The 72,089-nt window shown below is 46.3% G+C and overlaps 1 protein-coding gene and 1 pseudogene across 1 annotated transcript; one reads left to right on the top strand and one right to left on the bottom strand.

Moving 5' to 3' along the window:
• Positions 1 to 18,591: 18,591 nt before the first annotated feature.
• LOC137381555 (histone chaperone ASF1A-like) lies at positions 18,592 to 35,873 on the bottom strand (annotated as a pseudogene).
• On the top strand, positions 30,253 to 62,485 carry tmem45b (transmembrane protein 45B). Its single transcript, XM_068054317.1, has 6 exons — positions 30,253 to 30,404; positions 37,675 to 37,869; positions 49,572 to 49,784; positions 58,869 to 59,053; positions 59,875 to 60,020; positions 60,542 to 62,485. The coding sequence occupies exons 2-6, from the start codon at positions 37,695 to 37,697 to the stop codon at positions 60,636 to 60,638; spliced, it is 816 nt and encodes a 271-aa protein (XP_067910418.1). The 5' UTR covers positions 30,253 to 30,404; positions 37,675 to 37,694; the 3' UTR covers positions 60,639 to 62,485.
• Positions 62,486 to 72,089: the final 9,604 nt, after the last annotated feature.

Genomic DNA, 72,089 nt, shown 5'->3' with positions numbered 1-72,089 from the left:
CAGGCCATTCAGCCCTCCAAGCCTGCACCGATCTTGATGCCTGTCTAAACTAAAACCTTCTGCACTTCCGGGGACCGTATCCCTCTATTCCCATCCTATTTATCTATTTGTCAAGATGCCTGATAATGTCGCTATCGTACCTGCTTCCACCACCTCCCCCGGCAGCAAGTTCCAGGCACTCACCACCCTCTGTGTAAAGAACTTGCCTCACACATCCCCTCTAAACTTTGCCCCTTGCACCTTAAACCTATGTCCCCTAGTAACTGACTCTTCCACCCTGGGAAAAAGCTTCTGACTATCCACTCTGTCCATGCCACTCATAACTTTGTAAACCTCTATCATGTCGCCCCTCCACCTCCGTCGTTCCAGTGAAAACAATCCGAGTTTATCCAACCTCTCCTCATAGCTAATGCCCTCCAGACCAGGCAACATCCTGGTAAACCTCTTCTGTACCCTCCCCAAAGCCTCCACGTCCTTCTGGTAGTGTGGCTCCCAGAATTGCACGCAAAGTTCTAAGTGTGGCCTAACTAAGGTTCTATACAGCTGCAGCATGACTTGCCTATTTTTATACTCTATGCCCCGACCAATGAAGACAAGCATGCCGTATGCCTTCTTGACTACCTTATCCACCTGCGTTGCCACTTTCAGTGACCTGTGGACCTGCACGCCCAGATCTCTCTGCCTGTCAATACTCCTAAGGGTTCTGCCATTTACTGTATACTTCCCACCTGTATTAGACCTTCCAAAATGCCTTACCTCACATTTGTCCGGAGTAAACTCCATCTGCCATTTCTCCGCCCAAGTCTCCAACCGATCTATATCCTGCTGTATCCTCTGACAATCCTCATCACTATCCACAACTCCACCAACCTTTGTGTCGTCCGCAAACTTACTAATCAGACCAACTACATTTTCCTCCAAATCATTTATATATAATACAAACAGCAAAGGTCCTGGCACTGAGCCCTGCGGAACACCACTAGTCACATCCCTCCATTCAGAAAAGCACCCTTCCACTGCTACCCTCTGTCTTCTATGACCGAGCCAGTTCTGTATCCATCTTGCCAGCTCACCTCTGAGCCCGTGTGACTTCACCTTTTGTACCAGTCTGCCATGAGGGACCTTGTCAAAGGCTTTACTGAAGCCCAAATAGACAACATCCACTGCCCTTCCTTCATCAATCATCTTCATCACTTCCTCAAAAAACTCAATCAAGTTAGTGAGACACGACCTCCCCTTCACAAAACCATGCTGCCTCTCGCTAATAAGTTTCCAAATGGGAGTAAGTCCTGTCTCAAAGAATCCTCTTTAATAATTTCCCTACCACTGCGTAAGGCTCACCGGCCTATAATTTCCTGGATTATCCCTGCTACCCTTCTTAAACAAAGGAACAACATTGGCTATTCTCCAGTCCTCTGTGACCTCACCTGTAGCCAATGAGGATACAAAGATTTCTGTCATGGCCCCAGTAATTTCTTCCCTTGCCTCCCTCAGTATTCTGGGGTAGAAGCCATCAGGCCCTGGGGACTTATCTACCTTAATGCTTTGCAAGACACCCAGCACCTCGTCCTTTTTGATAACGACATGACCCAGACTATCTACACTCCCTTCCCTAGACTCATCATCCACCAAGTCCTTCTCCTTGGTGAATACTGATGCAAAGTACTCATTTAGTACCTCACCCATTTCCTCTGGCTCCATACATAGATTCCCTCCTCTGTCCTTGAGTGGACCAACCCTTTCCCTGGTTACCCTCTTGCTCTTTATATACGTATAAAAAGCCTTGGGATTCTCCTTAATCCTGTTTGCCAATGACTTTTCATGACCCCTTTTAACCCTCCTGACTCCTTGCTTAAGTTCCTTCCTACTTTCTTTATATTCCTCAAGGGCTTCGTCTGTTCCCAGCCTTCTAGCCCATACAAATGCTTCCTTTTTCTTTTTGACTAGGCTCACAATATCCCGCGTTATCCAAGGTTCCCGAAACTTGCCAAACTTATCCTTCTTCCTCACAGGAACATGCTGGTCCTGGATTCTAATCAACTGACGTTTGAAAGACTCCCACATGTCAGATGTTGATTTACCCTCAAACAGCCGCCCCCAATCTAAATTCTTCAGCTCGTGCCTAATATTGTTATAATTAGCCTTCCCTCAATTTAGCACCTTCACCCGAGGACTACTCTTATCCTTATCCACAAGTACCTTAAAACATATGGAATTATGGTCACTGTTCCCGAAATGCTCCGCTACTGAGACTTCGACCACTTGGCTGGGCTCATTCCCCAACACAAGGTCCACTACGGCCCCATCCCTAGTTGGACTATCTGCATATTGTTTCAAGAAGCTCTCCTGGATGCTCCTTACAAATTCTGCCCCATCCAAGCCCCTAGCACTAAGTGAGTCCCAGTCAATATAGGGAAAGTTAAAATCACCCACTACTACAACCCTGTTACCTTTACATCTTTCCAAAATCTGTCTAAATATCTGCTCCTCTACCTCCCGCTGGCTGTTGTGAGGCCTGTAGTAAACCTCCAACATCGTGACTGCACCCTTCCTATTCCTGAGCTCCACCCATATTGCCTCGCTGCATGACCCCTCCAAGGTGTCCTCCCTCAGTGCAGCTGTGATATTCTCCTTAACCAGTAATGCAACTCCCACACCCCTTTTACATTCCCCTCTATCCCGCCTGAAGCTTCTAAATCCTGGAACATTTAGCTGCCAATCCTGTCCTTCCCTCAACCAAGTCTTTGTCATAGCAACAACATCATAGTTCCAAGTACTAATCCAAGCTCTAAGTTCATCTGGAAAGGCAAGGTCTGATTAGGGATAGTCAGCATGGCTTTGTGCATGGGAAATCATGTCTCACGAATTTGATTGAGTTTTTTGAGGAGATGACCAAGAGGATTAACGAGGGCAAGGCAATGGACATTGTCTACATGGACTTTAGCAAGACCTTTAACAAGGTCCCGCATAGTGGGTTGGTCAGGAAGGTTCGAACATATGGGATCCAGGGTGAGCTAGCCAATTGGATACAAAATTGGCTTGGTGATAGGAAGCAGAGGGTGGTAGTGGAGGGTTGTTTTTCAGATTAGAGGCCGGTGACCAGTGGTGTGCCACAGGGATCTGTGCTGGGCCCTCTGTTGTTTGTCATAGATATTAATGACTTGGATGTGAATGTAGGGGGCATGATTAGTAAGTGTGCAGATGACACCAAAATTTGTGGTATAGTGGACAGAGAAGAAGGTTGTCTAAGGTTACAACAGGATATAGGTCAACTGGGAAAGTGGGCAAGGGATTGGCAAATGGAATTTAATGCAGACAAGTGCAAGTGATGCATTTTGGGAAGTTAAACCAGGGCAGGACATATACAGTGAATGACAGGGCTCAGGGGCGTGTTGTTGAGCAGAGAGACCTTGGGGTGCAAATACATAGTTCCCTGAAAGTGGCAACACAGGTAGACAGGGTGGTGAAGAAGGCATATGGCATGCTTGGCTTCATCGGCTGAGGCACTGAGTACGAGAGTTGGGATGTCATGTTACAGTTGTACATAACGTTGGTTAGGCCACACTTGGAGTACTGTGTGCAGTTCTGGTCGCCGCAATACAGGAAAGATGTGATTAAGCTAGAGAGGGTGCAGAAAAGATTCACAAGGATGTTGCCTGCTTTGGAGAGCTGGATTCTATGTTAAGACTCTATCTTAACTGCCCATATCCACCGGTCAAAATCAAGTTGCTTAACCCTTTCAAACTCGATATAAGTTTGTTCTGGCTGCTTTCGAAGAATTCAGAATTTTTGGTGGTACACCTCCAGTACCAGTTCATATGCACTCAGAACAACATTTTTGGACATCACATAGTCTGATGAACACTCATCAGACAACAGGGAATAAACCTCATGGGCTTTTCCCATTAATTTGCTTTGCAGTAGCAGGGTCCAGCACTCCGCTGGCCACTTCAATTGTTTTGCAAGCTTTTCAAATGAGATGCAAAATGCTTCCACATCCCCCTCATTGAACTATGGTATCAATTTGGAGAACTGTATGAGCTCAGCACTCTGTTCTGAGCTAGGGGTAGTTCCCTCACTAACGGTGCCTTCACTGGATATATTGGGTTTTCATTTCAAGTTGGCTTAACTTGAACTCCCTCTCTTCCTTTTGTTCTAGGAATTGTCTTTCTTTCTCCATTTCCTGGAATTCTCGCTCCTATTTCTCTCTCTGGAAAGCTTTTTCTTTTTCTTGGAATTCTAATTCTAGTCTCCTCTGTTCTAGCTGTATCTTAGCGAATGTTAATTTGTCTGTTTCAGATTCTATGCCTGTCTCCGGTTCTTCAGTGTCAATTTTAAAATGGTTGGCCACAACTTTTAGTATTTTGGGTTTCCCAGCTTTTGGACTGATATTTATCTCTATGTTCCTATCTATACTCCTTAACTCTTCAACAGATAGGGTTTTTAAAGTGTCCCAAGTTACTTCATTCTGTTCTAGGAAGGCACTGGCCTCGAATGTGGCCATTTTGGTACTCTGGCACTGAAAACCACAAGAAAACCTGTATTGAGGTTTTTAAATTATTGCTCGGGATCAATTTGGTTTCCCACTTCCAATTTCCTGTTTGTCTTTAGGTTTGAACCCAGACGTGAGCCCCCAAATTTCTGTTATGGGCAGGTGAGGAGGGGTTGAAGGGCTTCCCTCTTTTCCCTCTTCTTGTTTGATCACAACTGGTTTAATTCTTTTTTAAAGTGGATGTACTGATCAATTCAGTAGGTGTTTGATTACTTACTTGCGAATGATCACAACAATAGCCAATCGGACAGGTTTTCTTGAGTTCAACAAAGAAAGAGATTAACTTTATTGTACAGGGAGGCAGTGGCGTAGTGGTATTGTTACTGAACTAGTCATCCACGGTATTGCTCTGAAGACATGGGTTTGAATCCCACCAAGGCAGAATGTGGTATTTAAATTCAATTCATAAAAAATCTGGAATGATGGCCATGAAACCATTGTCAATTGTTGTAAAAATCCATCTGGTTCACTAATGCCCTTCGGGAAAGAAATCTGTTGTCCTTACCTTGTCTGGCCTACATGTGACTCCAGACCCATAGCAATGTGGGTTGCATCTTAAATGCCCTCTGAAATAGCCAAGCAAGCCACTCAGTTGTATCTAACCGCTATAAAGTCAATAATGAAAGAAATGAAACCGGACGGACCACCCAGCATCAACCTAGGCACTGGAAACAACAATGGCAAACCTAGCCCTGTTGACCCTGCAAAGTCCTCCTTACAAACATCTGGGGGCTTGTCCCAAAATTGGGAGAGCTGTCCCACAGACTAGACAAGCAATAGCCTGACATAGTCATACTCACTGAATCATACCTTACAGACAATATCCCAGACACCACCATCACCATCCCTGGGTATATCTTGACAGACCCAGCAGAGGTGGCAGCACAGTGGTATATGGTCGGGAGGGAGTTGTCCTGGGAGTCCTGAACATCGACTCCAGACCCCATGAAGTTTCATGGTATCAGGTCAAACATGGGCAAGGAAACGTCCTGCTGATTACCACCTACCACCCTCCCTCAGCTGATGAGTCAGTACTCCTCCATGTTGAACACCACTTGGACGAAGCACTGAGGGTAGCAAGGGCACAAAATGTACTCTGACTGGGGGACTTCAGTGTCCATCACAAAGAATGGCTCGGTAGCACCATTACTGACCGAGATGGCCAAATCCTCAAAGACTTAGCTGCTAGACTGGATCTGCGGCAGGTGGTGCGGAAACCAACAAGAGGGAAAAAGATACCTGACTTTGTCCTCACCAATCTGCCTGCCGCAGGTGCATTTGCCCATGACAGTATTGGTAGGAGTGACCACCGCACAGTCCTTGCGGAGATAAAGTCCTGTCTTCAAAGGTGGTGGAGTTGCGGATAATGATGAGGATTGTCAGAGGATACAGCAGGATATAGATTGGTTGGAGACTTGGGCGGAGAAATGGCAGATGGAGTTTAATCCAGACAAATGTGAGGTAATGCATTTTGGAAGGTCTAATGCAGGTGGGAGGTATACAGTATATGGCAGAACCCTTAGGAGTATTGACAGGCAGAGAGATCTGGGTGTACAGGTCCACAGGTCACTGAAAGTGGCAACGCAGGTGGATAAGGTAGTCAAGAAGGCATACGGCGTGCTTGCCTTCATCAGTCGGGGCATAGAGTATAAAAATTGGCAAGTCATGTTGCAGCTGTACAGAACCTTAGTTAGGCCACACTTAAAATATTGCGTGCAATTCTGGTCGCCACACTACCAGAAGGACGTGGAGGCTTTGGAGAGGGTACAGAGGAGGTTTACCAGGATGTTGCCTGGTCTGGAGGGCATTAGCTATGAGGAGAGGTTGGATAAACTCGGATTGTTTTCACTGGAACGACGGAGGTGGAGGGGCGACATGATAAAGGTTTACAAAGTTATGAGCGGCATGGACAGAGTGGATAGTCAGAAGCTTTTTCCCAGGGTGGAAGAGTCAGTTACTAGGGGACATAGGTTTAAGGTGCGAGGGGCAAAGTTTAGAGGGGATGTGCGAGGCACGTTTTTTACACAGAGGGTGGTGAGTGCCTGGAACTTGCTGCCAGCGGAGGTGGTGGAAGCAGATACGATAGCGACGCTTAAGAGACATCTTGACAAATACATGAATAGGAAGGGAATAGAGGGATATGGGCCCCGGAAGTGCAGAAGTGTTAGTTTAGGCAGGCATCAAGATCGGCGCAGGCTTGGAGGGCCGAATGGCCTGTTCCTGTGCTGTACTGTTCTTTGTTCTTTGTTCTTTGTTCTTTGTTCACAGTGAGGAAACCCTCCATTGTGTTGTGTGGCACTATCACTGGGATAGATTTTGAACAGATCTAGCAATGAAAAACTGGGCATCCATGAGGTGCTGTAGGCCATCAGCAGCAGGAGAATTATACTCAACCACAATCTGTAACCTCATGACCCAGCATATCCCCCACTTTACCATTACCATCAAGCCAGGGCACCAACCCTGGTTCAATGAAGAGTGTAGGAGGGCATGCCAGGAGCAGCACCAGGCATACCTCAAAATGAGGTGTCAACCTGTTGAAGCTACAGCCCAGGACTACTTGCATGCCAAAAGACAGAGCTAAGTGATCCCACAACCAAATGATCAGATCTAAGCTCTGCAGTCCTGCCACATCCAGTCATGAATGGTGGTGGACAATTAATGTTCAGCACCATTTGCAACTCCTCAGACACTGAAGCAGTCTGTTTAGAAATGCAGCAAGAACTGGACAATATCTAGATTTAGGCTGGTGGCAAGTAACATTTGCACCACACAAGTGCCAAGCAATGACCATCTCCCCTTAACATTCAATGGCATTATGATTGCTGAATCCACCACTATCAATTTCCTGTGTTTACTTTCACTGTCACTGGGTCAAATTCCTGGAACTCGCTTCGTAACAGTACTGTGGGTGTACCTACCCCACATGGACTGCAGCAGTTCAAGAAGGCAGCTCACCACCACCTTCTCAAGGGCAATTGGGGATGGTCAATAAATGCTGGCAATGCCCACGTCCCATGAACGAATTATAAAAAACTAATTAAAATAATAAACAATTCTCCAACTTTCACACACATACATGAGAGGTTTGCACACACACACAAATAGGTTACAAATTGGTTGAGTTAGAGTCCATAGAAAAAATGGGTTTACAATCTGTGGAGTTTGGTGATTTGGCTGGCTTCTAGTTGAATTCGGTGGTCCTGAGGCTTTTAGTTTGAAGAGATAGACGACTGATTCAGTGGGTCTCTTGGAGACAGCGATGCAGATGATTTCCTCCAAAGGGGTTTCTGATTGTAGCCAGAGTGTGCAGAGGTGGTCAGTCAGCAGGCAGGGTTCGAAGCTTGCAAGCTGAAATGGAGCGAGAGAGGGACCCCCCACGTGGGTCTACACATGTCAGTCCATATGCTTCACGACGTTCAGCAGAGAAATACCAGCTTAAAACCACAGATGGAGGATGGCGGGTGGGGGGGGGGGGGGGTTGTCACATGACAGTCACCCAATGATTCAAGCATGGTAGTTAGCAGTGCATTAAGAAGAACAGGCAGTTCCCTTAAGCTTCCTGGGTCTTGGTTCTTGCTGGGATGAGCAGACATTTCATCTCCACCTCACAGGCCTTGCAACGTAGGATACAGTGTTGCAAATTAGGTGGCCATCTTAAGCTGCCAGAAAAGTCATTTTTTATCTGTTCCTTTTAATATTTCTTTGAAAAAAAATTCAGGTCTCCAGTCAGTGGATTAAAGAAAATTATCATTCAACAAAGCATGCTGGCTTGACAATATGTTCTTGTGAGGTAGCTATGCGTCGAAGTATTGACATCAGACTGAGAGATAGGGGGAATCGGGTGGACCATGGACTTCAGAGCTCCCTCCTGAAGTGTCAGCTCCAACTGTATTTATGTAACTGCTGGTAATAACAATTTACCTACAACTTTGACTGGTTCAACTGGCTGTAACACAGCCTTTCATGGTTTGTCTGATTGCTTCAATCCAGGGGTCTTGGCTCTCCACTTCCACCAATGTCAGACTATTCTGATGGGGAGACTGCACTGGAGCCGCGGTTGGGGCTGTCCATTCCTCACCACTCTTCCTGGAAGCCTCTGGCCAATTCACCAGCCTTTCAGTTCTCACCTGCTAGGTGGGCGACTTTTAGAATGTGCTGTAACCTCACTAAGGCCTTGGATGTTGCAATTCCCTCGCTTGGCTAAGGATATATTGCAGAAATCAATAAATCCAGCTGCAGGGATTTGCCATCCTCAGAGGCAAAGCCTCTCTTTCCCATATGGGTAGATACTCGGTCAGGAATAGGCAGGTAAAGTGACTATCAAAGACAATAGTTAAAGGTTTTTCCCCCATCAGCATTTAGAGAACTGAGACTATCTAGTTGAACCATCAGGTTTAGGCACTAACACCACTGGGGAATTCCAGCTGCTTTGACTGGTTTCAATTAGGTGGTTTTCCAACATGATTTCTGCTTTCACCTGGGCCTGTTTCTCTGGACTTAAGTGATAAGGATGTTGTTTTATCGGGAAGGATTCTCCTGAATCCACATCACGTATGGCTAAGGTTGTACATCCTGGTTTGTCCCTACAGACTCCTTTAAATGCTGTGAGAAGCCTTGTTAGGTCTTCACGTTGTTCTGCATCTAAATATGAAAGCATATTGTCTAATCTCCCTAACAATTCAGTGTTAGTTAACCGGATAGGAGGAGATTAAATTTGAGAAATGTCGAGGCCTCCTTCTTCCTCATCCTCACATCTCTTTCCTCCTTCACTGTCCCTACGACCTGACATACCTGTGCTTGCTGTGTCAATCAAATAATTTACTTCACCAATTCTTTTGACCACTTTATATGGTCCACTGAACTGTGCTTTCAGCGGTTCACCCTGTAAAGGCAGAAACTTTAACACCTCATTGCCTGGTTGAAATGTTCGGATCTTGGCATGCTTATCTGCCCATTTCTTCATGGTTTTTTGGGAAGCTTTCAGGTGTTCCTAAGCCACTTTGCAGACTCTTGTGAGCTGCTCCCGGAACATGGATACATAATCTAACACAGAAGATTCGTCCCTCTGTTCCAAAAACTTTTCTTTGATTTGTTTCAGACGACCTCTTACCTAACGTCCATAAACTAATTCAAAAGGATTAAAACTGGTAAACTCATTAGGTGAATCTCTAGTGGCAAACAAAAGAAATTCTAGCCCTTTATCCCAAACATGCAGATATTCATGACAGTATACCCTGATCGCCAAATTCATTGCAGGCAGCCGCAAACCTGTCGATGAGACTCTGCAGGCACTCTTCAGTGTGAGATGTTAAAGCAGCATCGTCAGCAAAGAGGAGTTCCCTGATGAGGACTTTCCGTACTTTGGACTTCGCTCTTAGACGGGCAAGGTTGAACAACCTGCCCCCTGATCTTGTGTGAAGGAAAATTCCTTCTTCAGAGGACTTGAACGCATGTGAAAGCAGCAGGGAGAAGAAAATCCCAAAAAGTGTGGGTGCGAGAACACAGCCCTGTTTCACGCCACTCAGGATAGGAAAGGGCTCTGATGAGGAGCCACCATGTTGAATTGTGCCTCTCATATTGTCATGGAATGAGGTGATGATACTTAGTAGCTTTCGTGGGCATCCAATCATTTCTAGTAGTCTGAAGAGACCACGTCTGCTGACGAGGTCAAAGGCTTTGGTGAGATCAATGAAAGCAATGTAAAGGGGCATCTGTTGTTCACGGCATTTCTCCTGTATCTGACGAAGGGAGAACAGCATGTCAACGATCGATCTCTCTGCACGAAAGCCACACTGTGCCTCAGGGTAGACGCGCTCGGCCAGCTTCTGGAGCCTGTTTAAAGTGACTCGAGCAAAGACTTTCCCCACTATGCTGAGCAGGGAGATTCCATGGTAGTTGTTGCAGTCACCGCAGTCACCTTTGTTTTTATAGAGGGTGATGATATTGGCATTGCGCATGTCCTGGGGTACTGCTCCCTCGTCCCAGCACAGGCAAAGCAGTTCATGTAGTGCTGAGAGTACAGCAGGCTTGGCATTCTTGATTATTTCATGGGTAATGCTGTCCTTCCCAGGGGCTTTTCCGCTGGCTAGAGAATCAATGGCATCACTGAGTTCCGATTTTGTTGGTTGTATGTCCAGCTCATCCATGACTAGTAGAGGCTGGGCTGCATTGAGGGCAGTCTCAGTGACAACATTCTCCCTGGAGTACAGTTCTAGGTAGTGCTCAACCCAGCGGTCCATTTGTTTGTGTTGGTCAGTGATTATGTCCCCTGATTTAGATTTGATGGGGGGCGATCTTCTTGATGGTTGGCCCAAGAGCTCTCTTCATGCCATCATACATTCCTCTGATGTTTCCGGTGTCTGAGGCCAGCTGAATATGACTGCATAGGTGTTGCCAGTAGTCGTTTGCGCAGCGCCTGGCTGTTCCTTGTGCAGTGCTTCTGGCTGCTTTAAGTGCTGCGGATGTTAAATCGCTGGGGGCTTTCTTGTAGTTCAACAGTGCAATGCGCTTAGCGGCTATGACAGGTTCCAGCTCTTCACTACGAGATTGAAACCAGTCTGCATTTCTCATCGCACTTTTGCCGTAGGTGGTCAAAGCTGACTCATAGATGACGTCTCTGATGTGGGCCCACTTGGTCTCAGCATCCCCTGTGGGAGTGTTTTGAAGGGCTGTTACAAGTGAATTTAGAAATTTTTGTAACAGCTGTGTGAAATTCTGCTTGCGGCTGCCTGCAATGAATTTGGCCTAACCATCAGCCTCAAGAAAATGAACATCATGGGGCAGGATGTCAGAAATGCTCCATCCATCAATATTGGCAACCACGCTCTGGAAGTGGTTCAAGAGGTCACCTACCTAGGCTCAACTATCACCAGTAACCTGTCTCTAGATGCAGAAATCAACAAGCACATGGGAAAGGCTTCCACTGCTATGTCCAGACTGGCCAAGAGAGTGTGGGAAAATGGCGCACTGACACGGAACACAAAAGTCCGAGTGTATCAGGCCTGTGTCCTCAGTACCTTGCTCTATGGCAGCGAGGCCTGGACAACGTATGTCAGCCAAGAGCGACGTCTCAATTCATTCCATCTTTGCTGCCTCCGGAGAATACTTGGCATCAGGTGGCAGGACCGTATCTCCAACACAGAAGTCCTCGAGGCGGCCAACATCCCCAGCTTGTACACACTACTGAGTCAGCGGCGCTTGAGATGGCTTGGCCATGTGAGCCGCATGGAAGATGGCAGGATCCCCAAAGACACATTGTACAGCGAGCTCGCCACTGGTATCAGACCCATCGGCCGTCCATGTCTCCGCTTTAAAGACGTCTGCAAACGCCACATGAAATCCTGTGACATTGATCACAAGTCGTGGGAGTCGGTTGCCAGCATTCGCCAGAGCTGGCGGGCAGCCATAAAGACAGGGCTAAAATGTGGCGAGTCGAAGAGACTTAATAGTTGGCAGGAAAAAAGACAGAGGCGCAAGGGGAGAGCCAACCGTGCAACAGCCCCGACAAACAAATTTCTCTGCAGCACCTGTGGAAGAGCCTGTCACTCTAGAATTGGCCTTTATAGCCACTCCAGGCGCTGCTTCACAAACCACTGACCACCTCCAGGCGTGTATCCATTGTCTCTCGAGATAAGGAGGCCCAAAAGAAAAGAAAGAAAGAAAGAATACCCTGATCATCGTTTGAGGGTCTGATGGTACCGTTCTAAAGCCCCTTGTGTCTGTGGGTGATATGCTGAAGACTTTAACTGTTATACCCAGATTATTCATAACTTCCTGGAAATTTTTAGACATAAAATTGGAACCTTGATCCGACTGAATCTCAATCGGTAATCCATATCTAGTGAAGAATTGGGTTAACTTCTCTACCACTACCTTAGCAGAAATTGTTCTCAAGGGAATGGCCTCTGGGAACCAAGTAGCCATATCAATGATAGTCAGTATATATTGATGTCCCGCTTTTGTTGTTGTTGGTCTACCAATACCCTACTAAATGGTTCACCAGAAACGGGTATGAAAATTAGAGGCGTCGGTTTTATGGCAGGTTGCGGTTTTCCCACAATCTGGCATGTTTTACAGAACTGCACCATGTCCTTGAAAAGACCCGGCTTGTAAAAACATCCACTTATACGTGATTGGGTGGTCTGGATCCCCATATGTCCTGCTATGGGAATTTCATGGGCGATTCTTAATATTTCCTGACAATACTTGGGCAGTACCAGTATCTGGTGAACAACCGTCCATTCTTTGTCCGCAGGTCTGCGAGGAGGTCTCCATTTCCTCATCAGAATCCCAATTTAATATAGTAGCCTTCCAGAACTCCCTTTGTCTCAGCTTCAGTTAAAGACGATTGTGTCACTTTACTTAACTCTGGATCGGCTTGCTGAACCTTGATCAGAGAAGAATTATTGAACATGTCCTTCAGATTAACCAAATCCCCAAAGAAAGTTTCAGATATTCGGCTATCTGTCTCTGGTGCCAATTTGACCTCCAACAATGGAACTTGTTTAGCCATTGCTCGGACACTGCACATGAAGGAAACATTCCTGGAACCTTTTCCTACAGCTGTTCTATCTGTTTAACTTCACTTGGTTTTTTTCGAGACTACTGGAGCAGCTACTACCTTCATTCCGGCCAAATCATTCCCCAGGAGTAGGTCAACTCCATCCACTGGCAAACTATGGATGACTCCTACAGTTACCATTCCAGACATTAGGTCACACTCCAGGTGCACCCAATACAAAGGTAGGGGTATATACTCCCCACCGATACCATTCACTAAAACTTTGGCATTCAATGTGCTCTCTGGTGGAAAAGTTATGCCTTTCCCCAGCAAAAGAGTTTGGGTTGCTCCTGTATCCTGAAGTGTAAAATATAGGTTTACCTGCCTCACTTGAGGGATAAGGAGTTATTTTTCCTTTTGACAAGAATTCCCTATATCTCTCAGATATCTTGTTCACAACCCCACACTCACAGCGGGTTTTGTACTTGACCTTACAGCTGCAGTCCGAGCTACAGCCTGATCTGTTGTACTCTCAGTCAGGGCCCCTTCCTCTGCATTGGCCTTGTGTATCCCAATAAGTCCCATGGGTTTACCCTGCAACTTCCAGTATTCTGCACGAAGGTGTCCCACCTTGTGGCAATGGAAAGACTTAGGCTTTCGGACCTCGCTTTCACCTGAAGCATCTTCCTTTCTGGCCTGAGGAGGAGATCCCAGGGTGTTCCCAACTATTGCTTCTTGGCCCCAGATAGTTTCCTTCCTTTCACCCTCCCACTTCTATCCTTCTTGAGTTTGTGGGGGTGACCAACAAAAGGTTGGTTCTTGTAAACAAACTCATAATCATCAGTGATCTCAGCTGCCTGTTGAAGACACCTGTTGAAACCTTCTGGTTCTCTACATGGGTTCTTACTAACGGAGGGAGTGAATTTTTCAATTCTTCCAGAAGAATTATTTCCCTAAGTGTCTCATACGTGGTGTCTACCTTTAGTGCCCGCATCCAACAATCAAAGTTAATTTGCTTTACCATCTCAAATTCTATATATTAGTCAAAGGTTCCAAAATTTGTGTCTGTAAGCTTCAGGGACTAACTCATAAGCAGCAAGAATCACCTTTTTTGCCATCTCATAATCTGCAGAAGCCTCCTCAGAAAGCATGGCATAAAATTCATGAGCTCTGCCCATCAACCTGCTTTGCATAAGCAGTTTCCAGCTTTCCTTCGGCCACTTCATCTGTCTAGCTATCTTTTCAAAAGAAATGAAAAATGCCTCTACGTCCCTTTCCTCAAACTTCGAGAGAGCTTGCACAAATTTAAACAGCTCTCCACTGGGTCCTGGGCTGGAGTCAGATCTTTCCTCACCAGAATTTTCACTGGAGTCAAGGCCACTCTTTTGTCTCAGTTCCAGCTTTCTTTTAAATTGAATTCCTCTTTCTTCTCTTTTTCTTTCTCTCTTTTTCCCTTTCCTCTCTTTCAAATTCAAGTTTCTTCATTGTCAATTCTCTTTCCTGTTCAAGCTCATGTTTTCCATTTCTTTTTCAAGTTCAAGCTGCTTCATCTGCAACTGGATCCTAGTTAATTCCACTGAACTACCATCTGGATTGCCTTGTTCTTCTTCCAATTTCAAATGCTGTGCTATAACCTCAGTTATGTCTGCATTCTTGGCTCCTGGTTTTAACTCTAACACCAACTTTTCTGCCAATTTCTTTAGCCTAGCCTTGGTTAAGTTTTTCTAATCACTCAGGGATAAATTCTAACCCCCCCCCTCCCCCCCCCCCCTCCCCAGAAAGGTCGTAGCAACTGACAAATCCATTCCGGTAGTGTAAACTTTAATGCACAAGAAACCTGTTTTTTCCTTTTCCTCTTTTCAATTATTATTACCCCACTTATAATAGCATGCCATCGGCTTTGGCTAATCCCGCACAGAGCTCTCCCCCACCCACCCCCCCAATTAGATGTAACAACCAAGGTGGGAGGAGTGCACTGTCTTTCTCTCAATCCACTTCTCCACACGTCACAGCATATATTGAAATGTTTACCCAGTTACCGATACGGTCAATAATGTACTCTTCTCTTTATCCCAGAATAAAATACACCAACCAGGTTTCTTTAATAAACAACAAAATTATCGGGTTATTATCAAACAAGGCTTATCCAGTAAAGATGCAAAGCATTAACACAGTTCGAAATATGAATGTCAATAGATATTACCTTCTAGATACCCAAAACACACGCACACCCACACACAAAAAAACACACACACACTGGTTCGATTTTTAAAAATTGCTGCAGAGGTCTTTTACAAAAAAAATACAAAAAAATACTTTGGCCAAATACTTGTTAATTCTAGAAGGAGGAAGAGAAGATATGGAATGATATCAGTTGTTCCTTTATTATCGCGTCCCAAATACACATAGGCTGCTGTCACAGGGAGCTTTCTGGAGCAGTTCTTTTCAGGCAGCATTGAGAATTAATCTGGCAGGCTGTCCAGGAGAAATGTGACATCAGGGGTTTTAACTATCACTCTTTTTTCAAAGTGGTGGCGAAAGATTATCTGGGTGTTTCTTTCAGCTGGCCACAAACCCAACTACTTTCAAAACAGTATTCAAGAATGAAACCCACTCTTGAGCACCATAAATCTCGACATGTCACTTCTCTGTAAACAACTCCCCTGGCCACTAAGCTTCCTGTTGTTTATTTAGCTTAAGGCATGTGACTTCCAGTAAAAGTTGTTTTTAAACACAAAGCTCAAGTTCTTCCCAGTGACCCTTGTAAAAAAAGAAACAAATCCATGGAATATTTTAAGTTTTTCAAATGAATCTATGTCCAACATCATTAACATAAGTCTCAAAACATTTTAAGAATGGAGCACCTTCATAACAACAGCCAGCAGGCATTGCTCACACGCATCTATTCCGTGGGCAATAGGCCATGGGATGTTATGCCACAGGAACCAGTATCCTATGTCTTTCTTTCACAAGATGGGCTGACAGGGATACATTGGTGGTAGCTACCTCCAGGGAGAAGGTTTAGCTGCCTCAAGTGTTTATGATGTTGATGTGACAGCGATGGCCTGTTGAACCTATGCCACTACTTGTTTCTCCCCGGGTTCCTGTTTCCAGGGAGCATCTTTCCTAAGTAATGAATACAAGGGGGCTGTGTGGGTTGCAAAGTCCTCAATAAACATCCTATGGTATCCTAACAACCCAAGGAATTGTCGCAATGATGTGACATTGAGAGGTATCAGCGTATTCTCTGTGGCACCTATCTTACCCTCATAATTTTTCTACACCTATGCATTAGGTCAATGCCCAGATAGATTACATTGGGTTGTGTTGTCTGTGCCTTTTGGGGGTTTAATTTCAGCGCATGCTGGGTGATCAGTGTCAACAATTCTTGAAGCAGTTCCACGTGGTCCTGCCTGGAGTCCATGTCTAGTAAGATATCTAGCACATCTTGAACAAGGGCCTCATGACAAAATTGCACCAATCGGTCTTGTAACTAGTCAAAGATGGACAGGGAATTGTGGAAACTCTGCAGAAGGCATGTCAACATTTACCATTGCAAAATGTTCCCAGTAAAATATTGTTGTTGCACACAGCCGTGTTTCTCAATGCCTTTAAATATCTTTGTGTGGCCGTCAGGCACAGCCTTTAATATAGAACCTTCCAGGTTGCTGCTTGGCTGCACACTCACACATACAACTTAGCAGGAATATTGTTACTGGCCCTGCAGAGTAAAAGCGAATTTATATTGACATGGTTCAGTGAGGGGAACAGACCAAAAGCCATTTGAGACATCCAGTACGGTGAAGAGCCTCTGGGGAATTGCAGGTCCTGGTCTTCTTACTCTACACTCCCTGTGTTACCAAGAACTCACCAGTGCCACCAGTCCATCTGCTTCCTTTGGGAACCGGTACTGTCGAGCTAGCCAGTTGATATCTGGGTCTTTTATATCAGCTTCCTGGCCCATCCTCCCACACACATTCATATGTCAGGCCCAATATGTGGCTTGTGCAATCACCCCTCTCAAAAGCAGGCAAGTCATGCCTGAGAAGTTGGTCGAGACGGTACTCAACCTGCACCCCCACAAACCAAATTTTCCCTTCAGGTCAGATGGCCACATTCCCTCCTGTATCTGTATTCACTCACCACAGACATTGATTAATTTTGTCTAACAGAATATCATGTCTCCAGAGCCAATCCACCCCTAATATGCCATCTGACTCCTCATTGTCTCTTTGTCCAAACCATTGAGTGACAGGTGGTCAAGGTCCCACATTCAGGCCGGTTTCTACTAACTGACTGTAGTCCATTCCTCCCCCAAAGCCTTCCAGTTCTATCACGCCATTATAGAAAAATGTATGGAGAATATCTCTCCACATGCATTAGTGTGTTGCCCCAGTATCGAACAACGACGCTCAGAAAATACCCCCATACTTGTGGGTATGAGGGGCCTGCTGTAGGGGTCCAAGTACAACTTGCTGACAGACCCCTGTACATGCGTGGTCTGGAAGATGTAACCTTCTATCCCTTACTCTACAGTTCGGATACGAGAATTACAAGAAATAACAGGAGGACACTCAAAGCCCAAACTAAACATTAATGTCTTTACTAAGGTTTGGTAGGAATACCAGTTAACAATACAATACACCCATTAGCAAGACACCTGTTAGCCACAAAAATGTTACAAGGAATTATACATACATGATCACCCAGTGAACGGTCCCCTCCCTGCTGATAGTTCTCTTCAGTAGCTGACCAAGCTAACTGACTTAAGCACCAAATCACTCTTTGCAACGATTTTTATACCTTTCTTTCCAAGATATTTCATTGACAAGATTGTACTGTCCTATCAAAATCCAACTTAAGTTACAATTGTCCAATGAGGAGTCCTTGTTCAAACTATGCTATTCGAGACTGCCTTGATGATCAGCATTTCTTTCAGCAATTTCATCACCTCTCATGGATGTTGCTGATGCCTTTAAGATCTTTATCAGCAAACATAATAGCAGCTATGTTTCCTGGTTACACACACATTTTAAAACCAAAGGACAATTAAACAATCAGAGTCCCTCAAATTACTGACTGCATACAAACTGTTGCTTGGAAAATTTCTAGTTTCTCTGCATTTCAAAAGAAGGCAAACTCTGACAAATCAATCAATGGCAGTTTGTGTCACCATCTCACAGCTTTACAAAACACTTTGAGGCCACTTAGGCCAGCTAAATTAGCATTTTTAAAATATGTCAATCTCTTGTCTTTCTGTTTTCAGACACCATGACTCCATGTTTTTATGTACATGGAGCTTCACCAAAGTTCTAACTTGGCATCAAAGCAAACCATAGCTTTGAAGTATGTCTGCTTATTGGCTTGTCTCGAATTTTATGACTTTTCTGTTTTCTGCTAAACAGTCCATACCCTTCATGTATTTCTTCACCAGTGACTCTGTTTATCTGTAATGAAAACAGCTTGCAGCTGTTGTTATGACCACAGCGGGTGCAACACACTGTTAATCCAGTCCCGTCACTCCACAGGTCGCAGCTTATTTATAAATTTTTACCTAAAATCAGAAAAACTGCCAAATTAAACACTCTAGTATCCCCAAGATGAAACAGACCAAACTAGGTATCTTTAGACAACAAATTAACTATTTATTTAAAAAAATTAAATCTTCAACACTATTAAGATAAACTTATCTAAAGATTTTATAACTGCTTAAGCTAATCTAACTCCCGCATTCATGCACATACATTCAAAAAGAACAGTTGTCTGTTTTTTTTAAAGGGTAGTGTTTTGAAAAGTTAGCTGTCCTTTGAGAATAAAATAAATAATTAAGATTTTACGTTTTATGTTCCTGATGACTGAGGTCTTCTGATGTGAAGATAATCAAAGTTCACTTGAAGTCTTCACTTGGATTTGATGAAAAATATTCGGTTCTCGATAGGCAGACAGTTTGGCTGCAGTAGCATTAACAGTTCCATCCACGATAAGCACAGCAATACAAAATATTTTGTTAAGAAAGAAAAGTTTTTCTTATTTACTTAGGGATTAATTTGGTTTGTAGCGAAAACAAAGAATAGTACAGCACAGGAACAGGCCATTCGGCCCTCCAAGCCTGCGCCGATCTTGATGCCTGTCTAAACTAAAACCTGCTGCACTTCCGGGGCCCATATCCCTCTATTCCCATCCTATTCATCTATTTGTCAAGATGCCTCTTAAACGTCGCTATTGTACCTGCTTCCACCACCTCCCCCGGCAGCAAGTTCCAGGCATTCACCACCCTCTGTGTAAAGAACTTTCCTCGCACATCCCCTCTAAACTTTGCCCCTCTCATCTTAAACCTATGTCCCCTAGTAACTGACTCTTCCACCCTGGGAAAAAGCTTCTGACTATCCACTCTGTCCATGCCGCTCATAACTTTGTCAACCTCTATCATGTCGCCCCTCCACCTCCGTCGTTCCAGTGAAAACAATCCGAGTTTATCCAACCTCTCGTCATAGCTAATGCCCTCCAGACCAGGCAACATCCTGGTAAACCTCTTCTGTACCCTCTCCAAAGCCTCCACGTCCTTCTGGTAGTGTGGCGACCAGAATTGCACGCAATATTCTAAGTGAGGCCTGAATAAAGTTCTGTACAGCTGCAGTATGACTTGCCAATTTTTATACTCTATGCCCCGACCGATGAAGGCAAGCATGCCGTATGCCTTCTTGACTACCTTATCCACCTGCGTTGCCACTTTCCACCTGTGGACCTGTACGCCCAGATCTCTCTGCCTGTCAATACTCCTAAGGGTTCTGCCATTTACTGTATACTTCCCACCTGCATTAGACCTTCCAAAATGCATTATCCCACATTTGTCCGGATTAAACTCCATCTGCCATTTCTCCGCCCAAGTCTCCAACCGATCTATATCCTGCTGTATCCTCTGACAATCCTCATCACTATCCGCAACTCCATCAACCTTTGTGTCGTCCGCAAACGTACTAATCAGACCAGCTACATTTTCCTCCAAATCATTTATATATACTACAAACAGCAAAGGTCCCAGCACTGATCCCTGCGGAACACCACTTGGTGGATGATGAGCCTAGGGAAGGGAGTGTAGATAGTCTCAGTCATTTCATTATCAAAAAGGAGGAGGTGTTGGGTGTCTTGCAAAGCATTAAGGTAAATAAGTCCACAGGGCCTGATGGGATCTACCCCAGAATAGTGAGGGAGGCAAGGGAAGAAGTTACATCCCTCCATTCAGAAAAGCACCCTTCCATTGCTACCCTCTGTCTTCTATGACCGAGCCAGTTCTGTATCCATCTTGCCAGCTCACCTCTGATCCCATGTGACTTCACCTTTTGTACCAGTCTGCCATGAGGGACCTTGTCAAAGGCTTTACTGAAGTCCATATAGACAGCATCCACTGCCCTTCCTTCATCAATCATCTTCGTCACTTCCTCAAAAAACTCAATCAAATTAGTGAGACATGACCTCCCATTCACAAAACCATGCTGCCTCTCGCTAATAAGTTTGTTTGTATCCAAGGGAGTAAATCCTGTCCCAAAGAATCCTCTGCAATAATTTCCCTACCACTGCCGTAAGGCTCACCGGCCTATAATTTCCTGGATTATCCTTGCTACCCTTCTTAAACAAAGGAACAAAATTGGCTATTCTCCAGTCCTCTGGGACCTCACCTGTAGCCAATGAGGATGCAAAGATTTCTGTCAAGGCCCCAGCAATTTCTTCCCTTGCCTCCCTCAGTATTCTGGGGTAGATCCCATCAGGCCCTGGGGACTTATCTACCTTAATGCTTTGCAAGAGACCCAACACCTCCTCCTTTTTGATAATGAGATGACTGAGATGATCTACACTCCCTTCCCTAGGCTCATCATCCACCAAGTCCTTCTCTTTGGTAATACTGATGCAAAGTACTCATTTAGTACCTCACCCTTTCCTCTGGCTCCACACATAGATTCCCTTCTCTGTCCTTATGTGGGCCAACCCTTTCCCTAGTTACCCTCTTGCTCTTTATATACGTATAAAAAGCCTTGGGATTTTCCTTAATCCTGTTTGCCAATGACTTTTCATAACCCCTTTTAGCCCTCCTGACTCCATGCTTAAGTTCCTTCCTACTGTCTTTGTACTCCTCAAGGGATTCGTCTGTTCCTAGCCTTCCAGCTCTTACAAATGCTTCCTTTTACTTTTTGACGAGGCTCACAATATCCCGCGTTATCCAAGGTTCCCGAAACTTGCCAAACTTATCCTTCTTCCTCACAGGAACATGCTGGTACTGGATTCTAATCAACTGACATTTGAAAGACTCCCACATGTCAGATGTTGATTTACCCTCAAACAGCCGCCCCCAGTCTAAATTCTTCAGTTCCTGCCTAATATTGTTATAATTTGCCTTCCCCCAATTTTAGCACCTTCACCCGAGGACTGTTCTTATCCTTATCCACAAGTACCTTAAAACTTACGGAATTATGGTCACTGTTCCCGAAATGCTCCCCTACTGAACCTTCAACCACCTGGCCGGGCTCATTCCCCAGTACAGCCCCATCCCTAGTTGGACTATCTACATATTGTTTCAAGAGGCCCTCCTGGATGTTCCTTACAAATTTTGCCCCATCCAAACCCCTAGCACTAAGTGAGTCCCAGTCAATATAGGGGAAGTTAAAATCACCCACCACTACAACCCTGTTACCTTTACATCTTTCCAAAATCTGTCTACATATCTGCTCCTCTACCTCCCGCTGGCTGTTGGGAGGCCTGTAGTAAACCCCCAACATCGTGACTGCACCCTTCCTATTCCTGAGCTCCACCCATATTGCCTCGCTGCATGAACCCTCCGAGGTGTCCTCCTGCAGTACAACTGTGATATTCTCCTTAACAAGTACTGCAACACCCCCACCCCTTTTACATCCCCCTCAATCCGCCTGAAGCTTCTAAATCCTGGAACATTTAGCTGCCAATCCTGTCCTTCCCTCAACCCAGTCTCTGTAATAGCCATGTAGAATTTTTCTTGAGAGAGAGCGAGAGAACACAACAACTCCTTTCCGCAGATGGTCTCGCTGGAAAAGCTCACAGAACCAACTGCTTCATATCGGTTTCTGCCAGCTCCACACACAGTCAAAATGGACACACCCTACCATGTGACCTCTCTCTCTCTCTCTCTCTCTCTGCTGCTGTTGCTCGGTCACCAAAATGCAACTGTGGTACACTGTCTCTCCAGAATGTTCTCCTCCCATAAAAGTGCACTGTTTTTTAATAGTCTTAAAGACACACACACTTTTTTAGTCCGGGGAGAAAAAAAAATTCAAGTCCGTGACACTGTTAACAGGTTACTGTAGCTTGAAAAGCCCTTTTGGCCTTTGCAATGCTTGCTAGTCAAATGCAGGCAGTTTTTTTGTACACTTGTATACAGCAAAGCTTCCTGTCTTTCATTAAAACTGTCAATGCTCCTGGGTTGGCTTGCCTTGCAAATCTCGACCACAAATTCTGATCTCTTACAGGCCACCAACTGTTATAGTGGACTTGGGGCATTTCCCGATCCTCTTGCATTGCAAAGGAACAGGTTCATCGCAGATAGTTAATGTGACTGCCGGAAATCTGACATAAAAACAGAAAATGCTCAGTCGGGTCTGGCATTATCTGTGGAGAGAGAAAGAGAGTTAATGTTTCAGGTCAATGACCTTTCATCAGAACTGGGAAAGGTTAGAAATGTAACAGGTTTTAAGAAAGTACATAGGCAGGGAAAGGGAGGGAGGAGAGGAAGAAACAAAATGGGAAGGGCAGTGTTAGGATGGAAGGCAGGAGAGATTAAATGACAAAAAGGGATGATGGTGCAAGACAAAAGGAGATGGTAATGGAACAAGTAATGAAACAAAAGATGGGTGTAAAGGAGGTGTAAAATAGAACAGCAAAACGATTACCAACAGCTGTTGTCTGAAAAAATTGGGGGCAGTGGTTATGATCTGAAATTATTCAACTCAATGTTGAGTCCAGAAGGCTGTAAAGTTCCTAATCGAAAGATGAGATGCCTTGAGCTTGCTTCATTCAAACACTGCAACAGGCTGAGGACAGAGCGTTCAGAGTGAGAGCAAGGTGGAGAATTAAAATGACAAATGACTGGAAGCTCGGGGTCACGCTTGCAGTCTGAATGTGGAGGTATTTCGCAAAGCGGTCACCCAGTCTGCATTTGGTCTCTCCAGCGTAGAGGAGACTGCATTGTGAGCAGTGAATTCAGTATACTAAATTGAAAGAAGTACAAGTAAATCACTGTTTCACCTGGAAGGAGTGCTTGGGTCTTGGATGGGAGCAGAGAGGAGGTAAAAGGGCAGGTATTGCATCTCTTGCACTTGCATGGAAAGGTGCTGTGGGAAAGGGATTGGGTCTTGTGGGTGATTAAGGAGTGGACCTGGATGCCGTGAAGGGAATAGTCCTTCGGAATGCTGAAAGGGGATTGGAGGGGAAGATGTGTTTGGTGGTGATATCAGCCTGGAGGTGGAGAAAATGGCAGAGGATAGTAGGGTGGATGTTGAGGACAACAGACAGTCTATATATGATGGACTTTTTGAATGGGAAATGATATATTTTTCTGATTGCTATATGATAGCCATTTCCAAATGATATGTTATAGCCCTTTCTGATTACTTAATGATAGACCTTCCTGGTGGATGTATGATAAGAACATTCTTTGGCCTCCTTATCTCGAGAGACAATGGGTAAGCGCCTGGAGGTGGTCAGTGGTGTGTGGAGCAGCGCCTGGAGTGGCTATAAAGGCCAATTCTAGAGTGACAGGCTCTTCCACAGGTGCTGCAGAGAAGTTTGGTTGTCGGGGCTGTTACACAGTTGGATCTTCCCTTGCGCCTCTGTCTTTTTTCCTGCCAACTGCTAAGTCTCTTCGACTCACCACACTTTAGCCCCGCCTTTATGGCTGTCCGCCAGCTCTGGCGAACGCTGGCAACTGACTCCCACGACTTGTGATCAATGTCACAGGATTTCATGTCGCGTTTGCAGACGTCTTTAAAGCGGAGACATGGACGGCCGATGGGTCTGATAACAGTGGCGAGCTCGCTGTACAATGTGTCTTTGGGGATCCTGCCATCTTCCATGCGGCTCACATGGCCAAGCCATCTCAAACGCCGCTGACTCAGTAGTGTGTATAAGCTGGGGATGTTGGCCACCTCGAGGACTTCTGTGTTGGAGATACGGTCCTGCCACCTGATGCCAAGTATTCTCCGGAGGCAGCGAAGATGGAATGAATTGAACGTCGCTCTTGGCTGACGTACGTTGTCCAGGCCTCGCTGCCATAGAGCAAGGTACTGAGGACACAGGCTTGATACACTCGGACTTTTGTGTTCCGTGTCAGTGCGCCATTTTCCCACACTCTCTTGGCCAGTCTGGGCATAGCAGTGGAAGCCTTTCCCATGCGCTTGTTGATTTCTGCATCGAGAGACAGGTTACTGGTGATAGTTGAGCCTAGGTAGGTGAACTCTTCAATCACTTCCAGAGCGTGGTCGCCGATATTGATGGATGGAGCATTTCTGACGTCCTGCCCCATGATTAGATTAGAGATACAGCACTGAAACAGGCTCTTCGGCCCACCGAGTCTGTGCCGAACATCAACCACCCATTTATACTAATCCTACACTAATCCCATATTCCTACCAAACATCCCCACCTGTCCCTACCTATACTAGTGACAATTTATAATGGCCAATTTACCTATCAACCTGCAAGTCTTTTGGCTTGTGGGAGGAAACCGGAGCACCCGGAGAAAACCCACGCAGACACAGGGAGAACTTGCAAACTCCACACAGGCAGTACCCGGAATCGAACCCAGGCCCCTGGAGCTGTGAGGCTGCGGTGCTAACCACTGATGTTCGTTGTCTTGAGGCTGATGGTTAGGCCAAATTCATTGAAGGCAGCCGCAAACCTGTCAATGAGACTCTGCAGACACTCTTCAGTGTGAGATGTTAAAGCAGCATCGTCAGCAAAGAGGAGTTCCCTGATGAGGACTTTCCGTACTTTGGACTTCGCTCTTAGACGGGCAAGGTTGAACAACCTGCCCCCTGATCTTGTGTGGAGGAAAATTCCTTCTTCCGAGGACTTGAACGCATGTGAAAGCAGCAGGGAGAAGAAAATCCCAAAAAGTGTGGGTGCGAGAACACAGCCCTGTTTCACACCACTCAGGATAGGAAAGGGGTCTGATGAGGAGCCACCATGTTGAATTGTGCCTTTCATATTGTCATGGAATGAGGTGATGATACTTAGTAGCTTTGGTGGGCATCCAATCTTTTCTAGCAGTCTGAAGAGACCACGTCTGCTGACGAGGTCAAAGGCTTTGGTGAGATCAATGAAAGCAATGTAGAGGGGCATCTGTTGTTCACGGCATTTCTCCTGTATCTGACGAAGGGAGAACAGCATGTCAACGGTCGATCTCTCTGCACGAAAGCCACACTGTGCCTCATAAAAACTTAAGAAATGGGAACAGGAGTAGACCATTCAGCCCTTTGAGCCTGCTCTGCTATTTAATATGACCATGGCTGGTCTATAATTCACTATTTACACTCTCCCTCCTGTCTTGAATCGTAAGGTTACATTCTACCTTTCAATCCATGGGACTGTATTAAAATCTAGACAATTCTAGAAGATCAAAACCAATGCATCCACTATCTCTGCAGCTACCTCTTTTAAAAAATCATCGGGACCAGGGAATTTGTCAAATTTAAATCCTATTAATTTCTGCTGTACTATTTCTGCACTAATAATAATATCCATAGGTTCCTGATTTTCACTCGCTCCTTGGTTCCCCACTAATTCCCAATGTTTTTGTCTTCTACTGTGAAGACAGATACATAGTATTAACTTAATGTCTCTGCCCTATCCTTATTCCCCATGATAATTTCTCCTGTTTCTGCCTCTAACGGACTCACATTTACTTCTGTTAATCTCTTCCATTGTACAGACCTATAGAAGATTTTACAATCTGTTTGTCTGTCTAGTTTTCTCTCATATTCTCTATTCTTTTTTCTCTTTATCAATTTCTTGAACCTCCTTTGCTGAATTTAAAATCCTCCCAATCCTCAGGCTTACTATTCTTTGAAGCAACATTATAAGCCTCTTCCTTTAATCTAATACTGTCTTTAACTTCTTTTGTTAGCCACAGTAGGGCCTCTTTTCCGATGGGTTTTATATACATTAAGGCAATGTTGCAAATTATGAACTAATTCTTTAAATGTTTGCCATTTCTTGTCTACTATCATACCTTTTAAGCTAGGCTCCCAGTCTACCTTAGCCAACCCACCTCTCATACCAATGTAGTTTGCTTTATTCGGATTTAAGATGCTTGTTTTGTACTTGACTAAATCACTCTCAGACTCAATATAAAATTCTGTAATATTATGTTCACTCTTCCCAAAAGGCCCCTTTACTACAAGTTTACTAATTAACCTTTCTCATTGCACAATACTAGATCTAAAATAATTTGTTCACCAGTGAGTTCCAGACCCCTAATATCCTCTGGGTAAAATGATTTCTCCTCAACCCCTCTCTAATCCTTCTGCCAATTACTTTAAATCTATTCCCCCTGGTTATTGGCATCTATGCTAAGGGAAATAGATCCTTCCTATCCACTCTATCTAGCTCCCACATAATTTTATACACCTCAATTAAATCTCCCCCAGCCTCCTCTATTCCAAAGAAAACAACCTCAGCCTATTCAATCTTTCCTCATTGCGAAAATTCTCCATTCCTGGCAACATCCTCATAAATCTCCTCTGTACCCTCCCTAGTGCAATCACATCCTTCCTGTAATGTGACCAGATTTGTACACAGTACTCCAGCTGTGGACTAACTAGTGTTTTATACAATTCTAGCATAACCTCCCTGCTATTGTATTCTATGCCTTGACTAATTAAGTATCCCACATGCTTTCTTAACCACCTTATCTACCTGTCCTGCAATCTTCCAGATCCTGTGGATATGCACCCCAAGGCCCCTCTGTTTCTCCACACTTCTCAGTATCCTACCATTTATTGTGTATTACCTTGCCTTGCTTGCCCTCACCAAATGGGTTACTTCACACTTTTCTGGTTTGAATAACATTTGTCACTTTTCTGCCCACCTGACCAGTCCATTGATATCTTCCTGCAGTCTATAGCTTTCTTCCTCACCATCAACCACACAACCAATTTTTGTATCATCTGCAACTTCTTAAGTATACCCCCTATATTTAACTTTAAATCATTGATTATATACCACTAAAAGTAAGGGATTCACTACTGAACCCTGCAGAACCCCACTGGAAACAGCCTTCCAGTAACAAAAACATCATAAACTCCTTTTGCTTCCTGCCTCAGAGCCAATTTTGGATCTAACTTGCCTCTTGTCCTTGGATCCCATGAGCTTTTACTTTTCTGAGCAGTTTGCCTTGTCAAAGACTTGCCGAAATCTATATGGATGACATCAAACACACTATGGGTTCCGAAGAAGGGTCACAGACCCGAAACGTTAACTCTGCTTCTCTTTCCACAGATGCTGCCAGACCTGCTGAGTGGTTCCAGCATTTCTTGTTTTTATTTCAGATTTCCAGCATCTGCAGTATTTTGCTTTTACTTTCATCGACCTTCCTTGTTGCCTCTTATTTTTCCCTGATGCAACCTTGAAACCCTTTGACACTGAAGGCAAAGTACTAATGGAAAGAAAAGATCGTATATTAGGATTTGTGTATTCAGACTCATTTATTTTTTCACTACTCCTGCTATCCCAATTGATGTGGAACCTTGTCTTCCTTGGATTTGTTGTCAAAATGTTTCGCTGGAGCTTAGAAAAATCTGGTTTCACAGGAGGATTTTAAGACAGCTTTAGATTATAGTATACATTATTTACATCATAGATCTCACCAAAGCCTTTGACCTCGTCAGCAGACGTGGTCTCTTCAGACTACTAGAAAAGATTGGATGCCCACCAAAGCTACTAAGTATCATCACCTCATTCCATGACAATATGAAAGGCACAATTCAGCATAGCGGCACCTCATCAGACCCCTTTTCAATCCTGAGTGGCGTGAAACAGGGCTGTGTTCTCGCACCTACACTGTTTGGGATTTTCTTCTCCCTGCTGCTCTCACATGCATTCAAGTTCTCAGACGAAGGAATTTTCCTCCACACAAGATCAGGTGGCAGGTTGTTCAACCTTGCCCGTCTAAAAGCGAAGGCCAAAGTACGGAAAGTCCTCATCAAGGAACTCCTCTTTGCTGACGATGCTGCATTAACATCTCACACTGAAGAGTGTCTGCAGAGACTCATCGACAGGTTTGCAATGAATTTAGCCTAACCATCAGCCTCAAGAAAATGAACATCATGGGACAGGACGTCAGAAATGCTCCATCCATCAATATTGGCGACCACGGTCTGGAAATGGTTCAAGAGTTCACCTACCTAAGCTCAACTATCACCAGTAACCTGTCTCTCGATGCAGAAATCAACAAGCGCATGGGAAAGGCTTCCACTGCTATGTTCAGACTGGTCAAGAGAGTGTGGGAAAATGGCGCACTGACACAGAACACAAAAGTCCGAGTATATCAAGCCTGTGTCCTCAGTACCTTGCTCTATGGCAGCGAGGCCTGGACAACGTACGTCAGCCAAGAGTGACATCTCAATTCATTCCATCTTCGCTGCCTCCAGTAAATCCTTGGCATCAGGTGGCAGGACTGCACCTCCAACACAGAAGTCCTCGAAGCGGCCAACATCCCCAGCATATACACCCTACTAAGCCAGCGGCGCCTGAGATGGCTTGGCCATTTGAGCCGCATGGAAGATGGCAGGATCCCCAAGGACTCATTGTACAGCGAGCTCGTCACTGGTATCAGACCCACCGGCCGTCCATGGCTCCGCTTTAAAGACGTCTGCAAATGCGCCATGAAGTCCTGTGACATTGATCACAAGTCGTGGGAGTTAGTTCCTAGCGATCGCCAGAGTTGGCAGGCAACCATAATGGCGGGGCTAAAGTGTGGCGAGTCGAAGTGACTTAGCAGTTGGCAGGAAAAAAGACAGAAGCGCAAGGAGAGAGCCAACTGTGTAACAGCCCCGACAACCAATTTTATCTGCAGCACCTGTGGAAGAGTCTGTCACTTTAGAATTGGCCTTTATAGCCACTCCAGGCGCTGCTTCACAAACCACTGACCACCTCCAGGCAGTTACCCATTATCTCTCGAGACAAGGAGGCCAAAGAAGAAGAATACATTATTTACTTGGTACCCAACCCTGATAAATTCGTGACATTGATAACTGCAGATTAGTAAAAGGACAGCTAGTTCAATCATACCTGCATCTGGGATTAGGAAAGCATTTGCTCCATCAGACTGAAAAACAAACATATACCTTCTAATAAGAACAGGTTCCACTGGTACTGAGTCCCTGACTTGGAAATATTCTTCATTTTCAACTGAACCCACATAAATTATTTTCCATTCCAAATCCTCAGACAGATCTTCGATGCATTTGAAGGTGATCTCAAACTTTCTGATTGATATATGACAGATCTTTGATTGTAATATGAGAGACCTGTCTGAGTGATATATTATCAACGTTTTTAATATATGTATGATAAATCTTTCCAATTGATATAAGGCCTTTCTGACAGATATAGTATAGACCTTTCTGATACATGTTGAATATTGGGTCTACTAAGACTGCTCTTTTTTCAACTTCACCCTTTCATATTTCAAAATCATTCAGAGAGTGCATATCCACATCCATTACACTTGCCTGCATTAAATTTCATCTGTTGTTGTTTGACCCACTGACATGTTTTATAGTTTCTGGACTGCATCCTTCGATTCCATTGAGTCTCTGAGTTTGGGATCTGCAAATTTGATCTGTTTGCATCTATGCAAATTAGAAACAGCACTGAAGCTGCTACTGAGCCCTGGGATGCTCCACTTCCCTGAACCTGGCATTACACTGGATGCATTGTTTTCTACCCCTCAGCCAAATAAGTTTTGTCCTGAATCCCCATACCTTTGAACATGACTAGCAATCTTTCATAATGAATTTTATCAAATTCTTTTTGGAAGACTAACTACACAGTATCGTAGGGTCTCCCATAGCCAACTTGCATACTGGATGGAGTTCCACTTTAAGACCAATGTGCTGTCATGCCAGCCTGGTCCAACAGGTGGCGGTGGTTTATCAGGCCGGGTTAAGGGAGTGGCTATGTAACCTAGAAATCCGTGTCTGGGAGACAGGTGTAACTTGCACCTGTTGTTGTGAAACTCAGGAAGATATCGAGAAGTGAGAGGAAGTTAGCAGATCGAAAGGAACAGGCAGCCCAAAGCAGTTCTGTGAGCTCTGAACAACATTGGTAAGTTTGCAGTGTGGAGGTTATTCGGGTCTGTGTGCCTGGCAGGAGCTGTACAGGTTCTGACACAAGTATATGAGACAAAGGTTATTGAACCACACAGAACAAGGAACTAAAAGCATTAAAGTACTCAGACTCCATAGTAAGTTATGCAGCTCCATCAGTTTTGTTTTGATTTGTAAAGGAAAATAAGAATTAATTTGAAGGTTATTTTAAGAAGATCTGAAAAGGAAACAAGAATTCAGTATAAAACAAGATGAAACCTTTTGAATTACTGGCTGTAGGACAGTAACAGCAGATAGCGAGAACCGTGCTGTTAGCTTACCTCAGCACTGGATTTACATGTGGTGATGTAATAGGGAGTGGATTATGTGCAGTGACGTGGTGGGGACTAGATTACGTGCAGTGATGTAATAGGGACTAGATTACGTGCAGTGATGTAATAGGGAATAGATTATGTGCGGTGATGTAATAGGGAATAGATTATGTGCGGTGATGTAATAGGGACTAGATTACGTGCGGTGATGTAATAGGGAATAGATTATGTGCAGTGATGTAATAGGGACTAGATTACGTGCGGTGATGTAATAGGGAATAGATTATGTGCGGTGATGTAATAGGGACTAGATTATGTGCGGTGATGTAATCGGGACTAGATTACATGTGGTGATGTAATAAAGAGTATGTGGAAAGAGGTTACTGAGGAGGTCAATTCCAGGAGCTTAATTGCTAATCTTATAGTAAAGGGTCCTTTAGGTAGAGGATATTAAATTTAATTCCATAGTAAGTTTGAGAGTGACGTGGTTAAGTCCGAAAGTAGGGTCTTAAATTTAAACAAAGTTAATTACAGGGGTATGAAGGGCAAGTTGGCTGAGGTAGACTGGGAAATTAGATTAAAAGATTTGACTGGATAAGCAAGGGCAAACATATAAAGGAATTATTCATCATTTTCAACAAATTCCCTTGAGGAATAAAACTCCACTGGAAAGATGGTACAGCCATGGCTAACTAGAGAAGTTAAATTAAAAGTGGAGGCTTACAATGTTACCAAAAATAGCAAGTCTGAGGGTTGGGAGGGTTTTAAAAATCAGCAAAGGAAGACCAAGAAATTGATGAAGAGAGAAGAAATAGAATATGAGAGCAAACTAGCAAGAAATATACAAACAGATTGTAAGAGCTTTTACAAAGTATGTAAAAAGGAAGAGATTAGCAAAAGTAAACACAGGTCCCTTAGAGGCTGAGACAGGAGAAATTATAATGGGGAATAAAAAAATGGCAGGGACGTCAAACAAATATTTTGTTTTTGGAAATAGTTGGAAAGCAGGTATCTGAAGTTGAGGAACTTCAAGTAATTAGTATTAGTAAAGAGAATTTGGAAAACCACGATATGATTAGGCAGAGTCAATATGGTTTCATGAAAGGGAAATCATATTTGACAAGTCTCTTAGAGTTTTTTGAGGTAGTAACTAGCAGGATAGATAAGGGGGAAACCAGTGGATGTAGTCTATTTGGATTTTCAGAAGGCATACAATAAGGTGCCACACAAGTTGTTGCACAAGATGAGGCTCGCGTATTGGGAGCACTATATTAGTGTGGATTGAGGATTGGCTAACCATCAGAAAAGAGTAGGAATGAAGGGATCATTTTTGTGATGGCTGTGCTGCAAGGATCAGTATTGGGGCCTCAGCTGTTTACAATCTGTATCAATGACTTAGGTGATGGGACTGAGTGTAATGTATCCAAGTCTGCTGATGATACACAGCAGAGAGAGAGAAAGTAAGCTGTGAAGAGAATCCAAAAAAGACTACATTTAGACAGGTTACGTTGATTGGGCGAGGATGTGGCAGATGGAGCATAATGTGGGGAAATATGAAATTATCCACTTTGATAGGAAGGATGGAAAAGTAGAATCATTTTTAACAGGTGAGAGAATAGTAAATAAAAGCAAAATACTGCAGTTGTTGGAAACCTGAAATAAAAACAGAACGTGCTGGAAATACTCAGCAGGTCTGGCAGCATCTGTGGAGAGAGAAACAGAGTTAACATTTCAGGTCTGTGACCTTTTATCAGAACTGGCAAAAGTTAGAAATGTAATAGGTTTTAAGCAAGTAAAGCTGGGGTGGGAGGGAAAGAGAACAAAAGGGAAGGTGTGTGATAGGACAGAGGGCCAGAGAGTTTAACTGACAAGGAGGTCATGGGGCAAAGGCAAAGAGAGTGTGCTAATGATGTGGTGAAAGACAAAGCATTAGTGCAGAGAGAGTGTCAATGACAGAATAATGAACAGCCCTAGCCAAAAGCACAAACATGAAAAGGCCATCTTAAGGCAGGCACGTGGTAAAAAAAATGATAAAATAAAATAATAATATAAAAGGGCCAATCATGCTCTAAAATTATTGAACTCAATGTTCAGTCTGGAAGGCTGTAGAGTGCCTAATTGGAAAATGAGATGCTATTCCTCGAGCTTGTGTTGATGTTCACTGGAACACTGCAGCAGGCCAAAGACAGAAATGTGGGTATGAGAGCAGGGGGGAGTGTTGAAATGGCAAGCAAACGGAAGCTCGGGGTCATGCTTTCGGACTGAGCGGAGGTCTTCCACAAAGCGGTCACCCAATCTGCGTTTGGTCTCCTCAATGTAGAGGAGACTGCATTGTGAGCAGCGAATACAGTATACTACATTGAAAGAAGTACAAGTAAATCATTGCTTCACCTGAAAGGAGTGTTTGGGGCCTTGGATCGTGAGGAGAGAGGAGGTAAAAAGGCAGGTATTACACCTCCTACAATTGCATGGTAAGGTGTCATGGGAAGGGGGTGAGGTGTCAGGGATAATGGAGGAGTGGGCCAGGGTGTCGCGGAGGGAACGATCCCTTTGGAATGCTGACAGGGCATGGGGAAGATTCGTTTGGTGGTGGTATCACACTGGAGGTGTGCCATCATCTGCCTCTGAGAGTCTTCATTCAGATAATAATCATGAAACCTCTCTATTAATACTACAACTACTGGGAACTATCTTGTGCCTTCAATAGTGATAGAATACCACATGGGGTCTCCTGTTAGGTTGGGAATTATTAACTAACTTTCTGAAACAAATAATGAACAAGTGAACACAGGAAGGAACTGTACCACAGCGACGGGCTCCACCTTAGCTGGACTGGGATCAAGGTCTGCGCAGAAAGGATAAATATGTAGAAAGGACTTTAAACCAATAAAGGGGGAGGAGCTCAAACAGAAGTAATAGTAAAACTAACCACCTAAAGATAAGAAAAAGGACAGAAACTACAAACAGTGATCAAAATAGTATAAATACTCCAGGTCCAGAACAAAGCATAGGAAGTTTTAATAAAATACCTGTTAAAAATAAAACAGGAATAATGAAACATAAGGGAAAGAATGGTAAGTTAAAATAGATCAGGGTGGGGTCATATACCCAGTGAGAGCTGTCTACACAAATTCAAATGAGGAGGAGTGACAATCTTGATAAAGGACACAATTACTGCAGTTGAAAGAGGAATTTCAGTGAGCAGGCAGTGGAAATAATATGGGTGGAATTAAGGAAGAACAAAGGATTCACATGAGATTCAATGTACAGAACTGTTGATGAAGTCAGGGGATGCATAAATATGGAGGTCAGGGAACCAGGTAGCAAAAGCGAAGCGAAGAGGTTTTAATTTTTGCAGACACTGAAAAAAGCGAAAGAACTCAAGTAATCAAGGCAATTAATTTCTGGAATGAATTTGCAACATTTCATGTAACAGTTAAAACTTACAATGGTGCACACCACACTGGATTTAATTTTGAGTAAAAAAACAGAATTAGTTAACAATCTGATGTTAAGGGAACAGCTTGTGAATAATGGCCATAATACGATCAAATTTGATGTAAGCTTGAGGGGGAAAATGGAGAGTCACAACCGAGGCTTTAAACTTAAGTGAGGCAAACTTTACAGGGATGAGACAGAAATTGTTGACAATACACTTGGTTGAACCGTTATCAGGTAAACCTATAGACAGTGGAAGATATTCACCGGAGTATCTGGTGAAACACAAGACTAGGTTATATCCCTACAAGGCGGAAGATGCCTGTGATACTGTAACCGACAATAAGGAAATGTCAGGTTTGTTAAATGAGTACTTTGTACCCATTTTCACAGTAGAGGAAGAAGAAAAAAATCAATGATACAAAAGAATCTAAAAACAAGTCGTGGGTAAAAACTTATTGGACTTAATATAAGTTAAGAAATAGTAGTGGAGAAAATAATGAGACTTAAAAAGTAAATCTCCAGGATCTGATGCTTTTCACCCCGGGGTATCAAAAGAAACAAGTGGGGAAATTAAAGAGGTTTCTTGATCCGAGAATTGTGCCATTGAATTGGAAAATTGCAACTATCACTCCATTATTTAAAAAGGTGGGAGAGAGAATCTAAGTAACTACAGACCTGTCAACTTAACGTCAGTCTGTCAATAGGTGAAGAGTTACTGAGCACTTGGACAAATTTGAACTGATCAAAGAGCATCAGCATAGATTTGTGAAGGTAGGTCGTGTCTATCTAAGCTGTTTGAATGCATTGAGGAGGTCACTAACATGGTGGATAGGGGAGTTTGTCAATATGGACAAGTAGTTCTTTTCTTGTAATCGTTCCTAACTCTGGGAGCGAGCTAGTAGACATTTTCTTTCTGTGTTTGATACCTTTCTATTTACTGCTACCTTCTCCGTTAACTTAACTCAGCTCAGTTTGTTGAACAGCTTAGCCGCAGATACCCAACATACTTACAGGACTGGAAGGAAGATTCAAACATAGCCATGAATCATACTGAAAACTGAGCCAATCACACAGCATGGTTTTATTTGAAAAGTGTGTCATTGTTCTTCCCTCAAACAACTTTGCCAGAAAATACACAGAAACCTTTGGATTGACTGGAGCTGAGACGGTGTTGCTGAATCTCAAACACTCCATGCATTTATGATCAGACAGTTGATTAAAACACGGCACAGCTGGTTCCTTTATTTCCACAGGCCTTTCCTAGCAGGCCACGCTTTCAGGAAAGAAGGGAAAAGGAGGCAATACTAGTTTAAATTGAGCAAGCTGCCCTGTGTCAGAGCAGCACGTGGTGAGGGGCATGTGTTGTCCATCACATTGTCTTCAGGCCCCACATCAAACTCTCAACCAACACTACTTCCATCCCTGCATACCAATTCAGGCCAAAACACACTGTATACAACCTCACCGTCCTAGTTGACCCTGAACTGAGCTTCCAAGGCCTAATCCTCTCCATGACCAAGACCACCTGCATAACATCACCCGTCTCCCACCCCTGCCTCAGCTAATCTGCTGCTGAAACCCTCCTGCTTTTGTTACCTCCAGATGACTATTCCATTGCTCTCTTCACCATTCTCCCACGTTGCACCTTCCGAAAACTTGAGCTCATCCAAAACTGTGTCTCCATATCCGAATTCACCCCAGCCCTGTTCACCCATCACTTCTGTGCTCACTGACCTACATCAGCTGCTGCTCCGGTAATGCCTCGATTTTAAAATTCTCATCCTTGTTTTCAAATCCCTCACTGGCCTCGCCCCTGCCTATCTCTGTAATCTCCTCCAGCCACAACCCTCCAAGATATCTGCGCTCCTCTAATTCTGGCCTCTTGTACATTAAATCCACAGTTTCTACCTGAAGTTTATTTGCAAAAGGAGTCATTAAGTCAACTATAAGGGGGTCGATCTTCCACTAGTTTTATTAGTGCAATTCGGGTAAAATCAGCCGAACTAGTACAAACAATCGAGTAAAGTCAGTTTACACTTGATGTAACTTTAACCCTGGTGTAAAAGTCATTTCACTCGATGCCCCCACCCCACAGATGGAAATAATGAGCCTGGTGAGTTTCTGCTGATTGAGCCCCTTCAAGGAGGGTTTTCTAATTGAGCATCTCTGAATCACACAGGCACCAGTAAATGGTTCAGTATAGATTTTCAAATTACGTTCAGCATTTTAAACTTCAGAGACAGGATTGACTCACGAACAGCTCAAATTCAGTTCTCAGCACCAACACCCAATTGGATTTCCCCCGGATTCCTTCGGTTCCAGGGAGATAGACTCTGCCTGGTTTGAAACACAGAATCCAATTGGCCCAAATTGGCACGAAACTGGCAATCTCACTCTAGAGGGCCACTTGTCCCAGTTGGATGGCACTCCTGCCTTTGAAGCCGACTTTGGGTGCCTGCAATTCTTGGGATGGTGCCTATCACAAGCAGTTTATCAGTCGGGAGAGGTGGGGTCTGGAATTGGGTCTGGGACCCAGGATCCATCCTAAATTCAGTCACAGGGTCATGGAAGGTGCTACATTAATGCAAGTTCTTTCTTAGATCCGTTTGCACACCTGTATTAGCTAGCTAGCAAGCAAAACAGTATGCAATGCCAATGCAAATTACTTTTGTTGTCAGGATAGAGCTAGCTACACCATATTATAACATTGCATTAGCAGCCAGCCAGCCAGCCAGCCAGCTAAACCATTATATGATAAAAACCAGGACTGTGAGAAGTAAATTTATTATTCAACCAGTAAAGTAGCAAATAATTTTCCACTCTGGAAAACGCGATTAGCTAGCTGTCCTAGTTAGCTAGCAAGCTAATAATAATACATTCAACCCACTATATTTTTTGGAATGTACCTCACTGCCACAGCTACATCGAAGTCCTTTGTGCTCGTTGTTGCAGTTGCAATACATAGACAAGCATCAACCCAACAATTCTCAAGGTGATTCCTTGTGGATGTTTTGATTGCTAATAAAGTTGTGCTGCTCTCCATTGATATTTGTAGACTTAGCTTTATAGAGAGAGAAATATGTTTTAAATTGCACTGTGTTTTGATGCCATTAGATTGCCTATACACTTTATATACAGATTAATTGCCCCCATGTCCGTGGCTGAGTCAATAATTGTGTCAAATGTTCCTGGTGCAATATGTTGGTGCCTATCCAGACCTACACCTCTCCGCCTCTCCACCTGGCTTTCCTCCTTTAAGACACTCCTTAAAACCTACCTCTTTGACCAAGCTTTTGGTCATCTCACCTGACATCTTCTTTTGTGACTCAGTATCAAATTTTGTTTGATGACACTCCAGTGAAGGGTCCAGGAACGTTTTAGTAAAGGCGCTCTATAAATGTAAGTTGTTATTGTTGTTTTCGGTGATGGTTTAACCCAGTGCTGGACATGGTGAAAGGCAGAATGTGGGCCTGGACTGTAGAAGTGAGCAGAGTAATGAACTGTCTCTCTGCACAGGGTGACAATCCCAATCAGCCATGGCGAATTTCAAAGGACACGCTTTGCCAGGCAGCTTCTTCCTGCTCTTCGGGCTGTGGTGGTCAGCAAAGTATCCGCTCAAATTCTTACTGAAGAGGAATAAATGCTCCAGACTGTGCTTCGAACGAGTGGAGCTTGCTGAGGGAATAGTCAAAGCAGTTTTCTCGCTGGTGGGTGAGTACTCTGAGTCTTTGAGGTGATTGTTTGCTGCCTCAGGAAGTAAATGATCAGATAGTGAGGGAGCTGGAATTTACCCTGAGACAGAGCAACTGCTCAAACACACAACCCACAGTCCACCCCCACGTGCAACCTCCACACACTCTCATGTACTTACACACGCACACAAACACACCCTCACATAACCCCAACACACATTCCACACCCTCCACCCATACACATACACACCACACACAACCCCCACGCACACAACCTCACACACGCACACAACCTCCACACAGGCACACAAACCCCACACACGCACACAACCTCCACACAGGCACACAAACTCCACGCATGCACACAAACTCCACATACGCACACAACCTCCACACCACACACAACCACCACACACACAAAACCTCCACACACAACCTCCACACACGCACACAACCTCCACACAGGCACACAAACTCCACACACGCACACAAACGCCACACATGCACACAACCGCCACACCACACACAACCACCACACACACAAAACCTCCACACACACACAAAACGTCCACACACGCACACAACCTCCACTCGGCAACACAAACTCCACACACGCACACAACCTCCACACACGCATACAACCTCCACACAGGCACACAACCACCACGCCACACACAACCCCCACACGCACAAAACCTCCACACACAACCTCCACACACACACACACACAACCTCCACACACACACACACACACACAACCTTCACACACACACAAACTCCACACACCCACACAACCTCCACACACACAAACTCCACACACCCACACAACCTCCACACACCCACACACACAAACTCCACACACCCACACAACCTCCACACACACACACAAACTCCACACACCCACACAACCTCCACACACACAAACTCCACACACCCACACAACCTCCACACACACACACACACACCCAAACTCCACACACACACACAACCTCCACATACACACACAAACACCACACACACACACAACCTCCACACACACACAACCTCCACACACACACAAACTACACACACACGCAAAACCTCCACACAGGCACACAACCTCCACACACGCACAAACTCCACACACACACACAACCTCCACACACACACACACACACAACCTCCACACACACACAAACTGCACACACACACAAAACCTCCACACAGGCACACATCCTGCACACACGCACACAACCTCCACACACACACACAACCTCCACACACACACACACACAACCTCCACACACACACACACACACACAACCTCCACACACACACAACCTCCACACACACACACACAACCTCCACACACACACAACCTCCACACACACACAACCTCCACACACACACACAACCTCCACACACACACAACCTCCACACACACACACAACCTCCACACACACACACAACGTCCACACACACACACAACCTCCACACACACACACAACCTCCACACACACACACACACACAACCTCCACACACACTCAAACTCCACACACCCACACAAACTCCACACACCCACACACACAAACTCCACACACCCACACAACCTCCACACACACACACAAACTCCACACACACACACAACCTCCACACACACACAAACTGCACACACACACAAAACCTCCACACAGGCACACAACCTCCACACACGCACACAACCTCCACACACACACAAACTCCACACACACACACAACCTCCACACACACACACACAACCTCCACACACACACAAACTGCACACACACACAAAACCTCCACACAGGCACACAACCTCCACACACGCACACAACCTCCACACACACACAAACTCCACACACTCACACAACCTCCACACACACACACACAACCTCCACACACACACAACCTCCACACACACACACAACCTCCACACACACACACACACAAACTCCACACACCCACACAACCTCCACACACACACACAAACTCCACACACCCACACAACCTCCACACACACAAACTCCACACACCCACACAACCTCCACACACACACACACACACTCAAACTCCACACACACACACACAACCTCCACATACACACACAAACACCACACACACACACAACCTCCACACACACACAACCTCCACACACACACAAACTACACACACACGCAAAACCTCCACACAGGCACACAACCTCCACACACGCACAAACTCCACACACACACACAACCTCCACACACACACACACACACACACACACAACCTCCACACACACACAAACTGCACACACACACAAAACCTCCACACAGGCACACAACCTCCACACACACACACAACCTCCACACACACACACACACAACCTCCACACACACACACACACAACCTCCACACACACACAACCTCCACACACACACACACAACCTCCACACACACACAACCTCCACACACACACAACCTCCACACACACACACAACCTCCACACACACACACAACCTCCACACACACACACAACGTCCACACACACACACAACCTCCACACACACACAACCTCCACACACACACAACCTCCACACACACACACACACACACACACAACCTCCACACACCCACACAACCTCCACACACACTCAAACTCCACACACCCACACAAACTCCACACACCCACACACACAAACTCCACACACCCACACAACCTCCACACACACACACAAACTCCACACACACACACACAACCTCCACACACACACAAACTGCACACACACACAAAACCTCCACACAGGCACACAACCTCCACACACGCACACAACCTCCACACACACACAAACTCCACACACACACACAACCTCCACACACACACACACAACCTCCACACACACACAAACTGCACACACACACAAAACCTCCACACAGGCACACAACCTCCACACACGCACACAACCTCCACACACACACAAACTCCACACACTCACACAACCTCCACACACACACACACAACCTCCACACACACACAACCTCCACACATACACAACCTCCACACACACACACAACCTCCACACACACACAACCTCCACACACACACACAACCTCCACACACACACAACCTCCACACACACACAACCTCCACACACACACACACACAACCTCCACACACACACAACCTCCACACACACACACACAACCGCCACACACACACAACCTCCACACACGCACACAACCTCCACACACACACAAACTCCACACACTCACACAACCTCCACACACACACACACAACCTCCACACACACACAGACACAACCTCCACACACACACAACCTCCACACACACACACACACACACACACACACAACCTCCACACACACACAACCTCCACACACACACACAAACTCCACACACACACAAACTCCACACACCCACACAACCTCCACACACACACACACACACACACACAACCTCCACACACACACACAACCTCCGCACAGGCACACAACCTCCACACACACACACAACCTCCACACACACACACACATACAACCTCCACACAGGCACACAACCTCCACACGCACACACAACCTCCACACACGCACACAAACTCCACACACGCACACAACCTCCACACATGCACACAACCTCCACACACACACATACACAACCTCCACACACATACACAACCTCCACACATACACAACTTCCACACACATACACAACCTCCACACACACACACAACCTCCACACACACACATACACAACCTCCACACACACACAACCTCCACACACACACAAACTCCACACACCCACACAACCTCCACACAGGCACACAACCTCCACACACACACACAACCTCCACACACATACAACATCCACACACACACAAACTGCACACACACACACACACACACACACACACACACACAACCTCCACACACACACAAACTGCACACACACACAAAACCTCCACACACTCAAAACCTCCACACACACACAACCTCCACACAGGCACTCAGCCTCCACACACGCACACAACCTCCACACACACACAAACTCCACACACACACACAACCTCCACACACACACACACACAACCTCCACACACACACAAACTGCACACACACACAAAACCTCCACACACACAAAACCTCCACACACACACAACCTCCACACAGGCACTCAACCTCCACACACGCACACAACCTCCACACACACACAAACTCCACACACACACAACCTCCACACACACACACGCACAACCTCCACACACACACAACCTCCACACATACACAACCTCCACACACACACACAACCTCCACACACACACAACCTCCACACACACACACAACCTCCACACACACACAACCTCCACACACACACAACCTCCACACACACACACAACCTCCACACACACACAACCTCCACACACACACACACAACCGCCACACACACACAACCTCCACACACCCACACAACCTCCACACACACACAACCTCCACACACACACACACACAACCTCCACACACACACACAACCTCCACACACACACAACCTCCACACACACACAAACTCCACACACACACAAACTCCACACACCCACACAACCTCCACACACACACAACCTCCACACACACACACACACACAACCTCCACACACGCACACAACCTCCACACACGCACACAACCTCCACACACGCACACAAACTCCACACACGCACACAACCTCCACACATGCACACAACCTCCACACACACACATACACAACATCCACACACATACACAACCTCCACACACACACAACCTCCACACACACACATACACAACCTCCACACACATACACAACCTCCACACACACACAACCTCCACACACACACATACACAACCTCCACACACACACACAACCTCCACAAACACACATACACAACCTCCACACACACACAACCTCCACACACACGCAACCTCCACACACACACACAACCTCTACACACACACACAACCTCCACACACACAAACTCCACACACACAAAACCTCCACACACACACACAACCTCCACACACACACAACCTCCACACACACACAACCTCCACACACACACACACAACCTCCACACACACACACACAACCTCCACACACACACAAACTCCACACACACACAAAACCTCCACACAGGCACACAACCGCCACACATGCACACAACCTCCACACACGCACACAAACTCCACACACACACACAACCTCCACACTCACACACAACCTCCACACACACACATACACAATCTCCACACACATACACAACCTCCACACGCACACAACCTCCACACACACACACACAACCTCCACACACACACACAACCTCCACACACACACATACACAACCTCCACACACATACACAACCTCCACATGCACAAAACCTCCACACTCGCACACAATCTCCACACACACACAACCTCCACACAATCTCCACACACACTCAAACTCCACAGACGCACCTTCAAACTCCACAGACGCACCTTCAAACTCCACACACGCACACTCAAATTCCACAGACGCACACGCACACTCAAACTCCACACACGCACACTCAAACTCCACACACGCAGGCTCAAACTCCACACACGCAGACTCAAACTCCACACACGCAGACTCAAACTCCACAGATGCACACTCAAACTCCACAGACGCACACTCAAACTCCACACACACACGCACACAAACTCCACACACTCACACAACCCCGGCACACACAAACTCCACACATGCACACAACCCCTACACACACGCACACAAACTCCACACACACGCGCACAAACTCCACACACACACACACAAACTCCACACATACGCACACAAACTCCACACACACACAAACTCCACACACACGCACACAACCTCCACACACACACACAACCTCCACACACACACACAAACTCCACACACATGCACAGAAACCCCACACACACAAACTACACACACACACACACAAACTCCACACGCATGTACAGAAACCCCACACAAACAAACTCCACACACACGCACACAAACTCCACACACTCACACAGCCCTGGCACACACAAACTCCACACATGCACACAACCCCCACAAACAGGCACACAAGCTCCACACACACACACACAAACTCCACACACGCACACAAACTCCATACACTCACACACAAACTCCACACACTTGCACAGAAACCCCACACAAACAAACTCCACACACACACACAACCCCGGCACACACAAACTCCACACATGCACACAACCCCCACATACGCACACACAAACTCCACACACACAAACAAAACCTCCACACACGCACACAACCCTGACACACACATACTCCACACATGCACACAAACCCCACACACACAAACTCCACACACGCGCACACAAACTCCACACACAAACTCCACACACGCACACAAACTCCACACACACACAATCCCGGCACACACAAAATCCACACAGACACACACAACCCGCACACACACAATCTCCACACACGTGCACAGAAATGCCACATACACAACCTCCACACATGCACACAAACTCCACACATGCACACACAAACTGCACACACACACACAAACTCCACACACTCACACAAACTCCACACACACACACAACCAACCCCCACACAACCCCCACACACACAAACTCCACACACACACATACAACCTCCACACACACACGCACACACAAAAACTCTACACGCACACACAACCTCCACACACACACACAAACTCCACACACTTGCACACAACCTCCACACACACACACAAACTCCACACACACACACAAACTCCACACACTTGCACACAACCTCCACACACACGCACACAACCTCCACCCACACACACAAACTCCACACACACACACAAACTCCACACACACGCACACACAACCTCCACACACACACACAACCTCCACACACACACACACAAACTCTACATGCACACACAACCTCCACACACACACACAAACACCACGCACACACACAACCCTGACACACGCACACACACAAGCCTGACACACGCACACAAACGCCACACACGAGCACACAAACTCCACACACACACACACAAACTCCACACGAACACAATCTCCACACACACACTCAACCCCCCCACACACAAATTTCACACACGCACACAAACTCCACACACACACACAGAACCTCCACACGAACACAATCTCCACACACACACTCAACCCCCACACACACAAATTTCACACACGCACACAAACTCCACACACACGCAACCCCCACACACACAAACTCCACACACACACACAGAACCTCCACACGAACACAACCTCCACACACACACAACCTCCAAACACACACACAAACTCCACACACACACAACCTCCACACAAACTCCACAGCCACACACACAACCTGCACACACACAAACTCTGCAGACACACACACAACCTCCACACACTTGCACACAGACAACCTCCACACACACACAAACGCCACACACTTACACACACACACACACACACACACAACCTCCACACACACACACAACCTCCACACACACACACACAACCTCCACACACACACACACATAACCTCCACACACACACATAACCTCCACACACACACACACAACCTCCACACACACACATACACACACACACATAACCTCCACACACACACACACAACCTCCACACACACACATAACCTCCTCACACACACACACACATAACCTCCACATACACACACAACCTCCACACACACACAACCTCCACACACACACAACCTCCACACACACACACACACATAACCTCCACACACACACACACACACATAACCTCCACACACACACAACCTCCACACACACACACACACATAACCTCCTCACACACACACACACATAACCTCCACACACACACACATAACCTCCACACACACACACACAACCTCCACACACACACACACACACAACCTCCACACACACACAACCTCCACACACACACACACAGCCTCCACACACACACACACACATAACCTCCACACACACACAACCTCCACACACAACCTCCACACACACACACACAACCTCCACACACACACACACACACATAACCTCCACACACACACAACCTCCACACACACACACATAACCTCCACACACACACACACACACACAACCTCCACACACACACACACAACCTCCACACACACACACACACCACCCCCACACACACAAACTCCACACACAAACACAACCTCCACACACACACACACACCCTCCACACACACACACACACCCTCCACACACACACACACACACAACCTCCACACACACACACACACACACAAACTCCACACACACACACAAGCTCCACACACACACACACACACACACAAACTCTACACACACAAACCCTGCACACAAACACAAACAAACTACACACACGCACACACCACCCCCATGAACAACCTCCACACACACGCAAACACACACACATGCAACCTCCACAGACACACTCACCCACAAACACGCATAGCCCCAAACACGTCCCCATGCACAACCTCCACACTTTCACACGCAGATGCACAAACACCATACTCACACACACACATGCACTCTGACCACACTACCACACTGTCACAGTGACCAGTGTCACAGTGAACACATGCACACAGTGGGCTGGATTATTAAGCCCCGATTGGGGGTCAGGCACAAAGGCGTGCGCCGTGGAATTTTGTGCCACTGGCTGGCGTGCCGGTTCTCCAGCTCCATCCTGTCTCTGGGCTATTTTCCTTGAGATGGGATTGGGGTGGTGGCAAGACTAGCTGCAACTAATTAAAGACCCATTAAGGCCTATTGTCAGAGACAACTGGGTTCTCCCCTCCACATTGGTGGCCAGGCTGCTGATTCTACCTTTTAGTTTAAATTTAAAAAAATTGGAGAGGGGGCGCCTCCATCTTGGGGCACCCTCTCCCTCACCTACTTGCAAAGGCATCCTGTGCTGCTGCAGTGTTGGAGAGCCTCCTGATGGCCCTCCAGCTTCGGGAGTCTGCCTTCTCTTTGTTTATTCATTCATGGGATGTGGGCATCGCTGGCCAGGCCAGCATTTACTGCCCATCCCTAATTGCCCTTGAGAAGGTGGTGGTGAGCTGCCTTCTTGAACCGCTGCAGTCCTTGGGAGGTAGGTACACCCACAGTGCGGTTAGGAAGGGAGTTCCAGGATTTTGACCCAGCGACAGTGAAGGAACGGTGATATAGTTCCAAGTCAGGATGGTGTGTGACTTGGAGAGGAACTTGCAGGTGGTGGTGTTCCCATGCATCTGCTGCTCTTGTCCTTCTAGATGGTAGAGGTCGCGGGTTTGGAAGGTGCTGTCTCTGGAGCCTTGGTGCGTTGCTGCAATGCATCTTGTAGATGGTACACACTGCTGCCACTGTGCGTCGGTGGTGAAGGGAGTGAATGTTTGTAGAAGGGGTGCCAATCAAGTGAGCTGTTTTGTCCTGGATGGTGTCGAGCTTCATGAGTATTGGAACTGCACCCATCCAGACAAGTGGAGAGTATTCCATCACACTCCTGACTTGTGCCTTGTAGATGGTGGACAGGCTTTGGGAAGTCAGGAGGTGAGTTACTCGCCTCAGGATTCCTAGCCTCTGACCCGCTGTTGTAGCCACTGTATTCATATGGCTACTCCAGTTCGGTTTCTGGTCAATGGTAGCCCCTAGGATGTTGATAGTGGGGGATTCAGCGATGGTAATGCAATTGAATGTCAAGGGGAGATGGTTAGATTCTCTCTTGTTGGAGATGGTCATTGCCTGGCACTTGTGTGGTGTGAATGTTACTTGCCACTTATCAGCCCAAGACTGGATATTGCCCAGGTCTTGCTGCATTTCTACACAGACTGCTTCAGTATCTGAGGAATCGCTAGTGGTGCTGAACATTGTGTAATCATCAGCGAACATCCCCACTTCTGACCTTATGATTGAAGGAAGGTCATTGATGAAGCAGCTGAAGATGGTTGGGCCTAGGACACTACCCTGAGAAACTGCTGCAGTGATGTCCTGGAGCTGATGTCCCACATACCATCTTCCTTTGCGCTAGGTATGACTCCAGCCAGCACAGAGTTTTCCCCCTGATTCCCGTTGACTCCAGTTTTGCTCGGGCTCCTTGATGCCATACTCGTCAAATGCTGCCTTGATGTCAAGGGCAGTCACTCTCACCTCACCTCTTGAGTTCAGCTCTTTTGTCCATGTTTGAACCAAGGCTGTAATGAGGTCAGGAGCTGAATGGCCCTGGCGGAACCCAAACTGGGTATCACTGAGCAGGTTATTGCGAAGTAAGTGCTGCTTGATGGCACTGTTGATAACACCTTCCATCACTTTACTGATGATTGAGAGTAGACTGATGGGGCAGTAGTTGGCCGGGTTGGACTTGTCCTGCTTTTTGTATACAGGACATACCTGGGCAATTTTCCACATTGCCGGGTAGATGTCAGTGTTGTAGCTATACTGGAACAGCTTGGCTAGGGGTGCGGCAAGTTCTGAAGCACAGGTCTTCAGTACTATTGCCGGAATATTGTCAGGACCCATAGCCTTTGCAGTATCCAGTGCCTTCAGTCGTTTCTTGATATCACGCGGAGTGAATTAAATTGGCTGAAGTCTGGCATCTGTAATGCTGGGGACTTCAGGAGGGGGCTGAATTGGATCATCAACTCGGCACTTCTGGCTGAAGATTGTTGCAAATGCTTCAGCCTTATCTTTCGCACTGATGTGCTGGGCTCCCCCATCATTGAGGATGGGGATATTTGTGGAGCCACCTCCTCCAGTTAGTTGTTTAATTGTCCACCACCATTCACGGCTGGATGTGGCAGGACTGCAGAGCTTAGATCTGATCCGTTGGTTATGGGATCGCTTAGCTCTGTATCGCATGCTGCTTACGCAGTTTGGCATGCAAGTAGTCCTGGGTTGTAGCTTCACCAGTTGACACCTCATTTTGAGGTATGCCTGGTGCTGCTGCTGGCATGCCCTCCTGCACTCTTCATTGAACCAGGGTTGGTCTCCTGGCTTGATGGTAATGGTAGAGTGGGGGATATGCCGGGCCATGAGGTTACAGATTGTGGTTGAGTACAATTCTGCTGCTGCTGATGTCCCACAGCGCCTCATGGATGCCCAGTTTTGCATTGCTAGATCTGTTTGAAATCTATCCCATTTAGCACGGTGGTAGTGCCACACAACATGATGGACGGTATCCTCAATGTGAAGGTGGGACTTCATCTCCACAAGGACTGTGCGGTGGTCACTCCTACCAATACTGTCATGGACAGAAGCATCTGCGACAGGCACATGAACGAGATGGGTTTTTACAACAATTGACAATGGTTTCAAGCACTAATTGGCCAATTCAGGGAAAATCACAGGTGTGTGACTGTTACCCACACAGTGCTTCCAACCCCCATTTGACCCTGACGGCAGGGTCCTGAAGCCGACAGGGAAAATCCTTTCCAGTGTCACAGTGACCACACTGTATCATAGTGAACACACAAGGAGAATGAAGCACCTCACCCTGTCTGCTGTGCCCTGGCCCTGGCCTCTCTCCCACTCTCCTTACCCAGCAAGAACGCTAGAGCACTTTCCTGCTCTGGTCACAGTTGAGTTAAGCTGCTCGACCAGTTTGCTGAAACTACTTATTGATGGATAGATGTCGAAGAGTTTTGCTCTGATCATTTGTGTCTGGGTCTAATTCTAGGAATTCTGGCCGAACAGTTTGTACCTGATGGGCCCCACCTGCACCTATTGAGTGAGGACAGACAATCGTGGGTCAAACTGATGAACTGGCAGCACAGCACCATGTACCTGTTCTTTGGCATCTCCGGGATTATAGACATCCTGACGTACTCCTCACTCAGGATCCCCATTGGCCTCGACCGCCTGATCCTTTCTCTCGCAGTGTTTATGGAAGGTGAGTGGGATCATGGTCCTGTACACTGTTTGCTCCACTCAACAGATAACGCAGACGAAATCACTTTAACCACCTGTTATACACCATCAACAAGGTCAACATTACCTTCATGGTGCGTAACCCACCACACACTGACCCCCTGACCCCTCCTACATACACTGACCCCTCCGATACACTGACATCTCCATTCATACTGACCCGTGACCCACCCCCAGACACTGACCCCTCCCATACACTGACACCTCCACACACTACCCATCGCACCCCCCCCAACAAAGACACTGACACGCCCCCACAGACACTGACCCCTCCCATACACACTGACCCCTCCTCACTCAGGATCCCCATTGGCCTCGACCACCTGGTCCTTTCTCTCGCTGTGTTTATGGAACTCCTCCCCACACACTGACCCTTCCCATACACACTGACCCCCCCACCTCCCCCGAGGCCCTCCGGAAGCCTCCCCCCACCACTTATCAGGAAACTGGTAGGCGACCTTTGACCACCGATCTTTGCCCTCCAGCCTGACCTTTGCTCTCCAACAGCTGCTCTGCATTTGCTTCACGCTCAAGCCAACAGTATTTAAATGATACCCGAGAGTTAAAATACCCACTGGACTGAAACAGGCACATGATTTGCACACTTCCCAAATGCCAAATTCCTCTCCAGCTTCGCACTGATCCGCCATTCTCCCAGGACCTGTGCTATAAAAGGAAGGAACACTTAGTTGATACCCGCTTCTTTCCCAGCTCCCGAACTTTGTAAACTGGGCCTGCTCTGCTTCTGCAGAAAGACTCTCAATCAAACAACTTCAAAGGTACACGGTGCACCTGTGCACAGAGTTCACATCTCCCGCATCAATTAATAATCTGAAGAATAAACTAGCCAGGAATGTTAAAACAGATTGTAAGTGCTTCTACAAGTATATAAAAAGGAAGAGAGTAGTTAAAGTAAATATTGGTCCCTTGGAGCAGAGACAGGAGGTTTTTTTATGGGGAATGAGAAAATGGCAGAGACAGTGAACAAATATTTTGTGTACGGCTTCACAGTAGAAGACTCAAGTTTCATACCAGAAATAGAGGGGAACCAAAAGCTAAAAAGAGTGACAAAAAGAGTAAGGAAATGAAGGTAATTAATTTCATCAGAGAAAATGTATTGGAGAAACTTAAGGGACTAAAATCCGACAAATCCCAGGACCTGACAGCCTACATGCTAGGGTTCTAAACGAGACAGCTGCAGAGTTAATGGATGCGCTGGCTATGATTTTCCGAAAGTCCCTGGAATCTAGAACAGTCCCAGCAGATTGGAAGTTAGCAAATGTAACCCCGCTATTCAAGACAGGAGGGAGAGAGAAAACAGTGAATTACAGGCCAGTTAGCCTGACTTCAGTTGTTGGGAATGTGCCGGAATCTATTATTAAGGAAGTCTTAACAATGCACTTAGAAAATCATAGTATGATCAGGTAGAGGCAACATGGTTTTACAAAAGGAAAATTGTGATTGACAATTTTGTTGGAGTTTTTTGAGGACGCAACTATTGGGGTAGATAAAAGGGGAACCAGTAGGTATAGTCTAGATTTCCAAATGGCATTTATTCCGGACAGGTGGAAAGGGCTTGGGGGGGGGGGGGTCTTACTGTTCACCCCAATTGACCGCAATCGTGTTTTATTAATGATGCGTTAGCCCCTGATTGACTTTCAGGTCAAATAAGCAGACAAATGGCAGCTTTTCTTGTAGGTTAAAAAAAGATAACTATTTTTTGCATAATTCCCAAAATAGTCGCAACCTTGCGCACACGCACATTCACTCACACACACAGACACAAGAATAGATAGATAGAGAAAAAGGGTAGGTAGTTCAAAGTCCAAAATGAGGCAAGAGTTCATGGTTTACAGAAAACCTGTTGAATCTTCTCAGGAGGACAGTCTCTTTTTAAAGGTGCAGGCCTGGGTGTTTTTAGGTTTGAACTTGTTGAGGTGTTGTAGAGTTCTCATGATTATAATTCAGTACAAAGCCGGTGGTGTGGATTTTATTACCTTTATACATGGAGAATCTTACAGCCACTTTGTGGTGTCTCTGCTTTAGTGGTTGTTCAGTTGTTGTTCAGCAGCATTCTTCTTGCTTGGTCATCTCTCCTGCATAGCCGAAGACCCGACTGCTTTTTGAAGGTGTTGTCTTGATCTCTCTCTCTCTCTAGAGGGCTACCTTTTTAAGGTAAAAAATCCATCACATTAGAGTTTCTGTTAGGAGACACATGGCCCTCTCCCCTGGTGTGACCACACAATGGACCAGGATGCAGAGACCACAGTTATCGATTGATGTCTGAATTGGGACCATTCTGTTATTACGGTGCTATTTCACACCTATTGAATTTTGGTTTGGGCTGTGAGTCAGTCTGTCTCCAGAATCCTTCATTAGTTCATTCAAGTTGATGAGTCATTAATATACAATAGTGCTCTTTTCAGTTTCAAAGCGGTTCTCTCCACAGCTATTTCAGATGAGGTTAACGAATTCCATCTTTGCAGACAGGTTTGTTGATTTCCAGTACAGGAGGGGTCATGTGACCGTTACTCCATTTGACTGTGGTACTAGTGTCCATGTTCTTGTGGTTTTGTTTAACAGTTGATTTTTAATTCATAATTCTTCCATTTTATTGTTTATTTCATCATGGTTCCTTCCATATATGACACATTTGATATGGTGCCACACAAAAGATTAATATGCAACATAAGGGCTTATTGAGTCGGGGTAATATATTAGCGAGGATAGAGGATTGGTTAACAGACAGAAAGCAGAGAGTAGAGATAAATGGGGCATTTTCAATTTTGAAGGCTGTGGAGTGTCGCAGGAATCAGTGCTGGGGCCTCAGCTATTTACACTCTATATTAATTACTTAGATGAAGAGACAGAGAGTAATGTATCTAAGTTTGCTAATGCTACAAAGGTAGGTGGAAATGCACGCTGTGAGGAGGATACAGAGAGGCTGCAAAGAGATTAAGTGAGTTGGCAACAAGGTGTCAGATGGAGTAGAAGGTGGGGAAGTGTGACATTATTCACTTTGGTCGTAAGAATAGAATAACAGAATATTTTTTAAAAGGCGTGTAACTTGTAAATGTTGATGTTCAGAATGTGCTCATACAAGGAACACGGAAAGTTTGCATGCAGGTACAGCAAGCAATTCGGAAGGCAAACGGCATGTCTTTATTGCAACATGTATGCAAACTTTCTGTGTTTCTTGTACGAGCACACCTAAATCTCTCTGAACATCAACAGCTTTTTGAGGGAGAGAGTTTCAGATTTCCACTAGCCTTTGTGTTAGATTTGCTTCCTGATATCATCCCGAACAGCCTATTTAATTCCCCTTGTTCTGGACTCCCCCACCAGAGGAAATAAATTCTCTGTATCTACCTGAACAATTCCTTTAATGATCTTAACACATCAATTAAATCACCCCTTTTCTATTCCAAAGTGATTACTGACAATGCAGCCAGCGGTTTACGCCATCCGACTGCGCCAATCTGCACACATGCGTGGATTAGTTCCAACCCTCTGCGCATGTGCTGCGTTCTGCAGTGCCAGGACTGGTTGGCGCATGCGCAGATGATGTCATCGCGAAAGGGGGTCTGGGGAGCGGGTAGAGAGCAGGTGCGGCGAGAGCGCGGCCAAAGACCTTGCTGGTGGCGGGTGCGCTGTCCTCTTTCTCCCCGCCGCCCGTCCCCGACCCCCGCCGCCCACCTGCTTGCTCACCACCTCCGGCCCGCTCGCTCACGGCTCCCGGCCCGCTCACCACCACCCCCCCACCCCCCTACGACCGCTGGCTCGCCCGCCCGCTCCCTCGCCGGCCCTCTCGCTCCCTCCCCAGCCATTGTGTGCTGCCATGTGTTTAGGTTAGGTTGCCTTCGTGTGATTATTTGAGCAGCGCCATCTTTAGTCCTGGCAGCTGCCTGACGTCGCAGACTGTGACGTTTTAGTGGCACAGGCTGCATTTGTGCATGTGCCACTGCAGCGCCACCTAGTGGTGGTGTTGTCAGCAAACACAGCCTTTCTATTCAACAAATTACCAGCCTAGTCAATGCAAAATGTCATCATAATTTAACCAGCATCATTTTGCATGGATAATGAATTATATCTAATTAGATGGAATGTGCAGCACAGAAACATGCCATTTAGCCCAACTGGTCCGTGTTAGTGGTTATGCTGCACACAAGCCTCCTCCCACCTTATTCCATCTAACCCTATCAACATTCTCTTCTATTCCTTTCTCCCTCATGTGCTTATCTAGCTTCCCCTTAAATATACTTATGCTATTCACCTGAACCCTTCTTTGTGGTAGTGGGTTCCACATTCTCACCACTCTCTGGGTAAAGATGTTACTCCTGAAATCCCAATTGGATTTACTAGGAACTACCTTATATTCATGGCCCTTTCTTTGGTTGACTCCACATGTGAAAACATCCTATGTCTACCTATCAAACTCTTCCATTATCTTAAAGACCTCCATTTCGTCACTCCTCAATCTTCTCTTTTCTAGAGAAATGAGTCCTATCCTTTTCAGTCTTTCCTGATAGCTATATGAACATACAAACATACAAACTAGGAGCAGGAGTAGGTCAATCGGTCCCCCGAGCCTGCTCCGCCATTCAATAATATAATGGCTGATCTGATTGTAACCTCGACTCCACTTTTACTCCGTTGCTTATCAAGAATCTATCTACCTCTGCCTTAAAAATATTCAAAGACTCTGCTTCCACTACCTTTTGAGGAAGAGAATTCCAAAGACTCACGACCCTCTGAGAGAAAAAATTTCTCCTCATCTCTGTCTCAAATGGGCGACCCCTTATTTTTAAACAGTGACCCCTAGTTCTGGATTCTCCCATAAGAGGAAATATCCTTTCCACATCCACTCTGTCAAGACCCCTCAGCATCTTATCTGTTTCAATCAAGTCACCTCTTACTCTTCTGAACTCCAGCGGGTAAATACAAGCCTAGCCTGTCCAACCTTTCTGCATAACACAACCTGCCCATTCCAGATATTAGTCTAGTAAACCTTCTCTGAGCTGCTTCCAATGCATTTACATCCTTCCTTAAATAAGGATACCAATACTGTACATAGTATTGTAGATGTGGTCTCACCAGTGCTCTCTATAACTGAAGCATAACTTCCCCACTTTTGTACTCAATTCCCCTCACAATAAATGATAATATTCTACTATCGTTCCTAATTACTTTCTGAACCTGCATACTAACCCTTTGCGATTCATGCACTAAGTCGCCCAGATCCCTCTGCATCTGAGAGCTCTGCAATCTCTCACCATTTAGATAATATGCTTCTTTTTTATTCTTCCTGCCAAAATGGACAATTTCACTTTTTCCCACATTATACTCCATTTGCCAGATCTTTGCTCACTCACTTAACCTATCTATATCCCTTTGTAGCCTCCTTATGGCCTCTTCGCAACTTACTTTCCTACCTATCTTTGTGTCAATTTTAATTCTTTTTTAATTTAAATTTAGCAACCATACCTTTGGTCCCTTCATCCAAGTCATTTCTATAAATTGTAAAGAGTTGAGGCCCCAGCACTGATCTCTGTGGCACACCACTCGTTACATCTTGCCAACCAGAAATTGACTCATTTATGCCTACTCTCTGTTTCCTGTTAGCTAACCAATCTTCTATCCATACCAGTATGTTACCCCCTACACCATGAGCTTTTATTTTCTGCAATAAGCATTGATGTGGCACCTTATCAAATGCCTTCTGGAAATCTAAGTAAAATACATCCCCCAGTTCCCCTTTATCCACAGCACATGTTACTTCTTCAAAGAACTCCAATAAATTAGTTAAACATGATAGTCCTTTCACAAAACCATGTTGACTCTGCCTGATTACCTTCAATTTTTCTAAATGCCATGCTATAACGCCTTTAGTAAGAGCTACTAATATTTTCCCTAAGACAGATGTTAAGCTAACTGGCCTGTAGTTTCCTGCTTTCTGAGTCCCTCCCTTTTTGAATATTATTTTCCAATCTAATGGAAACTTCCCTGAATCTAAGGAATTTTGGAAAATTAAAACCAATACATCAACTATCTCACTAGCCACTTCTTTTAACACCCCAGGATGAAGTCCATCAGGACCTGGGGACTTGTCAGCCCACCGCTCCAACAATTTGCTCAGTACCACTTCCCTGATGATTGTAATTTTCTAGAGTTCCTCCCTCCCTTCCATTATAACCTCTCAATTCTGGTATCATTTTGTGAATCTTTTTTGTGCCTCTATATTTTTTAAAATATGGAAACAAGAACTATTCACAGTCGTCCAACTATGGTCTAACCAAAGTTCTATACAAATTTAGTATAACGTCTCTGCTTTTCAATTCTATCCTCTAGAATTGAGCCCCAGAGCTTTATTTGCTTTTTTACAGCCAATTGTAATTCCAATTCTTGAGTCAAAATCATTTATGTAAATAGTGTTATGAAAGTGCTTCCATTTTAAAATATTTTTTGAGGACTCCACCATGCATCTAATAGGCACTGGCCTAGGGCAATGAGCTACGGTTATGACAAGGTCAGAACAGTGGGACCAAGGGAAAAATCCTGCCTCCTGTGTCCACGGCTTCTGTGAACATTCTGGGGACAGATTAGTGTACTGGCATCTTCCCAAACTAAAGACATAAGAAATAGCAGCAGGAGTTGGCTATTCAGCCCCTCAAGCCTGCTCTGCCATTTAATACGATCATGGCTGATCTGATTGTGGCCTTAACTCCACTTTCCTCCTGGCTCCCGATAATCCTTGACTCCCTTGTCAATCAAAAACCTGTTTAACTCAGCCTTATTCAATGATCCAGCCTCCACTGCTCACTGGGGAAGAGAATTCCAAACACAAAGAGCCCTCTGAGAGAAGAAATTCCTCCTCATCTCCATTTTAAATGGGAGACCCCTTAAAGACCCTTTAATTGGAAACTGTGCCCCCTAGTTCTAGATTCCCCCACGAGGGGAAACATCCTCTCAGCATCTACCCTGTTGGGCCCCCTCAGAATCTTATATGTTTCAATAAGATCACCTGTCAATCTTCTAAACGCCAATGAGTATAGGCCCAACCTGCTCAACCTTTCCTCAGAAGACAAACCCCTCATCCCAGGTATCAGCCTAGTGAACCTTCTCTCAACTGCTTTCAATGCAAGTATGACCTTCCTTACATAAGGTGATCAAAACTGTACACAGTACTCTAGGTGTGGTATCACACCCTGTGCAGTTGTAGCAAGACTTCCCTACTTTTATACTGCACCCCCCTTGCAATAAAGGCCAGCATTCCATTTGCCTTCCTAATACTTGCTGTACTTGCACGCTGGCCTTTTCTGATTCATATATAGATACCCAGGTCCCTCTGTACCACAGCATTCTGCAGTCTCTCTCTATTTAAATAATGTTCTAATTTTCCATTCTTCCTGCTAAAGACATATTTTCCCATATTATACTCCATCTGCCGAATTTTTGCCCACTCACTTAAGCTATCTATATCCCTTTGCAGTCTCTTTGTATCCTCCTCACAGCTTGCTTTCCTACCTATCTTCATATCATCAGCAAATTTGGCTACAATACAGTCAGTCCTTTCATCCAAGTCATGAATATAGATTGTAAATAGTTGAACCCCCAGCACTGATCCTTGTGGCACTCCACGAATACAGTTTTCCATCCTGGAAATGACGCATTTATCCCGACTCTCCGTTTCCTGTTAGTTAGCCAGTCCTCTATTCATGCTAATATTTCACCCCCAACACCATGAGCTCTTATCCCCTGTAGTAACCTTTTATGTGGCACCTTATCGAATATCTTTTGGAAATCCAAATACACTAAATCTACTGGCTCCCTTTTATCTACCCTACTTGTTACATCCTCAAAGAACTCTAATAAATTTGTCAAACACGATTTCCCTTTCACAAAACCATGTTGACTCTGCCTGATTTTATTTGATTTTCTTGATATCCTGCTACTACCTCTTTAATAATGGATTCCAGCATTTTCACAACAAGAGACATTAAGCCATCTGGTCTATAGTTTCCTGCTTTCCGTCTCCCTCCTTACTTGAACAAAGGTGTTACACCTACAGTTTTCCAATCCACTGGGACCTTTCCAGAATCTAGGGAATTTTGGAAGACTGCAACCAATGCATTCACTATCTCTGCAGCCACTTCCTCTAAGACCCTTGAATGAGGCCATCAGGTCTAGGTGACTTATCAGCCTTTACTCCCATTAGTATTGCCATTACTTTTTCTCTAGTGATTGTGAGTTTTAAGTTCCTCCCTCCCTTTTGCCTCCTGATTTATTACTATTCTTGGGATGCTTTTGTGTCATCTACTGTAAATTGGAAACAAAATACTTGTTCAAAGCCTTTGCCATTTCCTCATTCCCATTATTAATTCCCCAGTCTCACCCTCTAAGTGACCAGTGCTCACTTTTGTTACTCTTTTCCTTTTTATATATTTGTAGAAGCTTTTACTGTATGTTTTTATATTTCTTGCTAGTTTTCTCTCATACTCTAATTTCTCCGTCCTTTGCTAGTTTCTAAAATTTTCCCAATCTTCCGACCTACCATTAAGCTTTTCAGCATTGCATGCCATTTGTTTCAATTTGATACCAGCCTTAACTTCAAAAGTGTTCTTTTAAAAATTAAAATAAAGGTCCACAAAGCACAAGCCCATTTTAAAACCTACTTACCCTGTTGAGCTAAAGTTACACAAAGTAAATACAGAATGAAAATTTACCATGTGCTGAATGAAGCACTTTTTCCAACATAGGATAGTCACATCCTGTCTGAAATACCTGGTGCAGAGATTTGAGACTGACACTGCGAACATATCAGGAGCTAACAACTTTACACTACTATCCAGTGTGTTCCAGTATGTGTGCTTAATGTTTCATAAATCAGCATGTGTGCGATTGACAGTTTCTAGCGTTGCTGTGTGTGATTGATGGTTTACACACCAGCATGTGCATTCGAGGGTTATACAGTAGCACACATGTGATTTGCAGTTTATACACCAGCCTGCGTGTGACTGATCGTTGACATATATCTTAATTCCTGCAGGTTTCCTATTTTATTTCCATGTCCAAAACCGACCTCCCCTCGACCAGCACATCCACTCACTTCTGCTCACCGCCGTGTTCGGGGGCTCCTTAATCATAATGATGGAGGTTTTCCTGCGAGATAACATAATCCTGGAGCTGTTCCGAACCAGCTTGGCAATCCTGCAGGGGACCTGGTTCTGGCAGGTGAGCAGCTTCCTTCACAATGGACACCTGACCGCACCCCCTCCCACCTCCCCCCTCCCCGCCACCCCCGTCCCTCTGTTTCTCTGTGTGTCTGTATGGGCAGGATTTTGCCTTTTGGGCCGGGACCCGAATGTCGGGGTCAAATGGAGGTCACAAGCCTGCATTCTGTTGGAAACTGTCACTCAGCAGTGATTTTCCCCAAATTGGCCAATTGGAGGCCAGAGGGCGGGTTCGCCATCCAATTAAGATTGGTGGGTGGGCTCTCAAAGCTGGAGAGGCCCTCCAGGTCAGAAGGAGATTGAGCCTGCAGTTCAGCTAACGGCGAGAGAGTATGCCTCCATCTTGAGGCAATTAAAAATGGCCTCAGCAGCCAGGCCACCATTTTGGAGGGGGTGCCTGTGGCTGCAGCTGTGACCAAGCAGGCAAGGAAGGCCTCTAGGCCTGTCTGAAATGCAGGCCCCTCCAGTCTGTCACCAGATGGCCTAGACCCAACATCTTGGTGTGGTGGGGGGGTGGGGGGGGCTGCGTGGGGGAGGCCTGCAGGCTGAGTGGAAAATTCCAATCAGCCCCTGACAATAAGCTTTAATAGGCCATTAAGTATCCTCAATTGGCGGCCCATTGCTTGCTGGCAGGTAGCCCTTCTGCCACCGATCCTACCTCCACAAAAATAGCCCAGGGGCAGGATGGTGCCGACAAACTGGCATGCTGGCCAGCCCGCCTCCGTACCTGCCCCCATCTGGGGGAGAAAATCCTGCCCTCCGTCTCTGGGTGTAAATGGAGTTTAACACCATGTTCTAACTGAGCTGTTTGCTATCTTTCAGATTGGCTTTGTCCTGTACCCTCCCTTTGGTGGGCCCGAGTGGAATGAAACTGACCATGGAAACATCATGTTTATTACACTGTGCTTCTGCTGGCATTTCGCAGTCGCCATGGGAATTGTAGCAATCAGTTATACGCTGATGTACTGGTGAGTTCAAACTGCTGCAGGGTGTGATATGAGGCTGCAGCCTGAGGAGCTGCAGTCATCACATGTCCTGCTGTCTGCATTACCGAACCAAATATTGTCAGAACCTCTGCTTAATGTGACAGTGACAGGAAATCTGGGAGCTCCAGTAGTCAGTAACTCTCCCCTCTCCAACAGTACCTCACCACTGTGTCAAAATTCTGGCACTCCCTCCCTCACATCACGGTGGCAGCACCGTCACCACACGGACTGTAGCAGTTCAAAAGAAGGCTCATCAGCATCTTCTCAGGGGGCAACTAGGGATGGTCAATAAGCAACCATGGCACGGGCACTGATACAGACAGGTATAGACACTGGTATAGGAAATCCTCCGATTGCCTGTAAACCGAGAGCCCACCTCCTCCCCCACTCCCACCTAACCCCCACCCACTGTCTGTAACTGCTTTTAAAGTCAGGATGGTAGAGTGCAGTGACAGGTTGCGTCACTCTCTAATCTGCTGGTCTCCCTCTCTTTTTCCTTGCAGGTTTGTTCAGATAAAATCAAGGAAAGCTAGTGCGATGGAGCTGGGACAGCTGAAAAACTCTCATGTCAGTCTACTGAATGGCTCTGACGAGGAGTGAGGTGAAGACCCTGAGTGAGAGCATCCCCTACACATTCCTCGATCGACATCGAGAAGCTGATGATTTCTGTCCAATTATTTTGAACTGTGAACTTTTCTTAACTTTGATTTGTTCCTTAACGTCTATTGCCTCACTCATTGCTCTGGGGGAAGGGAGTGGGAATGAGCTGGAGGGGGAATCTACCAGTGGAATGACACTGACCACTTGGGAATGAAGGAATGGGAGTTCTGGACAAGGGATGTTTTCCATAAATTTCAGATCCACCTTCTCCAGCAGATTGGAGTCCATGGGTCAAGAATCATGCCTTTGTCAAGTCTCATAGTGAACAGGCAGCATCAGGATTTGAATTATTATTTCTTTCTTGATGGAAACTTTGAGAAATTAATGACATTAATAATTAATATCTTCCTATCGAGGGATGAGAATGTACAGGAACAGAGCAGAGCTCAGGTCTCCAATCTGACAACCCACTACTGTACGTCAGTAACTTTCCATGTTTGATATGAATAATTTGTAGCTGATTTTACCACCCAGGAAACTGCCTGCAGAACATCTCAAGCTTAATCCCAAAAAGTCAGGTTCAGTCTCAAACTGTGTGGTGGTTTTTATCAGTCCCGTCCCTGCCCAATCTGCCTGTCCTCATACAAGTTGATCCATCTCCCTTTTTTCCCAATAAACAATGTCTTTTTTCATTCAAAATTCACATGAACTCTAAACTGTATGTGAGGCTGAACATTATATTTTACAGGTACAGGTACTGGGCAAATTGAATCCATCTGGTGAGAGGATTCTGGTTCCCTATCTTTGTTGCAGTTCACGCTTTCTAATCTTGGGTTTAATTTATTTCAGTGTTTTACTTTCTTTTACGAGCTCAAACACTTCCTGCTGTGTTTCTGGACTTTTTCCTGTTCTGCTCACTGTCCTCAAGCTCTGATAGGAATGTGGTTCTTGAGTAGCATTGTGGCAGTATGACTAGTCCAGTAATTCAGAAGCTTGGACGATTGCTCTGGAAACATGAGTTCAAATCCCATCGTGTCAGATGAGGGGAATTTAAATTGAAATAATAAATAAATCTGGAATTAATAATAATCACGAAATTGTGAGAGTGTTGTTAAAAACCCATCTAATTCAATAATGTCCTTCAGGGAAGAAAATCTATTCTTACCTGGCCTACATGTGACTCCAGACCCACAGCAATGTGGTTGACTCTTAAATGGCCTAGCAAGCCTCTCACTGTTTGCAAACTACTACCGAAAAGAACCAGAGAGATTAACTGGAAAGTTGTCCCTGCAAAGTCTTTGTTACTAACATGTGGGGACTTGACCCAAAATAGGGAGAGTTGTACCACAAACTAGTCAAGTAACAGCCTGACATAGTCATACTCACTAAATCATACCTTACAGCCAATGTCCGAGACTCCTCCATCACTATCCCTGGACATGTCCTGTCCCATGTAGCTCATTATTCTGCTATTAACGCTCTCTCTGGAATAATGCTTTGTCTTTCACCACAAGTATGAACACTGTCTTTGCCTTTGTCCCAGGACAACTTTGTTATTTAATCTCTCCTACCCCATCAAACACCTTTCCCTTTGTTCTCTCCCCCTCCCCCCTCCCCTTACTTGCTTAACACCTAATTCTTTTCTAACCTTTGCCAGTTCTGATGAAAGGTCACAGACCTGAAACGTTAACTTTGCTTCCCTCTCCACAGATGCTGCCAAACCTGCTGAGTATTTCCAGCACTTTTTGTTTTTATTTCAGATTTCCAGCATCTGCAGTATTTTGCTTTTATATCCAAAGATGAGGTGCCAATCTGATAAAGCTACAATACAGAACTACATGCATTGCTAAATATCGGAATGCATGCCATAGAGCAAAGTGATCCCTCAACCAATGGATCAAATCAAAGCTCTGCAGTCCTGCCTCATACAGTCATGAATGGTGGAGGCCAATTAAACAAATAACCGGAGGAGGAGGCTCCACAAACATCCCCAACCTCAATGATGGGGGAGCCAAGTACATCAGTGCAAAAGGTAAGGCTAATGCATTTGCAACCATCTTCAGCCAGAAGTGCGGAGTGGATAATTCATCTCGGCCTCCTCCTGCGGTCCCCAGCATCACAGATGCCAGTCTCCAGCCAATTTGATTCACTCCAAGTGATATCAAGAAATGGCTGGAGGCTCTGGATACAGCAAAGGCTATGAACCCTGACAATATCCTGGCTGTAGTACTGAAGACTTGTGCTGCAGAACTTGTCACACCCCTAGCCAAGCTGTTCCAGTACAGCTACAACACTGGCATCTACCCGACAATGTGGAAAATTGTCCAGGTATGTCCTGTCCACAAAAAGCCGGACAAATCCAATCCAACCAATTACTGTCCCTTCAATCTACTCTCAATCATAAAATCATAGCAGGTTTATGGCACAGAAAGCGGCTACTCTGCCCATCGTGTCTGCGCCAGCCGAAAAACGAGCCACCCAGCCTAATCCCACCTTCCAGCATTTGGTCTGCAGCCCTGCAGGTTACGACACTTAAGGTGCATATCCAGACACCTTTTAAATGAGTTGATGATTTCTGCCTCTACTATCCCTTGAGGCAGTGAGTTCCAGACCCCCACCACCCTCTGGATGAAAAAAAATTTCCTCATCTCCCCCCTGATCATTCTACCAATCACTTTAAATCTATGCCCCCTGGTCACTGACCTCTCTGCTAAGGTAAATAGACCCTTCACCTGCACTCTATCCAGGTCCCCCACAATTTTTTACATTTCAATCAAATCTCCCCTCAGCCTCTTCTGTTCCAAGGAGAACAACCCCAGCCTATCCAATCTTTCCTCATAGCCACATTTTTCCAGTCCTGCAACATCCTTGTAAATCTCCTCTGTACCCTCTCTAGTGCAATTACATCCTTTCTGTAATGAGGTGACCAGAACTGCACATAATACTCGAGTTGTGGCCTAACTAATGACTTATACAGTTCCAGTATAACCTCTCTGTTATTCTATACCTTGGCTAATAAAGGGAAGGATTCCACATTCTGATGAAGGGTCACTGACCTGAAACGTTAACTCTGTTTCTCTCTCCACAGATGCTGCCAGATCTGCTGAGTATTTCCAGCATTTCTTGTTTTTATTTCAAATTTCCAGCATCCGCAGTATTTTGCTTTTATTTTATTGAATGATTCCATATGCCTTCTTAAAACACCTTATTGACCTGTCCTGCTACCTACAGGGTTCTGTGGACATTCACTCCAAGGCCCCTCACTTCCTCTCAGTATTCTCCCATTAATTGTGTATTCCTTTGCATTGTTTGACCTCCCCAAATGCATCACCTCACACTTCTCTGGGTTAAATTCCATTTGCCACTTTTCTGCCCACGTGACCAGCCCATCGACATCTTCCTGCAGTCTACAGCTATCCTCCTCACTAACTACCACATGGCCAATCTTTGTGTCATCTGCAAACTTCTTAATCATGCCCTCTACATTTACGTCCAAATCATTAAAATATTTCACAAAGCAGGGGACCCAGTACTGAGCCTTGCAGAACGTCACTGGAAACAGCCCTCCAGTCACAAAAATACCCGTCAACAATTACCCTTAGTTTCCCGCCACTGAGCCAATTTGTATCCAGCTTTTTTTTTTAAACCAGTCTGCCATGTGGGACCTTGTCAAAAGCCTTGCTAAAATCCATGTAGACCACATCAACTGCACTACCCTCATCAATCCTCCTTGTTACTTCTTCAAAAAATTCACTCAAGTTAGTCAGACAAGATCTTCCCTTAATAAATGCATGCTGACTATCCTTGATTAATCTGTGTCTTTCTAAGTGACAGCTTATCCTGTCTCTCAAAATTGATTCCAATAATTTACCCATTACTGAGGTTAGACTGACCGGCCTGTAATTATCCGGTCGATCCCTCGCTCCCTTTTTAAACAGAGGTACAACGTGAGCAGTTCTCCAATCCGCCGGCACCACATCTGTATCCAGTGAGGACTGGAAAATGATGGTCAGACCTTCTGCTATTTCCTCAGCAAAATGATGGAAGGTGCCATCGACAGTGCTATCAAGCGACACTTACACAGCAATAACCTGCTCACCGATGCTAAGTTTGGGTTCTGCCCAGACCACTCAGCTCCAAACCTCATTACAACCTTGGTCTAAACATGGACAAAAGAGCTGAATTCCAGAGGTTAGAGTGACTGCCTTTGACATCAAGGCAGCATTTGATCGAGCGTGGCATCAAGAAGCCTTAACAAAATAGAAGTCAATGGGTATTGGTGGAAACTCTCCACTTGTTAGAGTCATACCTAGCACAAAGGAAGATGGTTGTGGTTGTTGGAAGCCAATCACCTCAGCCCCAGTGCATTGCTGCAGGAGTTCCTCAGGATAATGTCCTTGGCCCAACCATCTTCAGCTGCTTTATCAATGACCTTCCCTCCAACATAAGGTCAGAAGTAGAGATATTTGCTGATGATTGCACAATGTTCAGTACCATTCGTAACTCCTCAGGTACAGAAGCAGCCCATGTCCATATGCAGCAAGACCTGGACAACATTCAGGCTTGGGCTAATAAGTGGCAAGTTAAATTAGCACCACATAAGTGCCAGGCAATGACCATCTCCAACAAGAGAGAATCTAACCATCTCCCTTTGACATTCAACTGCATTACCATTGCTGAATCCCCCACCAACAACATCCTGGGTGTCACCATTGACCAGAAACTTAACTGGACCAGACATATAAATTTTGTGGCTACAACAGCAGCTGAGAGGCTGGGAATTCTACAGTAAGTAACTCATTTCCTGACTCCAAAGACTGTCCACCATCAACAAGGCACAAGTCAGGAGTGTGATGAAATACTCTTCACTTGCCTGGATGGGTGCAGCTCCAACAATACTCAAGAAGCTCAACACCATCCAGGATAAAGCAGCCTGCTAGATCGGCACCCCATTCACCACCTTAAACGTTCACTCTCTCCACCACCGATGCACAGTGGCAGCAATGTGGCCCATCTACAATATGTACTGCAGCAACTCACTAAGGCTCCTTCGACAGCACCTTCCAAACCCACGACCTCTACCATCTATAAGGACAAGGGCAGCAGATGCATGGGAACACCACCACCTGCAAGTTCCCCTCTAAGCCACACATCATCCTGATGCAACGATATCGCTGTTCCTTCACTGTCACTGGGTCAAACGTCTGGAACTCCCTTCCTAACAGCACTGCAGATGTACCAACACCACAAGGACTGTAGTGGTTCAAGAATGCAGTTCACCACCACCTTCTCAAGGGCAATTAGGGATGGGCAATAAATGCTGGCCTGGCCAGCAATCCAGAAATGCTCACATCCCATGAAGGAATAAAAATAATCTGATGCGGAAAGATTGTTGGTTCCTGTTTGCTTTGTGTGGTTTGCTGGATCCCCTATCTCTTGGTAACACTGGCTCTAACAAACAATAATACAGTGTCTTTCAGGTTTATAGCTCCAATGTCCATCCGAAACAAAACTTTGACCTCTTCCAAATTATTGATGTGCAAATGAAACGTGCCAGTGCAACCCAGCAAAACTCTCTCAGCACTCTACTGATCACCCAGCCCTGCTCCCTCAGCACTCTACTGATCACCCAGCCCTGCTCCCTCAGCACTCGACTGATCACTCTGCCCTGCTCCCTCAGCACTCTACTGATCACCCAGTCCTGCTCCCTCAGCACTCTGCTGATCACCCAGTCCTTCTCCCTCAGCACTCTACTGATCACTCTGCCCTGCTCCCTAAGCACTCTACTGATCACCCAGTCCTTCTCCCTCAGCACTCTACTGATCACCCAGCCCTGCTCCCGCAGCACTCTACTGATCACTCTGCCCTGCTCCCTCAGCACTCTACTGATCACCCAGTCCTGCTCCCTCAGCACTCTGCTGATCACCCAGTCCTTCTCCCTCAGCACTCTACTGATCACTCTGCCCTGCTCCCTCAGCACTCTACTGATCACCCAGTCCTGCTCCCTCAGCACTCTGCTGATCACCCAGTCCTTCTCCCTCAGCACTCTACTGATCACTCAGTCCTGCTCACTCAGCACTCTACTGATCACCCAGTCCTTCTCCCTCAGCACTCTACTGATCACCCAGCCCTGCTCCCTCAGCACTCTACTGATCACTCTGCCCTGCTCCCTCAGCACTCTACTGATCACCCAGTCCTGCTCCCTCAGCACTCTGCTGATCACCCAGTCCTTCTCCCTCAGCACTCTACTGATCACCCAGTCCTTCTCCCTCAGCACTCTACTGATCACTCAGTCCTGCTCACTCAGCACTCTACTGATCACCCAGTCCTGCTCACTCAGCACTCTACTGATCACCCAGTCCTGCTCCCTCAGCACTCGACTGATCACCCAGTCCTTCTCCCTCAGCACTCTACTGATCACTCAGTCCTGCTCACTCAGCACTCTACTGATCACTCAGTCCTGCTCCCTCAACACTCTACTGATCACCCAGTCCTGCTCCCTCAGCACTCTACTGATCACTCAGTCCTGCTCACTCAGCACTCCACTGATCACTCAGTCCTGCTCCCTCAGCACTCTACTGATCACCCAGCCCTGCTCCCTCAGCACTCTACTGATCACCCAGTCCTGCTCCCTCAGCACTCTACTGATCACCCAGTCCTGCTCCCTCAGCACTCTACTGATCACTCAGTCCTGCTCACTCAGCACTCCACTGATCACTCAGTCCTGCTCCCTCAGCACTCGATTGATCACCCAGTCCTGCTCCCTCAGCACTCTACTGATCACCCAGTCCTGCTCCCTCAGCACTCTACTGATCACTCAGTCCTGCTCACTCAGCACTCTACTGATCACTCAGTCCTGCTCACTCAGCACTCTACTGATCACCCAGTCCTGCTCCCTCAGCACTCTACTGATCACTCAGTCCTGCTCACTCAGCACTCTACTGATCACTCAGTCCTGCTCCCTCAGCACTCTACTGATCACCCAGTCCTGCTCCCTCAGCACTCTACTGATCACTCAGTCCTGCTCACTCAGCACTCTACTGATCTCTCAGCCCTGCTCCCTCAGCACTCTACTGATCACCCAGTCTTGCTCCCTCAGCACTCTACTGATCACCCAGTCCTGCTCCCTCAGCACTCTACTGATCACTCAGTCCTGCTCCCTCAGCACTCTACTGATCACCCAGTCCTGCTCCCTCAGCACTCTGCTGATCACCCAGTCCTTCTCCCTCAGCACTCTACTGATCACTCTGCCCTGCTCCCTAAGCACTCTACTGATCACCCAGTCCTTCTCCCTCAGCACTCTACTGATCACCCAGCCCTGCTCCCGCAGCACTCTACTGATCACTCTGCCCTGCTCCCTCAGCACTCTACTGATCACCCAGTCCTGCTCCCTCAGCACTCTGCTGATCACCCAGTCCTTCTCCCTCAGCACTCTACTGATCACTCTGCCCTGCTCCCTCAGCACTCTACTGATCACCCAGTCCTGCTCCCTCAGCACTCTGCTGATCACCCAGTCCTTCTCCCTCAGCACTCTACTGATCACTCAGTCCTGCTCACTCAGCACTCTACTGATCACCCAGTCCTTCTCCCTCAGCACTCTACTGATCACCCAGCCCTGCTCCCTCAGCACTCTACTGATCACTCTGCCCTGCTCCCTCAGCACTCTACTGATCACCCAGTCCTGCTCCCTCAGCACTCTGCTGATCACCCAGTCCTTCTCCCTCAGCACTCTACTGATCACCCAGTCCTTCTCCCTCAGCACTCTACTGATCACTCAGTCCTGCTCACTCAGCACTCTACTGATCACCCAGTCCTGCTCACTCAGCACTCTACTGATCACCCAGTCCTGCTCCCTCAGCACTCGACTGATCACCCAGTCCTTCTCCCTCAGCACTCTACTGATCACTCAGTCCTGCTCACTCAGCACTCTACTGATCACTCAGTCCTGCTCCCTCAACACTCTACTGATCACCCAGTCCTGCTCCCTCAGCACTCTACTGATCACTCAGTCCTGCTCACTCAGCACTCCACTGATCACTCAGTCCTGCTCCCTCAGCACTCTACTGATCACCCAGCCCTGCTCCCTCAGCACTCTACTGATCACCCAGTCCTGCTCCCTCAGCACTCTACTGATCACCCAGTCCTGCTCCCTCAGCACTCTACTGATCACTCAGTCCTGCTCACTCAGCACTCCACTGATCACTCAGTCCTGCTCCCTCAGCACTCGATTGATCACCCAGTCCTGCTCCCTCAGCACTCTACTGATCACCCAGTCCTGCTCCCTCAGCACTCTACTGATCACTCAGTCCTGCTCACTCAGCACTCTACTGATCACTCAGTCCTGCTCACTCAGCACTCTACTGATCACCCAGTCCTGCTCCCTCAGCACTCTACTGATCACTCAGTCCTGCTCACTCAGCACTCTACTGATCACTCAGTCCTGCTCCCTCAGCACTCTACTGATCACCCAGTCCTGCTCCCTCAGCACTCTACTGATCACTCAGTCCTGCTCACTCAGCACTCTACTGATCTCTCAGCCCTGCTCCCTCAGCACTCTACTGATCACCCAGTCTTGCTCCCTCAGCACTCTACTGATCACCCAGTCCTGCTCCCTCAGCACTCTACTGATCACTCAGTCCTGCTCACTCAGCACTCTACTGATCACCCAGTCCTGCTCCCTCAGCACTCAATTGATCACCCAGTCCTGCTCCCTCAGCACTCTACTGATCACTCAGTCCTGCTCACTCAGCACTCTACTGATCACTCAGTCCTGCTCCCTCAGCACTCTACTGATCACTCAGTCCTGCTCACTCAGCACTCTACTGATCACTCAGTCCTGCTCCCTCAGCACTCTACTGATCACCCAGTCCTGCTCCCTCAGCACTCTACTGATCACTCAGTCCTGCTCACTCAGCACTCTACTGATCACTCAGCCCTGCTCCCTCAGCACTCTATTGATCACCGAGTCCTGCTCACTCAGCACTCTACTGATCACTCAGTCCTGCTCCCTCAGCACTCTACTGATCACCAAGTCCTGCTCCCTCAGCACTCTACTGATCACTCAGTCCTGCTCACTCAGCACTCTACTGATCACTCAGTCCTGCTCACTCAGCACTCTACTGATCACCCAGTCCTGCTCCCTCAGCACTCTACTGATCACCCAGTCCTGCTCCCTCAGCACTCCACTGATCACTCAGTCCTGCTCACTCAGCACTCTACTGATCACTCAGTCCTGCTCCCTCAGCACTCTACTGATCACCCAGTCCTGCTCCCTCAGCACTCTACTGATCACTCAGTCCTGCTCACTCAGCACTCTACTGATCACTCAGTCCTGCTCCCTCAGCACTCTACTGATCACTCAGTCCTGCTCCCTCAGCACTCTACTGATCACTCAGTCCTGCTCCCTCAGTACTCTTCTGATCACTCAGTCCTGCTCCCTCAGCACTCAACTGATCACCCAGTCCTGCTCCCTCAGCACTCTACTGATCACTCAGTCCTGCTCCCTCAGCACTCTACTGATCACTCTGCCCTGCTCCCTCAGCACTCTACTGATCACTCAGTCCTGCTCCCTCAGCACTCTACTGATCACTCTGTCCTGCTCCCTCAGCTCTCAACTGATCACCCAGTCCTGCTCCCTCCGCACTCTACTGATCACTCTGTCCTGCTCCCTCAGCACTCTACTGATCACTCTGTCCTGCTCCCTCAGCACTCTACTGATCACTCAGTCCTGCTTCCTCAGCACTCTACTGATCACTCTGCCCTGCTCCCTCAGCACTCTACTGATCACTCAGTCCTGCTCCCTCAGCACTCAACTGATCACCCAGTCCTGCTCCCTCAGCACTCTACTGATCACTCTGCCCTGCTCCCTCAGCACTCTACTGATCAGTCAGTCCTGCTCCCTCAGCACTCTACTGATCACCCAGTCCTTCTCCCTCAGCACTCTACTGATCACTCTGCCCTGCTCCCTCAGCACTCTACTGATCACTCAGACCTGCTCCCTCAGCACTCCACTGATCACCCAGTCCTTCTCCCTCAGCACTCTACATATCACTCAGGTCTGCTCCCTCAGCACTCTACTGATCACTCAGCCCTGCTCCCTCAGCACTCTACTGATCACCCAGTCCTGCTCCCTCAGCACTCTACTGATCACCCAGTCCTGCTCCCTCAGCACTCTACTGATCACCCAGTCCTGCTCCCTCAGCACTCTACTGATCACCCAGTCCTGCTCCCTCAGCACTCTACTGATCACCCAGTCCTGCTCCCTCAGCACTCTACTGATCACCCAGTCCTGCTCCCTCAGCACTCTACTGATCACCCAGTCCTTCTCCCTCAGCACTCAACTGATCACTCTGCCCTGCTCCCTCAGCACTCTACTGATCACCCAGTCCTTCTCCCTCAGCACTCTGCTGATCACTCTGCCCTGCTCACTCAGCACTCTACTGATCACCCAGTCCTTCTCCCTCAGCACTCTACTGATCACTCTGCCCTGCTCACTCAGCACTCTACTGATAACCCAGTCCTGCTCCCTCAGCACTCTACTGATCACTCAGTCCTGCTCCCTCAGCACTCTACTGATCACTCAGTCCTGCTCACTCAGCACTCTACTGATCACTCAGCCCTGCTCCCTCAGCACTCTACTGATCACCCAGTCCTGCTCCCTCAGCACTCTACTGATCACTCAGTCCTGCTCACTCAGCACTCTACTGATCACTCAGCCCTGCTCCCTCAGCACTCTATTGATCACCGAGTCCTGCTCACTCAGCACTCTACTGATCACTCTGCCCTGCTCCCTCAGCACTCTACTGATCACTCAGTCCTGCTCCCTCAGCACTCTACTGATCACCCAGTCCTGCTCCCTCAGCACTCCACTGATCACCCAGTCCTGCTCCCTCAGCACTCTACTGATCACTCAGTCCTGCTCCCTCAGCACTCTACTGATCACTCAGTACTGCTCCCTCAGCACTCGACTGATCACTCTGCCCTGCTCCCTCAGCACTCTACTGATCACTCAGTCCTGCTCCCTCAGCACTCTACTGATCACTCTGCCCTGCTCCCTCAGCACTCTACTGATCACCCAGTCCTGCTCACTCAGCACTCTATTGATCACCCAGTCCTGCTCCCTCAGCACTCTATTGATCACCCAGCCCTGCTCCCTCAGCACTCTATTGATCACCCAGCCCTGCTCCCTCAGCACTCAACTGATCACTCAGCCCTGCTCCCTCAGCACTCTACTGATCACTCAGCCCTGCTCCCTCAGCACTCTACTGATCACTCAGCCCTGCTCCCTCAGCACTCTACTGATCACTCAGCCCAGCTCCCTCAGCACTCTACTGATCACTCAGTCCTGCTCTCTCAGCACTCTGCTGATCACTCAGCCCTGCTCCCTCAGCACTCCACTGATCACTCAGTCCTGCTCCCTCAGCACTCTACTGATCACTCAGACCTGCTCCC

This window comes from Heterodontus francisci, chromosome 22 (genome assembly GCF_036365525.1).
Source record: "Heterodontus francisci isolate sHetFra1 chromosome 22, sHetFra1.hap1, whole genome shotgun sequence".
In the NCBI taxonomy this organism is placed as follows: Eukaryota; Metazoa; Chordata; class Chondrichthyes; order Heterodontiformes; family Heterodontidae; genus Heterodontus; species Heterodontus francisci.
The sequence above is the reverse complement of the archived record's forward strand: the minus strand, read 5'-3'. Positions and strand labels throughout refer to the sequence as shown.

Bases quoted from the DNA above. Each gene is read 5' to 3' on its own strand.
- tmem45b (XM_068054317.1), top strand. From the start codon at position 37,695: ATGGCGAATTTCAAAGGACACGCTTTGCCAGGCAGCTTCTTCCTGCTC. The intron at 37,870-49,571 runs GTGAGTACTCTG...GTCTAATTCTAG, and splicing joins AGCAGTTTTCTCGCTGGTGG to GAATTCTGGCCGAACAGTTT. The intron at 59,054-59,874 runs GTGAGCAGCTTC...GCTATCTTTCAG, and splicing joins AGGGGACCTGGTTCTGGCAG to ATTGGCTTTGTCCTGTACCC.